At 43.3% G+C, this 71,514-nt stretch overlaps 5 protein-coding genes across 5 annotated transcripts in view; 2 read left to right on the top strand and 3 right to left on the bottom strand.

Annotated features, from left to right (window-relative positions):
- The first annotated feature begins 6,461 nt into the window (after nt 1-6,461).
- On the top strand, nt 6,462-9,113 carry LOC123093698 (uncharacterized). Its single transcript, XM_044515708.1, has 3 exons — nt 6,462-7,732; nt 8,319-8,384; nt 8,735-9,113. The coding sequence occupies exons 1-2, from the start codon at nt 6,544-6,546 to the stop codon at nt 8,366-8,368; spliced, it is 1,239 nt and encodes a 412-aa protein (XP_044371643.1). The 5' UTR covers nt 6,462-6,543; the 3' UTR covers nt 8,369-8,384; nt 8,735-9,113.
- A 22,455-nt stretch (nt 9,114-31,568) lies between these two features.
- LOC123089478 (protein REDUCED WALL ACETYLATION 4) lies at nt 31,569-36,445 on the bottom strand. The gene is made up of 14 exons (XM_044511150.1): nt 36,191-36,445; nt 35,482-35,609; nt 35,240-35,296; nt 35,058-35,130; nt 34,823-34,981; nt 33,572-33,721; nt 33,200-33,455; nt 32,984-33,105; nt 32,642-32,728; nt 32,445-32,533; nt 32,305-32,367; nt 32,150-32,207; nt 31,860-31,956; nt 31,569-31,782 (listed from the first exon to the last, which is right to left on the bottom strand). Exons 1-13 carry the CDS (start codon nt 36,230-36,232, stop codon nt 31,951-31,953), a joined length of 1,290 nt encoding a protein of 429 aa, XP_044367085.1. The 5' UTR covers nt 36,233-36,445; the 3' UTR covers nt 31,569-31,782; nt 31,860-31,950.
- A 22,073-nt stretch (nt 36,446-58,518) lies between these two features.
- On the top strand, nt 58,519-60,292 carry LOC123089475 (purple acid phosphatase 2-like). The gene is made up of 2 exons (XM_044511148.1): nt 58,519-59,072; nt 59,181-60,292. Exons 1-2 carry the CDS (start codon nt 58,793-58,795, stop codon nt 60,068-60,070), a joined length of 1,170 nt encoding a protein of 389 aa, XP_044367083.1. The 5' UTR covers nt 58,519-58,792; the 3' UTR covers nt 60,071-60,292.
- Nucleotides 60,293-67,344: 7,052 nt separating this feature from the next.
- On the bottom strand, nt 67,345-68,139 carry LOC123089477 (SKP1-like protein 1). Its single transcript, XM_044511149.1, has 2 exons — nt 67,745-68,139; nt 67,345-67,643 (listed from the first exon to the last, which is right to left on the bottom strand). Exons 1-2 carry the CDS (start codon nt 68,045-68,047, stop codon nt 67,470-67,472), a joined length of 477 nt encoding a protein of 158 aa, XP_044367084.1. The 5' UTR covers nt 68,048-68,139; the 3' UTR covers nt 67,345-67,469.
- Nucleotides 68,140-70,418: 2,279 nt separating this feature from the next.
- The window catches only part of LOC123093696 (protein NPGR2), a 4,621-nt gene continuing 3,525 nt past the window's right edge, over nt 70,419-71,514 (bottom strand). Inside the window, exons 5-6 of the mRNA XM_044515707.1 lie at nt 71,100-71,250; nt 70,419-70,939 (exon numbers count right to left, since the gene is read on the bottom strand). Coding sequence (XP_044371642.1) covers nt 70,617-70,939; nt 71,100-71,250 — 474 coding nt within the window. The 3' untranslated portion in view covers nt 70,419-70,616. The remainder of the gene's footprint in view (nt 70,940-71,099; nt 71,251-71,514) is intronic.

Here is a 71,514-nt window from a genome sequence, read left to right as displayed (position 1 = left end):
CATGGGTCCCGGTTCTTGAAGAACTGGGACTAATGGGCTGGCCAGGCCCGAACGTTAGCCCTATTTTCTACTAGTGTTAAGCGCGGGAACGTCGATGTGCACGTGACCTGTCGACTTCCGTTTGTTCTCCAGAAGGAGCTCCCGCGGGGATGCCGAGCGGATGGCATGGTCGAGGAAACAGCCGGTCGCCCTGAGCACGCGCAGGCGCGGGCAATGGAGGAGCAAGGCGGCGGCGGCGACGTGGCAGCCAGAGAAGGACAGCACCTCGAGCGCGGGGAACATGCAGAAGCTTGCCGGCGGGTCGGCGGCGGCGGGGAGGAAGAGGTCCATCCCGCATATGTCGATGGATGTGGCCCGATGGAAGCTGGGCAGGTTCATGGGAGGGGGGAGGAACCGCATGTCGCGTGTCCGGCGAGAAAGCGGGCTGCGAGAGACGTTGAAGCGGAGCTCCACCGGCGAGAGCCCCGTGACGGCGCGGAGCAGCGAGCCGACGTCGGCCACATACAACACATAGTAGTGAGGAGAAAGCGTGGGCGCCTCGGGGACGTGGATGTCGAGGAGGGACATGTCGGGGACGTGGGCAAGGGAGTCGAGCGCCGGTCGGAGCAAGCGGGGCGTGGCGTCGCGGAAGGTGAACTCGGCAAGGCGGCTCCAGAGGTGGCTCCACCGGCGGGAGAGGAGGCTTGTGCACGCGGCGGCGCGGGTGCAGCGGGTGCGGACGAGCACCTGGAGAAGCAGATCATCCGGGAGGGCGCTGATGAGATCGGGTCCTCCTCCGGTTGGCCCTAGCTCGGGAAGGCCGCCATGTTGTGCTACTTCCTCCATGGCCATGGCCATGGCGAACCCTAGCTAGCGCGTGTTGGAATTTGCCGAGGATCAATTACGTAGAAATCAGGAACTCGCACACAAAAAATCGCCAATAGCTATCTGACGTTCCCATGGGGTTAAACCGGGCGCTGCTTTTTTTTAGAAATACATGTAAGTTTATTCATACTTATAACAGATCTAAGAGCATCTACAACCGGACTTTGCAAATACAACCCTCAAACGCCCACGGCACGACCGGACGCATTTTTTTTTAGAAATTTTTCATTCAAATCACAAATCAGTACAAAGTAGTTGATCCTTACAAGCACACTGAAACGCAAACACAAAGGACCATGAACACCTAGAGTACCCTAAGACAACCATAACACAAGAAGATCACTGGAGCCCTGTGTCATCATCCCTAAATCTTGAGAGAAGACCCCTGCAGCAGAAGGATCTGCAACCAGTCGCAAACAGGTCATCATCTTCGACCATGGTATAATTGCCACCACGCTGCTTCCTCCTTTCTTGACACTAGCGCTGAGAGGGCATGGACATCAATCCAACACACCTGCAACAACCATCACCATCTTTGGCTTTGAGTACCGCGAAAAGTGTCCCTTCCGGAAGGAAGAGAACTCGAGTCATCCGACCGGTCCAGCACCGCGGTCAGGCCATCCGCCCGGACAAAGCAGGATCTCCTATCAGCATCAGCGCAGAGGAAGGAGAAGAACAACAGCAACAAATCATACCAACAAGGAAGAAGAAAAGTCTTCGTCTCCCTGCCTCCATCGCCCCTCTGAGGATCCAAACGGCTAGTGCCGATGGACCTCCAACCACCATAGCCCGCGACCTCGACGAGGTCCGGGGATCCCCAATACCGCTGGCTCCTAGACAAAGGCAAAAGCCTCGCCTGACCGCGAACGAAGCCCATAGAAACTTATTCCGACGCGACACCACTGCAACGGCCTCGGCAGCGTCTCCCTCAACCCTAACCCTACCACACACCCACCTAGCGAATAGACCCGAGGTTCCCCCTCCCTCCCGCCGCCGGAGCGGCCGACGGAGAGAGAGGGAACCGGCGGCGCACAAGGGATCCCTCGCCTCCTTGATCGCCTAGATCCTACTTTTCCGGGCGCGAGGCGTGTGTTACGACCGGACGCATTTGTGGACAGTGATCGGTCACGCTTCAAATTAGCCACTCTATATCGGCCTCTCTCATATTTCATCGCATAGATCCATACAAAGCATGCAAACAAATCCCACGTACTGCCCTAACTAGTCTTCATCGTCGGAGATGTCCACGACAACGGTGCCGGGCGCTGACTGGACGGGCCGAGAGGAGGGCTCCGGCTCATCCTCCTCCTGCTCGACCTCATCCATGTAGGTGAGCATCTCCACCTTCCCGCGGCCTGCTGCGCCTCCATCTCTGTCGGCGACGGGTCTTGCCTCTGCAACCGACTCCGACCGGAGGGAATCGAGGATGGCGTCATGCACCGCCTGTAGATCCACATCGCCAGCGTCCCCCACATCCTCCTCTTCCGGCTCACCGCCCTCCTCCTCAAACTCATCGTCGTCCTCCTCCAACTCCTCCGGATCCATTATATCTGAAGGTAGCCCCACAGCGACCCGGGCTTCGCGCCTAGCCCGAATCTGCTCAAGGAGCTCGAGCCGGCGCTCCGGCGTCAGAAATTTCTCACTTCTCACTCGACAGCGTAGAGGCATGGCTACTAGGCGGACGAGTGGAGTGGAAAGTGGCAGCGGTGACGGACAGGAGGAGGAAAATGTGGATGAATGGTAGGGACTAGGGTTTCGGTGCCGCCAGTCAACTTAAATAGGCGGGCAAGGCACTACGCGGCCCGCCGAAGCTGTGTCATGCGGTGCCACCGGTCCGACAGAGGAGACGAGCTTTGGACTGCCAGGTTTGAGGGCGTTTTCGGATGAGACCCCTTCGTCAGTCCGACATGGCAGGCGTGCCCGGGCACCCTCATATCCGCCCCATATTTGGGCTGGATATGAGGGGTGCCGGTCAGCCCGGGCGTTTGAGGCCCGTTTGTCTGTTTGGGTCGAAAAAACATGACCGGTTAGTGATCGGGCAGCCCGCCCGGGTGTATGAGGCAGATTTGAGGCGCCCGACTGTAGATGCTCTAAGATCCAAAAAAATACAAAGTAACCCATATGGCTAATAATTAAAATGAAATCTTTTGAAAACACCTTCTTCACGGTACCAATCTCTTCTTGAAGAAATGCTACAAAGACTTCGATAATGAGACTGCAATTGGACTGGACCAACGATATTGTCACTATTTCAGCCGCATAAACATTATCAATAATGGTTTTTGAAAGTGTCTTGAGTCGCCCATCGAAAAAGATGGAAAGTCTTGATCAGTGAACATACTTGGGCCGGGGATGATCGCCTAGAAAATAATGGTCACAATATCTTCACCATATAAGTCGATGAAACACTTCAACTTCATAAAAAATCAAACCAACAAAAAAGGTTTGACACACCAACATAAACTCTCCAGTTCCGAATAATTGGATCTGCGAGGACTGAAAACTCTCTAACCTCATAGCATTGCCAAAAGAGCGAGAGTAAATTTATTATCACAAAATATGATAATCAGTAGATGATGATGGAACATAGCACTCCTGAAGATGCGAGCGACGCCAAGATGGCAGCTGGAGACGAGGAGACCAAAAAATTCCTTGTGGCGCCGGCGGCTGCTGCAGCCTAAACGAAACCCTCGCTCGTAAAGCGAAACCCTCCACCGAGCGCTTCTAGGATGTAAGCAGGCGTCGCCCAGGTCTCCCGCGTAAGATGGGCCTAGCCTGACCAGATCGTGCACGTCAGTTGTTTTCTTTTTTTTGCCTAAAAAAGTTATTTTTCATTTTTCTCATTTAGTTTTTTCAGTCAATGTAATTCATAATTTGAAAAAAAATCGTGAATATGAAAAATTATTCACATGTATTGAATAAATGTTCGTGAAAGGTATATGAATTTAATAAAATGTAGGCGAATTCAAAGGACGTTCGCGAATCCAAAAATATATAACATAAAATACAAAAAAAAATCATGAATTCAGAAAAATGTTGGCAAATTCAATACAAATCACGTAAAATACCAAAAATTGTTTGCATAATCAATAAATGTTCTAGAATTCAAAAAATGTATGTGACCTAAAAGACATTCGCGGATTAAAAAATTTCATGAAATTCAAAACTTGTTTGCAAACAATTTCCGACATCCCAAATATTTTTTGCAAAGTAAACATTTCTTAAAATTGTGAACAATTTTTTAAATTCCGAACATTAAAAAAACATGAACAAATTTTAAAAATGTAAAAAAGTAAAATAAAGAAATATTTTGAAAAAATACGCATTTTTGGAAAATTCAAAAAAAATCTGAAGATTTTGAACATTTTCTATATTTGTGAAATTCTTAAAAAAAGAATAAAGAAGAGAGGAAACGGAAAAAAGAAACTAATAGAAAATGAAAAAGAAAACAAAAAGAACAGGAAATAAACAGCCCTGAAGCTTCCCAAAACCGGCATCGAAGCTTCCGGAACATTCCTATAACATGCTGCTTGTGAGCGCCCTGTAGCATGATTAAATGGACCGGTCGGCGAGCGCACGTAGGCGATCGGAGTCTTAACGCTCACAGCGGACGATACATATCAGTTGTGGTTATTTTTTAGGGAGCTTCAAAATAGCTAAACAAAACATCTAAAAAAAGGTTACCATTGAGAAAAGAATGAATGTTCCATGGTTGCATCACATAGTTATCAACTTACCATCCATGGCCTAATTTAGAAATTTTTGTGTCATAAAATCATGACAAAGTTATAAAGTCGCATGACTAGTTTAGAAATTCTTGTGTCCAAAAACATTGGCAAATTATTGGTCACATGGAAAATGTAGCGATTTGTCCTCTAAAAGCATGGCAAATTTTGGAAAATATTTATAGTGGTCACATTACAGATCGTAGATTGTTTTTACAGAAATCAACACAAGTGTAGGAAAAAATGTAAAAAATGAAAATTTTCACATGGAAATGTTGGAAAATTAAATTTCCTGACCCTGGAAAATTAAGAAAATTTGAAAATGGTGACAGGACAAATTTAGGATATTTGTTCTACAAAACCTGGCAAGTTTTTGGTAAAATATACAATGGTCACATGGGAAATTAGAAAATCATGGATGGCAACTGTTGAAAATTTAGTTCTGCACATCATGGCAACTTTATAAAAAAAATCTAGCACATGGCAATATTTTAGAAAATGTTTGCAATGGTCACACGACAAATTATGATTTTTAAAAGCATGGCAGTTTTATTACTAAGCGCAGGGCATCTGTATAAAAATGGCATTTTATTATTATTAAGAGGTTGCACTTTTATATCAATAGATGACATTTTTCATTATTAAGAGATGACATTTTTATTATTAAGTGATGGCATTTTGGTTTTTAGCTGCCTTTTTTGTTTATTAAGAGATGTCACTTTTTTTAGCATGGCTTTTCCCCCCTTTCTTTTTTTGTTCACATGGCACTTTTTTGTTCATGGCGTATTTACTGTGAGGATGGCAGTTTTAATGTTTTAGCGTGATATTTTTCATTTTTGTAGTTCATACAACTTTTTCTAATTAGACTCATTGTATATCTATAAATTAGAGAGATGTCATTTTTTATAAAGTAGTATAACATTTTTTTCAAAAGTTAGATCATGGCAACTTTTTTTGGTTGATGGCATTGTTTTTGAAAAAAAAAATGTTAACCTGGGGGTTCGCCCCAGGCCTACTTCCTAGCGATCAAATAGGGGTGGCTGAAATTGTTGAACGGAAACTTTCGATGGGAGCAGCTCACGACCCGTTGCCAGATATGGGAGCAACTTTCGATATCTTCACTTTGTCCAGTTCATTGACAAATAAGACCAACAATTTGATTTGAAAATAAGGCCAATTTATATTCTTAATAAATACTTTCTCCGTCCGAAATTAATTGTCACTCAAATGGATGTGTCTAACACTAAAATAGTGCTAGATACAACCATTTGGGTGGCAACTAATCCAAATGGAGAAAGTACTATAAAAGAGATATTTTAGACTTATGTCCCCTTTATTTTAGCGGGGTATTGTACTCAAAAGGCTCAGTTCAGGATACATTTCTATGTAACAATGCCTAACAAAAAGAAGTCAAACACACGAGTCAAAGCGGTTTTCTTCATCAAGCATGGCAAGGCTAAACTATTCTCAATGCATATGAATAGGTTGAGGCCATGCAACTTGCTATCAATAATCATCCATTTCATAAATTAGCCTCCTGAAATTATCCTAGTAAATAAATAATTTAATCTAATTGTTCATCATTAGTATCTAAATGAATTTTGTTTTGACAAATGAAATAAACTAAAAGAGGTTGAGCATGCTTAGCTGCGTCGTTGTTGTTATTTGGGTTAACACGCAAAAAAAATGGTATATGTTTATTTTTCTTATGATGCGGTGGTTTGATTGACACTATACTTTTGTGTTATCTGCTAGAAATTTTATACTATCTCTGTTTCGAACCGAGTTACCTGTCACAGAATTAGATGTATTTATGCATATTTTTAGTTCTAGACACATTCATTTTAGTTACCCACTCCCCCCACCCCACCCCTTCACTCCACACTCCAGGGTCCAGAGTCTCCACTTCACTCGGCAGACTGCGGCCAGACTCCCGAACCCTAGCCTCGCCGGAATGAGCAGCCCCTCCGCCGCCGCATCGTCGCCGGCGCCCGCGCTGGACGGCGGCGTCATCCTCGAAGAGATCCTCGAGGAGATCCTCCTCCGCCTCCCCCCGCAGCCGTCCTCCCTTCCGCGCGCATCCCTCGTGTGCACGCGCTGGCGCCGCATCCTCTCCAGCCCCGGCTTCCTCAGCCGCTTCCGCGAGCACCACGGCCGGAACAACCCACCGCCGCTGCTCGGCTTCTTCGACGAGGAATTCCGCAGAGACAAGCGGCCCATCTTCAAGCCCACGACGATGGGCCGGTGGGACCGCATCCCGCCCGCGCGCTTCTCGGCGCCATGGATTCGCGGCGAGGGCTGGGCGTTTCTCGGCTGCCGCCATGGCCTGGCCCTCCTCATCTGCCAGAAGCGCCGCGAGGCCGTTGTGTGGGACCCCCTCACCGGCCACCAGCGCCGCCTTGCGTTTCCACCAGGGTTCTGCAGGAAAAAGGGGAGGTTCGTCCAGAACGCGGCGGTGATGTGCGCCGCCGCCGTCGAAGACGGGCATGTGCAGGGTGACTGCCGCTTCACCCCATTTAGATTGGCCTTGGTAGGCAGCGATTCTGACGGCACACACAAGTTTGCTTGCCTCTATGAGTCGGAGTCCGGTGTGTGGGGGGATGTTGTCTCACTAGAGACCACACGTTCGACATGTGTATGTGTTGCAAAACCCAGCGTCCTGGTTAGAAATTCATTTTGCTGGCTGGTTTCTGGAGGTGGCATCCTCGAGTTTGATTTTGAAAGCCAGCGCCTTGTGATGATCCAGAAGCCGGCAGACGTTAATGTTGCAGACTACCACTGGTCCTTTCTCGTTGTACGGACACAGCACAGCGGTCTGGGCCTTGCTGTTTTTTCCGAGCCAGATTATCAGAGCGGTATCATCCAATTATGGGAGAGAAAATCTAACCGTGATGGTGTTGTTGGATGGGAACTGCAGAAAACCATTCAGCTAGATGGGCTCTTTTCATTTGGACTGACCGGGGGGCCAAATGCGTTTAAGATGCAGGGGTATGATGAGGACAGCAATGCGATTTTGCTATCAACGTTTTACGGTGAATACATGCTCCAGCTTGAGTCCATGCAGTTTATAAATCTTATCGAACACCAGAGCGGTTGCATTTTTACCAGGACCTATTATCCGTACAGAAATTTCTATGTTATAGGTAATCCCTTGTCCCTGTCTGCTCTTGGTGTATTTAGCATGTTCTTTCTAACTATTGGCAACTGGCGAGTGGCCGAGTGTGCAGGAACTATGCTAAAACTGTATTACCAAACCATTTTATATGTAATGTGTTATTTGATTTCACATGTGGAATGCTATGTTTCTTGATTGATCTTGATATTAATCATATATTCATAATAGTTATTGGCATCTTTACTATCATACATGGAGAAACATTGCTTGTTCATTGAACCTGAATAGTGGTGAGTATTGTCATCAGTCACTTAAGTTTCTCAAGTAAAAGTAATGAGCTTATGTTTTTTGACCCATTTGGCATTGCTGGAACGAATCCTCCTCAGAATAGTAATTCTATCTGAATACATTTCCTCTGAACAGCTAAACAGTCCTAACATGTATTTCATTACTAGGTAAACGATGATTGTCTCTCTAGCTACCTTGCACGCCTAGCAGTAGATATGGTTTCATTTCCCCATTCCTACCTTTGTGATAAAGGGTAGTTTTGCCTTCTCAATGATTTACCTCTTACATGAATTTTCTTCGGTTTATTGGGTTTCTTTTGCTTGTAGGCAGCGGAATTGGTGGTCGAGATGGTGGAGCTGAAATATCAATGCATTAGATGATTGTCCCATTAGGTATGCTAATTTGCTATGTTTCTTGAACAAGTGATCTGGATTTATTGTTTTTCTATGTCAACAACATTCATAAATATAGAAGATCCAAATGCTTTATATAGTATTAGAGCTGAACTGGTTGTAATCATTAGCAGAGATCAGTTGGTGATGCTGTCCTTGGACAAGTGAATGATGCTTCTGATTTTATTTTATTTTGGTTATCCGATGTGTACAGCATAGATGAATGTGTGTCTAGCTAGAATCCCAAATGGCTATGCAATATGATTCCAAACTCAATGATGTTAATGTGTTTCTTGAAGCGAAGCGTTTGTCATATTTTCCTTGCAACTAACATGACATCCTTATTCCAGGCTTGCGTTTTGGAGATTTCAGAAGCCATGCAAGCTGACTTATGGAGGCATCTTATTGTTTTTTTTTTTGACTTGGTGGTGTGCCACATGTTCGAATTAGTGACATCTCGGTGATGGTTACTACAAACCTGGCAATTTCATTGTATCTAAGCTGCATTAGTACTGTTCTGTTATTGTATGTTCCATTGTTTACTTCGTAGTGTTGAGAACGTAGACTGAAATATGCTTAGATGCCCACGGGTTAGTTATTTAACTAGTAGGAACTCGACGACTACCTGTCAGATGGCTTCAATTGTTATGTCATGTCCTAGCAAGTGTGTACTGTTTCAGTTGAGTAATGAGTGGAACTGCCTATCTCTTTCAGATTTGTACTAGTTTTGTTACTTGTTTGTTAATTTTGGCTTTGAAAATGATTAGAATTGATGTTGCTTTAACCGCAAGCGTGATGCAGCATGAATACTAGAGAATATATTATATACCCATAGTTATGCTATTAAGGAACTGATAAGGAGTTCTCTTAAGAATTTTTTTTTGAAGAAAAGTTTACTGTGTACATAGTACGTACTAAATTTCCTATCTGAAGAGTTTCTCCACGTACATACCAATCATCATACTAGTGAGTGCTTCTATTTTGTAGATGTCAGCTAATATTAGTGCTGACCAACATAGTTTCATTTTATTAAATTTCATACAACCTATGAACATTTTTTGGTTATAATTAGAGCCAGTTATTGTGATTTGTGGATGTAAAAATGTTTGTCCCCCCATTAACTTAGTTTCAATTCTTGGGCACGTGCTTGGAAGATGTGAAGGTCTCAAGTAATGATTTGGATGTAACACAACACCCATGTAATGTGAGCAATGGCTGAGAGATGTGAACCAACCGCCACACAGGTGGAGGGATGAATTGTGGGGCTGGCTTGGTTGTAAAAATATATCGATTCACCAGCAGAAAAGGGTATTGGCTCAGACGGCGTTGATTTATCAGCAGGTGTGTCCTACAGAAATAGTTACTTTAACTTGCAGGCAGCATCCATACATTTGCCTTGTTATACATGGTTTGTCCTACTGAAACACTAGTTACTTTCAGCCCCTTGCTTTTCGCTGAATCACTATTTTTTATGTGGATCAGAGAAATGTTTCTCTTCTTTGTCTTGAAAAGAACCAGCCATCATCCGTGCCTTGATGCGTATATCTTTTCCTTCCTTGCAGAACTGTGTGCATCGATTCCTCATTCCTGTGACTGATAAGCAGAGTAATGCACCTGTTCGACCTTCGCCATTCAGGAATGCATTTCAATCGGCGTTGGAATGTTGCCGTAGAGGTACAGTGCAGGGCTTGTGGTGAATAGCACCGGAAGTTTCTGAGTTCTCTCTTGCCTTTGCTTATGAAGTATGAACAATGCAACTACTTATATCTAGATACAGAGGTAGTATTATATTCCAAATCAATAATGTGCGCCAGGTGGCTTTAACTTAAAAGAAAAACTGACCCCTGAATGTTCTTAATAAGTTTTGATTTATTGTTTTGACCACATAAGACCAGTTTCCAAGTATGAAATACTAGAACTGTTACTGTTACACTTTTTTTTCCCGCGATGTGTCCTTTCTGTGATTGTCCGTGCAAAATGCAAAAAGAGAGATACATGTGGACCCACACAAACTGGCCTGCAGTTAGCTCTTCTGAGCTTGGCTCGACAATAAGTTAGCCCAATGCAGTATTCATACTCTCAGAAAACATCACTGAGATACTCATTTGCAATTCAAAATAGCATTCGGACTACAGTGAGGATTCCATTGACATGAGTTAGATAATCACAATTTGAAATATACGCCAATTTAAAATAACATTCGGACTATAGTGAGAAGTATTTGTTCCTGGATGAGATACAACTTAAGCAAACAGAATGATAAAGGCAGCTACAAACGGCACACCTCCCAACTTCCAAGAAAGAAGGGGCGACTTTCCTCCTAAGGGCTTTCGCCGCCACTAGTTCCCCTTGCCTCCGAGTGCCTTCCGGTGGGGGGCTCACCTTGGTCTGGGATGGTATGTAATCTCTAGTCGCCCTAGCAACAGTTAGGGTTAAGTCTAGGTGTGTGGCCTGCGGTGGTGAAGCAATGTCGTGATGGGCAATGAGGAATAAGACCTCCCTGTCATGTCCTTTCTTCGGTGATGTTGTCTTCAATTTGGGCCAGATCATGGGACTCATTGTTTTGGCGTGGGTTCTACCAACTAAACGAAGAAGTTTTTGATTGTCTAGGCGACTAGCGACATCCTACTAAGGGGTGGCGTAATGACGTGATTTTGCTGGTTCCTTTTGAAGGAAATATGCCCTAGAGGCAATAATAAAGTTATTATTTATTTCCTCATATCATGATAAATGTTTATTATTCATGCTAGAATTGTATTAACCGGAAACATGATACACGTGTGAATACATAGACAAACATAAAGTCACTAGTATGCCTCTACTTGACTAGCTCATTAATCAAAGATGGTTATGTTTCCTAACCATAGACATGTGTTGTCATTTGATTAATGGGATCACATCATTAGGAGAATGATGTGATTGACATGACCCATTCCGTTAGCCTAGCACTTGATCGTTTAGTATGTTGCTATTGCTTTCTTCATGACTTATACAAAGTTCCTGCAACTATGAGATTGTGCAACTCACCTTTACCGGAAGAACACTTTGTGTGCTACCAAACGTCACAACGTAACTGGGTGATTATAAAGGTGCTCTACAGGTGTTTTTGAAGGTACATGTTGGGTTGGCATAATTCGAGATTAGGTTTTGTCACTCCGATTGTCGGAGAGGTATCTCTGGGCCCTCTCGGTAATACTCATCACCTAAGCCTTGCAAGCATTGTAACTAATGAGTTAGTTATAAGATGATGTGTTACAGAACGAGTAAAGAGACTTGCCGGTAACGAGATTGAACTAGGTATTGGATACCGACGATCAAATCTCTGGCAAGTAACATACCGATGACGAAGGGAACAACGTATGTTGTTATGCGGTTTGACCGATAAAGATCTTCGTAGAATATGTAGGAACCAATATGGGCACCCAGGTTCCGCTATTGGTTATTGACGGAGAATAGTTCTAGGTCATGTCTACATAGTTCTCGAACCCGTAGGGTCCGCACGCTTAATGTTACGATGACAGTTTAATTATGAGTTTACAAGTTTTTGATGTACCGAAGTTTGTTCGGAGTCCCGGATGTGATCAGGGACATGACGAGGAGTCTCGAAATGGTCGAGACATAAAGATTAATATATTGGACGACTATATTCGGACACCGGAAGGGTTTCGGGTGGTTTCGGAGAAAACCGGAGTGCCGGAGGGTTACCGGAAACCCCCCCGGAGAGTTAATGGGCCACATGGGCCTTGGTGGGAAGAGAGAGGGGTGGCCAGGAAGGGCCGCGCGCCCCCTCTCCCTCTGGTCCGAATTGGACTAGGAGGGGGGGCGGCGCCCCCCTCTTTCCTTCCCCTCCTCTCCCCCTTCCTTCCCCTCCTAGTAGGAGTAGGAAAGGAGGAGTCCTACTCCTACTAGGAGGAGGACTCCTCCTCCTGGCGCGCCCAACAAGGGCCGGCCGGCCTCCCCCCTCCCTCCTTTATATACGGGGGCAGGGGGCACCCCATAGACACACAAGTTGATCTACGGATCGTTCATTAGCCGTGTGCGGTGCCCCCCTCCACCATATTCCACCTCGGTCATATCGTCGCGGAGTTTAGGCGAAGCCCTGCGCCGGTAGAACATCATCATCGTCACCACGCCGTCGTGCTGACGGAACTCATCCCCGAAGCTTTGCTGGATCGGAGCCCGGGGATCGTCATCGAGCTGAACGTGTGCTGAACTCGGAGGTGCCGTATGTTCGGTGCTTGGATCGGTCGGATCGTGAAGACGTACGACTACATCAACCGCGTTGTCATAACGCTTCCGCTTACGGTCTACGAGGGTACGTGGACGAACACACTCCCCTCTCGTTGCTATGCATCACCATGATCCTGCGTGTGCGTAGGAAATTTTTTGAAATTATTACGTTCCTCAACACCTTTTCCATCCAATGAAGCTCGCGGCGGGTATCGTTATTTTCTCACCTTCACAGATGATTTGAGCAGATATGGGTATATCTACTTGATGAAACACAAGTCTGAAACATTTGAAAAGTTCAAAGAATTTTAGAGTGAAGTGGAAAATCATCGTAACAAGAAAATAAAGTTTCTACGATCTGATCGTGGAGGAGAATATTTGAGTTATGAGTTTGGCCTACACTTGAAACAATGTGGAATAGTTTCGCAACTCACGCCACCTGGAACACCACAACGAAATGGTGTGTCCGAATGTCGTAATCGTACTTTACTTGATATGGTGCGATCTATGATGTCTCTTACTGATTTACCGCTATCATTTTGGGGTTATACTTTAGAGACGGCCGCATTCACGTTAAATAGGGCACCATCAAAATCCGTTGAAACGACGCCTTATGAACTGTGGTTTGGCAAGAAACCAAAGTTGTCGTTTCTTAAAGTTTGGGGCTGCGATGCTTATGTGAAGAAACTTCAACCAGATAAGCTCGAACCTAAATCGGAGAAATGTGTCTTCATAGGATACCCAAAAGAGACTGTTGGGTACACCTTCTATCACAGATCCGAAGGCAAGACATTCGTTGCTAAGAATGGATCCTTTCTAGAGAAGGAGTTTCTCTCGAAAGAAGTGAGTGGGAGGAAAGTAGAACTTGATGAGATAACTGTATCTACTCCCTTATTGAAAAGTAGTTCATCACGAGAACCAGTTCCTGTGACAACTACACCAATTAGTGAGGAAGCTAATGATAATGATCATGAAACTTCAGATCAAGTTTCTACTGAACCTCGTAGGTCTACCAGAGTAAGATCCGCACCAGAGTGGTACAGTAATCCTATTCTGGAAGTCATGTTACTTGACCATGATGAACCTACGAACTATGAGGAAGCGATGATGAGCCCGGATTCCGCAAAATGGCTAGAAGCCATGAAATCTGAGATGGGATCCATGTATGAAAACAAAGTATGGACTTTGGTTGACTTGCCCGATGATCGGCAAGCCATTGAGAATAAATGGATCTTTAAGAAGAAGACTGACGTTGATGGTAATATAACTGTCTATAAAGCTCGACTTGTTGCAAAAGGTTTTCGACAAGTTCAAGGGGTTGACTACGATGAGACTTTCTCACCCGTAGCGATGCTTAAGTCCGTCCGAATCATGTTAGCTATTGCTGCATTTCATGATTATGAAATTTGGCAAATGGATGTCAAGACTGCATTCTTGAATGGATTTCTAGAAGAAGAGTTGTATATGATGCAACCGGAAGGTTTTGTTGATCCAAAAGGTGCTGACAAAGTGTGCAAGCTCCAGCGTTCCATTTATGGACTGGTGCAAGCATCTCGGAGTTGGAATAAACGCTTTGATAGTGTGATCAAAGCATATGGTTTTATACAGACTTTTGGAGAAGCCTGTATTTACAAGAAAGTGAGTGGGAGCTCTGTAGCATTTCTAATTTTATATGTAGATGACATATTATTAATTGGAAATGATATAGAATTTCTGGATAGCATAAAAGGATACTTGAATAAAAGTTTTTCAATGAAAAACCTCGGTGAAGCTGCTTACATATTGAGCATCAAGATCTATAGAGATAGATCAAGACGCTTAATAGGACTTTCACAAAGCACATACCTTGACAAAATTTTGAAAAAGTTTAAAATGGATCAGGCAAAGAAAGGATTCTTGCCTGTGCTACAAGGTGTGAAGTTGAGTCAAACTCAATGCCCGACCACAGCAGAAGATAGAGAGAAAATGAAAAATGTTCCCTATGCTTCAGCCATAGGCTCTATCATGTATTCAATGCTGTGTACCAGACCTGACGTATGCTTAGCAATAAGCTTGGCAGGAAGGTACCAAAGTAATCTAGGAGTGGATCACTGGACAGCGGTCAAGAACATCCTGAAATACCTTAAAAGGACTAAGGATATGTTTCTCGTATATGGAGGTGACAAAGAGCTAGTCGTAAACGGTTACGTCGATGCAAGCTTTGACACTGATCCGGACGATTCTAAATCGCAAACCGGATACGTGTTTTTATTAAACGGTGGAGCTGTAAGTTGGTGCAGTTCTAAACAAAGCGTCGTAGCGGGATCTACATGTGAAGCGGAGTACATAGCTGCTTCGGAAGTAGCAAATGAAGGAGTCTGAATGAAGGAGTTCATTTTCGATCTAGGTGTCATACCTAGTGCATCAGGACCAATGAAGATCTTCTGTGACAATACTGGTGCAATTGCCTTGGCAAAGGAATCCAGATTTCACAAGAGGACCAAGCACATCAAGAGACGCTTCAATTCCATTCGGGACCAAGTCCAAGTGGGAGACATAGAGATTTGCAAGATACATACGGATCTGAATGTTGCAGACCCGTTGACTAAGCCTCTCTCACGAGCAAAACATGATCAGCACCAAGACTCCATGGGTGTTAGAATCATTACTATGTAATCTAGATTATTGACTCTAGTGCAAGTGCGAGACTGAAGGAAATATGCCCTAGAGGCAATAATAAAGTTATTATTTATTTCCTCATATCATGATAAATGTTTATTATTCATGCTAGAATTGTATTAACCGGAAACATGATACACGTGTGAATACATAGACAAACATAAAGTCACTAGTATGCCTCTACTTGACTAGCTCATTAATCAAAGATGGTTATGTTTCCTAACCATAGACATGTGTTGTCATTTGATTAATGGGATCACATCATTAAGAGAATGATGTGATTGACATGACCCATTCTGTTAGCCTAGCACTTGATCGTTTAGTATGTTGCTATTGCTTTCTTCATGACTTATACAAAGTTCCTGCAACTATGAGATTGTGCAACTCACCTTTACCGGAAGAACACTTTGTGTGCTACCAAACGTCACAACGTAACTGGGTGATTATAAAGGTGCTCTACAGGTGTTTCCGAAGGTACATGTTGGGTTGGCATAATTCGAGATTAGGTTTTGTCACTCCGATTGTCGGAGAGGTATCTCTGGGCCCTCTCGGTAATACTCATTACCTAAGCCTTGCAAGCATTGTAACTAATGAGTTAGTTATAAGATGATGTGTTACAGAACGAGTAAAGAGACTTGCCGGTAACGAGATTGAACTAGGTATTGGATACCGATGATCAAATCTCTGGCAAGTAACATACCGATGACAAAGGGAACAACGTATGTTGTTATGCGGTTTGACCGATAAAGATCTTCGTAGAATATGCAGGAACCAATATGGGCACCCAGGTTCCGCTATTGGTTATTGACTGAGAATAGTTCTAGGTCATGTCTACATAGTTCTCGAACCCGTAGGGTCCGCACGCTTAATGTTACGATGACAGTTTAATTATGAGTTTACAAGTTTTTGATGTACCGAAGTTTGTTCGGAGTCCCGGATGTGATCAGGGACATGACGAGGAGTCTCGAAATGGTCGAGACATAAAGATTAATATATTGGACGACTATATTCGGACACCGGAAGTGTTTCGGGTGGTTTCGGAGAAAACCGGAGTGCCGGAGGGTTACCGGAAACCCCCCCGGAGAGTTAATGGGCCACATGGGCCTTGGTGGGAAGAGAGAGGGGCGGCCAGGAAGGGCCGTGCGCCCCCTCTCCCTTTGGTCCGAATTGGACTAGGAGGGGGGGGGGGCGGCGCCCCCCTCTTTCCTTCCCCTCCTCTCCCCCTTCCTTCCCCTCCTAGTAGGAGTAGGAAAGGAGGAGTCCTACTCCTACTAGGAGGAGGACTCCTCCTCCTGGCGCGCCCAACAAGGGCCGGCCGGCCTCCCCCTCCCTCCTTTATATACGGGGGCAGGGGGCACCCCATAGACACACAAGTTGATCTACGAATCGTTCCTTAGCCGTGTGCGGTGTCCCCCTCCACCATATTCCACCTCGGTCATACCGTCGCGGAGTTTAGGCGAAGCCCTACGCCGATAGAACATCATCATCGTCACCACGCCGTCGTGCTGACGGAACTCATCCTCGAAGCTTTGCTGGATCGGAGCCCGGGGATCGTCATCGAGCTGAACGTGTGCTGAACTCGGAGGTGCCGTACGTTCGGTGCTTTCGGTCGGATCGTGAAGACGTACGACTACATCAACCGCGTTGTCATAACGCTTCCGCTTACGGTCTACGAGGGTACGTGGACGAACACACTCCCTCTCGTTGCTATGCATCACCATGATCTTGCGTGTGCGTAGGAATTTTTTTGAAATTACTACGTTCCCCAACACCTTTTCCATCCAATGAAGCTCAGCCAGATGCAACTTTGTTGGGGAGCCTGCAAGGTTTGTGCCACCCTCCTCTGTCTGGCTAGAGTTGGGATTATCTCCTGGGCCTCCTTTGTGCTAGTTTCTCCATGATGACAATCTGGTCACACTGTGGTCGTCGGCGTCTCATAGTCTACATCCGCAACTTATCTGCCGCTGCTTCTTCAAGTTCCTGGGTTTCAACAAGGTTGCTCTAGTAATACGAAGGCTTAGAGGAGGCAACAAGCTTTGCTAACAGCGTGCTGCCAGTGGATGCGAAAGGGAGACAATTATGATTTTATCTAGGACTTTCTTACGATTTCATATTCTTTTAAGGATGTTCTTCTAAGTGTTGGTTTTTATCTAATACATGGCCTTGAGCCTTTCCGCGAAAAAGATATGAGATACCGGAGCGAAAAAAAGCACAAAAAATATTGTACTTTCACGCCTCACATAAATAACATAAGGTGTGCATGATATAGAGGAGCATGAAAAGGTACTAATATTTGTTGGCCTTCATTACTTCATAGAATATTATCAAGTCCTAAAGCTCCTTGTCTAGATCGCCAAATTTAATGTTGCCCAAAAGGAGTTACACCAACTTAAACCTCAGCTTGCTGACCCTTCCAGGGTACACCTCCCCAGGCACCCTCTCAAGCCAGTCCCCATGTGGCGAATCTTCATCACATTCTGTCCATCAATGGCCGACAGACCTAGCTATTGACATGATGAATATTGCACAATCCCACCCATGCTTGAGTTGATGTATCCTATTCGATGTCACCTTCTTCCACAACCAGTAGCATCCAATTAATGAAGAGAGGTGCTCAGATGGCGGGTGGCTTGGGAGTTTGTGTGGCGAGAGATATTGTGGTGGACAAGTCATGGAGGATGGCGAGTGGCATCGAACACCAATAAGGACCGGTGTGTTCCTCTTTCCTGATCAACTTTCTCATTGCCATTCGAAAAAGTAACAGCCCACAGGATGTTTAGGTCAACTCCCATAGCAAATGTATCTTGAGCTCTGTGAGCAAAGAATCGAGCAATGTTGGGGTCAACATATCATATGTGATCATCTCAAATCATGTTTGCCATATGATTGAAGAACATATGTATGTTGCTTAATGTCCAACTGAACCTATAAGGGAACTTATGTTGTGGTGTGAGTTCTTGCCAACACATTGTCCATTCTCTTGTCCTTGTGCTTTGTCATTCTTCTTGAGAACAAGTTCATCATCGGCTATCTTGACCTCACTAGATCATTGATGACACGTGTTGCTGTGCCCATCGGTTTAACGTAGAGTGATAGGAATATTCAAAACATATAAGGGAGATTGAAAGTAAAAGGTTAAATATGCACGGACCTTCAAGTTTTTTATGTTTGTTAGTAGTGGAAGGGATTATTTTCAACTTAATGTTGAAGGACTATCAAAATTGATTTGCTACAAATAATTTGGAACGTGTCTTGCACAATCCTTTTTTTTGTTCTAATATCTACCTGAAAAATTATGTTGATAATGAGGGAAATTCCTTAGTTAATGCTATGCACTGAGTAGGTAACAAACATAGTCGAACAATGAGATAAATGTTATATTATTTTTAGAGCGAATAGTTACAGAGGCCGGGGGGTGATCCGTCATTTTCAGAGAAAAAATGCTATTAGGAATAGTTAGTATGAAGTGCACACCTATTTATCAGGTATATCTTTCTTTTACAGTTTTTGCACTTCTTGTCTTGTGTAATGTAAAGAGGAAGTATCATCTATAGTGGCAGTCTATAATACGTAGAATTTTAAAAATATAAGCTTATGCTTGATTTCCTGAATATGATCTTGATATCATGATGACTGCATCTCAGGTATTTCCTTGATGGTGTCTGAACCTCTGATCTTATATAGTTATATTGCTCCCTAACAAATGATAGCAGTAGATTAAAGATTTGTCGCTCTTGCCATTTGCTTATTCTGTACCATGGAAAGCTTATGCCCTGCTGGTTGTGTGCTTGAGCTTGTACGGTGTTAGAAGAGTAGAGGAATAGGTGACCTGATACCTGACTTGCTATTAGAGCTGTGCAGCGTACATTTTTTTTGAAAAACCCCACCCATATATTAATTAATTGACACAAATGTTCGTACAATCATTTGTTACAGCTCTTGCCACGCAGGGCGGAACACTATTAATAAGAATACCATCAGACCTATTTATAAAACTAAATTTTGTAATCTCATGCGCCACCATATTCGCCTTCCTGTTAATCTTGGTGATTTTTAAAGTACTCATCATCTTGGAGACACACAACGCTTCCTTCTTCAAATCAACAAGGTTTGACCTGTCCAGGTTATCATTTGCAAAAACCGAGGCCACAAAAGAACAGTCAGTTTCTAAAATAATGGGCTTGTGAAGAGTGATATCAATGTAAAGGCCTGAGATGGCTGCTCGAAGTTCCGCTTCCTCAGCACAAAGACATGAACCAATATAATCCCAAGAAGAAATAAGAACTTCTCCAAAATGATTTCTAACAACCACCCCAACGCTCGCTGCACTAACGGCCTCCACAAAACTTGCATCAACATTAATCTTAAGGAATTCCGGAGTGGGAGGCAGCCATGGAACACAAATCCTCTCCACATTACTAATGGGTTGTAAACCATCAATCACATCCTTACCTTTATTACTTACCTCTACCTTCATTTTTGCATGACAAGATGAGAATGAAGCCCAATAATTTTGAATAAAACTCACTGAGGCCGAGATAGATTCCTTACCTTGACCAAAAATCAAGTAATTTCTCAAATGCCAAGCTCTCTAGAACATGAAAATTGTTTGCTCACGCATAGGCGAACTTAACTGATCCAATAAAATAAGTAACCAGTCCGGCCCCGAACAGTTTAAAATGTCTTCATCCGGCAAATTCCACACCTCTCTCAAACCCATACGGAATGCACGTACCTTGGGACAGCATACCAAAGCATGAAAAACACATTCATCTTCAACACCACAGATTGAGCACGTACCTAGGATAGCTTGATGGTGTTACTACTTGTACGGCTAGGCTATTAGATGCAGCCCTCCAAGCAAAGATTCTAATCTTCTGAGGTACATTAGCCTTCCAAATAATATTCCAGAGCCTCCTTTCCCCATTAACATATACACTGGAGTTCCTCGGTGCCATGTCCGAGTCCTTAATATTCAGGGCCAACCTATATGCACTCTTCACTGAAAACAACCCATTTTTCTCATGGTGCCAGGCGATGAAGTCACCCTCGTTCAAATTTAGAATGCGTAACTTTAAAATTTCCTCTGCATCATGAGGGTAAAACAGATGCCTGATTAAATTCTCATCCCATCTCCTTGAGCCACTCATGAATAAATCAGCAACCCATTTGACCCTCGTTCTGGTCCTCTTAGCAGAAATTTTTAGGCCAGAATCCCTTGGAAGCCAATTATCCCTCCAAATATTTATACTAGCACCATCGACGACTCTCCAGATGATACCTTTTTCAACAACTCGAGTCCATGCACAATACCTTGCCATGTAAGCGAAGTCACTTGAGGGAAGACAGTATCAATAAGATGCCCATGAGGATAATATTTAGCTTACATCACATTTACACACAAAGAGTCTGAAAAAACCAATAAACGCCAAGCTTGTTTGGCCAAAAGTGCTTGATTGAAAAGCCTGAGGTCCCGAAATCCCATACCCCCTTCACCTTTTGACTTTGTTAATTTTTCCCAAGCCAACCAATGAGTTCTTCTTCTATTCTCCTCATCACCCACCAAAAATTCCGTATAATTTGAGATAGTTCATCACAAAGAGTCGTAGGGAATTTAAAAATACTCATGGCATAGACCATAATGGCCTGAATAACAGACTTAATCTGGATTTCCTTCGCCCCGCTAGAAGCATATTTTTCAATCCAGTCTGAACCCCTCTTAAGAGCTTTATCTTTTGTATATTGAAATTTGCCGGCCTTCATACGACCTTCTGGAACTGGGAGGCCAAGGTATTTATCCTCAAACCCATCGCGCGTGATTTTAAGGATAACCAGAAGAGACACCTGGATCTCAATAGGACACTTTTTGCCAAATAAAATGGAACACTTGTCTGGACTTAATAATTGGCCCGTACCTTCCTCATAAGCCGTCAAAATATCTTTAATAGCTAAAGCTTGATCAAGAGAACCCTTAAAAAATAGGAGACTATCATCGGCAAATAATAAATGAGATATACCTGGAGCATGTCTGTTCAGTCAGAAATCTTGGATAGTCCCTCTTGCTGACGCATCATTGAGTAATAGCGAGAGGGCCTCAGCAACAAAGAGGAATAAGTACGCCGATAATGGATCCCTTGCCTCAGCCCACGTGAAGGATGAAAAGACTCTAACAACTGGCCATTAAAGCGCACCGAGAATTTCACTGAGGTAACACAAGTCATAATCCAATTAATCCAGATTGGATCAAAACCATATGCACGAAGCATACATTCCAGGAACTTCCAGTCAACACGATCGTATGCTTTAGCTAGGTCCAGTTTATATGCACAGTATTCTCCACGAGAATCTTTCAAAGTATTCAACGAGTGCATACATTCAAAGGCGATAAGAGCATTATCTGAAATTAATCTTCGGGGGATAAAAGCACTTTGGGTAGGGGAGATCATACCATCCAGCAGCGGTCTTAGCCTATTGACAAGGCACTTTGAGATAATTTTGTATATAACGTTGCAAAGGCTAATAGGTCGAAAATCTTTCATCGACTGGGGATTCTTAATTTTAGGAATAAGAACAATAGTTGTATCATTTATCCCCTCTGGCATACATCCCAAAATAAAGAATTGTTGGACTTTTTGTTTTCTTTTGAGGGATGCACACATCTGTCCGTGAGAGACCGAAGATGAATGCATACATAGGTTCATTGTACATGTACAAGTTGGGTGCGAAGCATTATTGTATACAGTGGGTATATACGGAATCTGAGTATGATTAAAAAAATGTTGTATGAACTATAAAAATGAAAAATGTCATGCTAAAAATTTTAAAACTGCCATCCTCACGATAAGAATGCCATGAACAAAAAGTGCCATGTGAACACAAAAAGAAAGAAAGAAAAATCCATGTTAAAAAAGGGACATCTCTTAATAAACAAAAAATACCAGCTAAAAACCAAAATGCCATCACTTAATAATAAAAATGACATCTCTTAATAGTAAAAATGCCATCTCTTAATAATAAAAATGCCATCTGTTAATAACAAAAAATTCATCTATTAATATTAAAGTGCCATATTTTAATAATGATAATAATAATAATAAATTCATTTTTATAAAAATCGCATATGCTTAGTGATAAAACTGCCAAGCCATTAAAAATCATAATTTGCCATGTGACCATTGCAAACATATTCTAAAGCCATGTGTTAGATTTATTTTTTATAAAGTTACCATGATGTGCAGAACCAAATTATCAAAAGTTACCATCCATGATTTTTCTCGAATTTATATACAAATAATATAAATTGTCATGAATTTAAATTTCCATGTGACCATTCTATATTTTACCAAATACCTACCGAGTTTTGTAGAAAAAATAGCCTAAATTTCTCTTGTTGCTGTTTTCAAATTTTCTTAATTTTCCATGGTTTAAGAAATTTAACTTTCCAAATTTTCCATGTGAAAATTTTAATTTTTTTTACAATTTTTTTCTCAACTTGTGTTGATTTCTCAATATTTTTATCTACCATATGCCATGTGACCACTATAAATATTTTCCAAATTTTGCCATGCTTTTAGAGGACAAATCTCTACATTTTTCGTGTGACCAAGAAATTGCCATGATTTTAGGATACAAGAATTTCTAAACTAGTTATGCGACTTTATAACATTGCCATGATTTTATGACACAAAAATTTCTAAATTAGGCCATGGATTGTCATTATGTTACGCAACCATGGAACATTCATTGTTTTGTCAATAGTAACATTTTTTTATCTGTTTTGTGTAGCTATTTTGAAGTTCCCTAAAGAATAACCACAACTGATACGTATTGTCCGCTGTGAGCGGTAAGACTCTGATCGCCCATGCGGGCACGCCGGCTGGCCCATTTAATCGCGCTACGGGGCGCTCACAAGCAGCCTGTTATAGGAAGGTTCTGGAAGCTTTGATGCTGGTTTTGGGAAGCTTCTTGGCTGTTTATTTCCTGTTATTTTTTTATTTTTTTTTATTAATTTCGTTTTGTTCTGTTCTTTTCCTTTGTTTTCTTTTCTTCTCTTTTTTATTATTACTTCAGAACTTCATAAATATAAAAATGTTCAAAATCTTCAAAAACCATTGTTTGAATTTCAAACACGTGTGTATTTTTGAAATAATTTTAGAATATCAAAAATTGTTCACATTTTAAAACATATTCGTGTTTTTTTAAGTGTTCGGCATTTAAAAGGTTGTCCATAATTTTAAGAAATGTTTAATTTATTTTAAATCTGTTTGTGATGTCGAAAATTGTTCATGAAAATCCGTGAATGCCTTTGTATTTGCATGACTTTTTATGAATTGATGAATATATTTTTGTATTTTATGACTTGTTTTGATTTCACAAACGTCCTTTGAATTTGCCTACATTTTGTTTTCTGAATTCGCAAACCTTTTCATGTTGACGAACATTTTTTGAATACATTTGAATAGTTTTTAGAATTCACAACTTTTGTATTTTGTGTTTGCGATTTTTAAAAAAATATAGAATAAACTCAAAAGTAACTGACGTGCGCCATCTGGTTGGGCTAGGCCAATCTCGCGCGGGAGACGCGATCGCCCGCGTATATATCCGGTTTAACCCGGTGGGAACGTCAGATAGCTATTCGCGTTGCAATTTTTTGTGTGCTAGACGGGGACCTCCTATTCAGCGCGTTCAGCGCCGCTGAACCAAACTGGCGCTCGCTGCGCCACCTTAGTGGGCCGGCCCACGAACAAGCAACAACAGCGAAAAAATACCTAAAAACTTGTCGCGTCAAGGATTCGAACATGCATCGTTGCCTTGCAGTACGCAGTTGGCTTACCACTACACCCGCATCATAAGACTGGCTAATATTACCAAGAAGGGTTTAAGGACAATTGCAGCCGCGCTGTTCCAAAAGTTACATGTTCACAGATTTAAAAAAGGTTCACAAATTTGTTTCAAAAAGAAAAGGTTCACTTATTCAAGAAAGCTAACGAAAATTGAAAAAAGTTCACTATTTTGAGAAAAAAATTATTACATTTGAAAAAGTTCACTAATTCCAGAAAAGTTAGTGAAATTAAAAAAGTTCGTGAGTTTGAAAAAAGTTCATGAAAATTTTGGAAAAGTTCATCAAATACAAAATAGTTCAAGAAAATTGAAAAAGTTCATCGATTTTCACAAAGAGTTCATACATTTGAAAAAAGTTCATCGGTTTTGAAAAAAAGTTCACCCATTTTCATGAAAGTTCGCGAGTTTTGAAAAAAAGTTCACAACTTTTGAAAAAAAGTTCATTGATTTTGAAAAAAATAGTTCATCGATTTAAAAGAAGTTCATCGAATTCAAAAAAGGTTTACGAACTGAAAAATAGTTCATCGATTTTACCAAAACAAAATAGCGAGAATGACAAAAGTTCGCACATTTAATAATTATCAAGAAGTGTAAGAATAAAAAGAAAGTAAAAAGAAAAAATCAAACAAAATCGTTCAAAAAAACAGTAAGTAAATACTCTCAAAAGAAGGTAGTCAGTCAGATCTGAAGGGGGTGGGTTGGTGGTTATCGTGGCGTTCTCGAAACCAGGAGATCGCTGGTTCGAATCCTAGCTAGACCGCTCTTTTTCTCGATTTATCAAAATGAGAAAACAAGTAAATGGGCCGGCCCAGCTCGCGGTAGGTGGTGTGCGCTGCAGGCGCCCGTTAACGAAATGCTCGTTAACCGGCGCCTGTAGCGCCAAATAGGATTTCCACGAGTTGTTTTGTTCCTGATTTCGACGTAATCGTTCGATCCTCGGCAAATTCCAACACGCGCGCTAGCTACTAGCTAGGGTTCGCCATGGCCATGGAGGAAGGAGCACGCCATGGCGCCCTTCCCGAGCCTCCAGCCGGAGGAGGACCCGATCTCATCAGCCTCCTCCCGGACGACCTGCTTCTCCAGGTGCTCGCCCGCCTCCGCTGCGCCCGTGCCGCCGTGCGCACCAGCCTCCTCCCCCGCCGGTGGAGCCACCTCTGGAGCCGCCTCACCGAGTTCACCTTTCGCGACGTCGCGCCACGCTTGCTCCGACCGGCACTCGGCTCCCTCGTCCACGTCCTCGGCGTGTCCCTCCTCGACATCCACGTCCCTGAGCCGTCCCCGCGTCCTCCTAAGTACGATATGCTGCACGTGGCCGACGCCGCCTCCCTGATCCGCGCCGCCGCGGGGCTCTCACCGGTGGAGCTCCGCTTCAACGTCTCTCGCCGCCCGCTTGCCCGCCGGACACACGACCTGCGGTACCTTCCCCCTCCCGTGAACCTGCTCGGCTTCCACCGGTCCACATCCGTCGACCTATGCGGGTTGGACCTCTTCATCCCCGCCGTCGCCGACCCGCCGGCAAGCTGCTGCATGTTCCCCGCGCTCGAGGCGCTGTCCCTCTCTGGCTGCCACGTCGACGCCGCCGCCTTGCTCCTCCATTGCCCGTGCCTGCGCGTGCTCAGGGCGACCGGCTGCTCGCTCGGTCACGCCATCCGCTCGGCGTCCCTGCAGGAGCTCGTTCTGGAGAACAAGCGCAAGTCGACAGGTCGCGTGCACATCGACGTCCCCGCACTCAAGCAATTGACGCTGTCCATACACACTCGCGGCGAGCTCAAATTGTCCATCTCGGCACCCATGGTGGAGAAGGTTCTGTGGCGGTGCTTAGATATGAAGTTGAAGTTAATATTTCAAGCAAATACCCGAGTTGAGAGATATGAAGTCTCCAACAAGTTCTATAGCTAAAAGATGGAGGAGAATTGCTCAACGAGTGAGCAAGTGCTTAGATTATCTAAGTATTACAATCGCTTGAATCAAGTGGGAGTTAATCTTCCATATAAGATAGTGATTGGCAGAGTTCTCTAGTCACCATCACCAAGTTACTGGAACTTCATGATGAACTATAATGCAAGGGATGACGAAAATGATTCCCGAGCTCTTCGTGATGCTGAAATCGACGAAGGTAGAAATCAAGAAAAGAGCATCAAGTGTTGATGATTGATAAGACCACTAGTTTCAAGAAAAGGGCAAAGGAAAAAAAGGGAACTTCAAGTAGAATGGCAAGCAAGTTGTCACTCCCGTGAAGAAGCCCAAAGCTGGACCAAAGCCTGAAACTAAGTGCTTCTACTGCAAAGAAAATGGTCTCTGGAAGCAGAAATGACCTGAATATTTGGTGGATAAGAAGGATGGCAAAGTGAACAAGGGTATATTTGATATACAAGTTATTGATGTGTACCTTACTAGTGTTTATAGTAGCCCCTGAGTATTTGATACTTGTTCGGTTGCTAAGATTAGTAACTCGAAACAGGAGTTACAGAATAAACAAAGACTAGTTGAGGGTGAAGTAACGATGTGTGTTGGAAGTGGTTCCAAGATTGATATGATCATCATCGTACACTTCCTATATTTTCGAGATTAGTGTTGAACCTAAATAAATGTTATTTGGTGTTCGCGTTGAGCATAAATATGACTAGATCATGTTTATTGCGATACGATTATTCATCTAAGACAGAGAATAAATTGGTATTCTGTTTACATGAATAAAACCTTCTATGGTCATACACCCAATGTTGATGGTTTATTGAATCTTGATCATGGTGATACACATATTCATAATATTGATGCCAAAAGATGCAAAGTTGATAATGATAGTGCAACTTATTTGTGGCACTGCCGTTTGGGTCATATCGGTGTAAAGCGCATGAAGAAACTCCATAAAGATAGACTTTTGGAATCACTTGATTATGAACCGTGCCTTATGGGCAAGATGACTAAATTCCGTTCTCCGGAATAATGGAACGAGCTACTAACTTGTTGTAAATAATACATACCGATGTATGCGGTCCAATGAGTGTTGATGCTTGTGGTAGATATCGTTATTTTCTGACCTTCACCAGATGATTTGAGCAGATATGAGTATATCTACTTAATGAAACACAAGTCTGAAACATTTGAAAAGTTCAAAGAATTTTAGAGTGAAGTGGAGAATCATCATAACAAGAAAATAAAGTTTCTACGATCTGATCGTGGAGGAGAATATTTGAGTTACGAATTTGGCCTTCATATAAAACAATGTGGAATAGTTTCACAGTTCACACCACCTGGAACACTACAATGTTATGGTGTGTCCGAACGTCGTAACCGCACTTTATTGGATGTTGTGCGATCTATGATGTCTCTTATCGGTTTATCACTATCATTTTAGGGTTTTGCATTAGAGATAGTTACATTTACTTTAAATAGGGCACCATCGAAATCCGTTGAGACGATGCCTTATGAACTGTGGTTTGGCAAGAAACCAAAGTTGTTGTTTCTTAAAGTTTGGGGCTGCGATGCTTATGTGAAAAAATTTCAACTTGATAAGCTCGAACCCAAATCGGAGAAGTGCGTCTTCATAGAATACCCAAATGAAACTGTTGGGTACACCTTCTATCACAGATCCGAAGGCAAGATATTCGTTGCTAAGATGGATCCTTTCTAGAGAAAGAGTTTCTCTTGAAAGAAGTGAGCGGGAGGAAAGTAGAGCTTGATAAGGTAATTGTACCTTCTCCCGAATTGGAAAGTAGTTCATCACAGAAATCAGTTCCAGTGATTCCTACAACAATTAGTGAGGAAGCTAATGATGATGATCATGAAACTTTAGATTAAGTTACTACAGAACCTCATAGGCCTTCCAAAGTACAGTACGCACCAGAGTGGTACGGCAATCCTATTCTGGAAGTCATGTTACTAGACCATGATGAACCTACGAACTATGAGGAAGCGATGATGAGCCCAGATTCTGCAAAATGGCTTGAGGCCATGAAATCTGAGATGGGATCTATGTATGAGAACAAAGTGTGAACTTTGATTGTCTTGCCCGATGATCGGCAAGCCATAAAAAATAAATGGATCTTCAAGAGGAAGACGGACGCTGATAGTAGTGTTACTACCTACAAAGCTCGACTTGTCGCAAAAAGTTTTTCGACAAGCTCAAGGTATTGAATAGATGAGATTTTCTCACTCATATCGATGCTTAAGTCTGTCCGAATCATGTTAGCAATTGCCACATTTTATAAAATCTGGCAAATGGATTCCTTAATGGATTTATTAAAGAAGAGTTGTATATGATGCAACCAGAAGGTTTTTTCAATCCTAAAGGTGCTAACAAAGTGTGCAAGCTCCGGCAATCCATCAATGAACTGGTGCAAGCATCTCGGAGTTGGAATATACGCTTTGATGAGTTGATCCAAGCATATGGTTTTATGCAGACTTTTGGAAAGGCATGTATTTACAAGAATGTGAGTGGGAGCACTACAACCTTTCTGATAAGTATATGTGAATGACATATTGTTGATCAGAAATGATGTAGAATTTTTCTGGAAAGCATAAAGGAGTGTTTGAAAGGAGTTTTCCAAAGAAAGACCTCAGTAAAGCTACTTACATATTGAGCATCAAGATCTATTGAGATAGATCAAGACGCTTGATAAGATTTTTAATTAGTACATACCTTGACAAGATTTTGAAGTAGTTCAAAATGGAATAGTCAAAGAAAGAGTTCTTGCCTGTGATGCAAATGTGTGAAGTTGAGTAAGACTCAAAACCCGACCATGGCAGAAAATAGAAAGAGAATGAAAAGTCATTCCCTATGCCTCAGTCATAGGTTCTATAAAGTATGCTATGCTATGTACCAGACCTATTGTATACCTTGCTCTGAGTTTGGCAAAGGAATACAATTTTGATCTAAGAGTAGATCACTGGACAACGGTCAAGAATATCCTTAGTGAGGACTAAGGAGATGTTTCTCGATTATGGAGGTGATAAAAGAGTTCGTCGTAAAGAGTTACATCGATGCAAGCTTTTACACTGATCCAGATGACTCTAAGTCCCAATCTGGATACATATTAAAAGTGGGAGCAATTAGCTAGAGTAGCTCCGTGCAGAGCATTGTAGACATAGAATATTTGTAAAATACATACGGCTCTGAATGTGACAGGCCCGTTGACTAAACTTCTCTCATGAGTAAAACATGATCATACCTTAGTACTCTTTGGGTGTTAATCACATAGCGATGTGAACTAGATTATTGACTCTAGTAAACCCTTCGGGTGTTGGTCACATGACGATGTGAACTATGGGTGTTAATCACATACAGATGTGAATATTGGTGTTGAATCACATGATGATGTGAACTAGAATATTGACTCTAGTGCAAGTGGGAGACTGAAGGAAATATGCCCTAGAGGCAATAATAAAGTTATTATTTATTTCCTTATTTTATGATAAATGTTTATTATTCATGCTAGAATTGTATTAACCGGAAACATGATACATGTGTGAATACATAGACAAACTGAGTGTCACTAGTATACCTCTACTTGACTAGCTCATTAATCAAAGATGTTTATGTTTCCTAGCCATGGACAAAGAGTTTTCATTTGATTAACGGGATCACGTCATTAGGAGAATGATGTGATTGACTTGACCCATTCCGTTAGCTTAGCACTTGATCGTTTAGTATGTTGCTATTGCTTTCTTCATGACTTATACATGTTCCTATGACTGAGATTATGCAACTCCCATTTATCGGAGGAACTTTGTGTGCTACCATACGTCACAACGTAACTGGGTGATTATAAAGGTGATCTACAGGTGTCTCCAAAGGTACTTGTTGGGTTGGCGTATTTCGAGATTAGGATTTGTCACTCCGATTGTCGGAGAGGTATCTCTGGGCCCTCTTGGTAATGTACATCACTATAAGCCTTGCAAGCAATGTGACTAATGAGTTAGTTGCGGGATGATGCATTACATAACGAGTAAAGAGATTTGCCGGTAACGAGATTGAACTAGGTATTGAGATACCGACGATCGAATCTCGGGAAAGTAACATACCGATGACAAAGGGAACAACATATGTTGTTATGTGGTTTTGACCGATAAAGATCTTTGTAGAATATGTGGGAGCCAATATGAGCATCCATGTTCCGCTATTGGTTATTGACCGAAGACGTGTCTCGGTCGTGTCTACATAGTTCTCGAACCCGTAGGGTCCGCACACTTAAAGTTCGATGACGGTTATATTATGAGTTTATGTGTTTTAATGTACCGAAGGCAGTTCGGAGTCCCGGATGAGATCGGGGACATGACGAGGAGTCTCGAAATGGTCGAGACGTAAAGATCGATCTATTGGACGACTATATTCGGACATCGGAAAGATTCTGAGTGATTCGGGTATTTATCGGAGTACCGGAGAGTTACAGGAATTCGCTGGGGAGAAGTATTGGGCCTTATTGGGCCATACGGGAAAGAGAGAGGGGCTGCCTAGGGCAGGCCACGCCCCCCCCCCCCCCCCCCGCCAAGGCCTAGTCCGAATTGGACTAGGGGGAGGGGCTGCGCCCCCTCCTTCCTTTCCTTCTTTCTTCCCTTTCCTTGACTCCTACTCCTACTACATGGAAGGGGGGAATCCTACTCCCGGTGGGAGTAGGACTCCCTAGGGCGCGCCATAGAGAGGGCCGGCCCCTCCCCTCCTCTCCTCCTTTATATACTGAGGCAAAGGGCACCCCATAGACACGACAATTGATCCCTTGGATCTCTTAGCCGTATGCGGTGCCCCCCTCCACCATAGTCCACCTCGATAATATCATAGCGGTGCTTAGGCGAAGCCCTGCGTCGGTAGAACATCATCATCGTCACCACGCTGTCGTGCTGACGGAACTCTCCCTCAAAGCTTGGTGGATCGGAGTTCGAGGGACGTCATCGAGTTGAACGTGTGCTGAACTCGGAGGTGCCGTGCGTTCGGTACTTGACCGATCGGATCGAGAAGACGTACGACTACAGCAACCATGTTGTGCTAACGCTTCCGCTTTCGGTCTACGAGGGTACGTGGACAACACTCTCCCCTCTCGTTGCTATGCATCACCATGATCTTGCGTGTGCGTAGGAATTTTTTTGAAATTACTACATTACCCAACATATATAGCATACTTGTTAGAAATTTAATTCTCCTTTTGACATGACGGATTAAGTTTTAAGATAAACAATTGGTTGAAATCTTATCAGCAATATTATTGAACAGAAATGAGGACATAGTGATATTGTAATGTGGAAAGTGAGACTAGCACCCTCTAGTGGAGGATTGGATGTTTGCCCAGTCCACTTGCCACATGCATCAAATGTAGCTAAAATAGTTAGGAGCACACGACACTGTATGTTTCAGAAACCACTGGTGCATTTACCTCCAATTCCTATGTAAACGGAACTTAGAGAAGTGGAAGTATTCATCTAAAATCACATGGACAAATAGGTTAAAAAAATGCTTAGATGTGGAGGCATGGAGCTCATATATGAAGACTATTGTACAACAAATTTGTAACTTTACCAATACAACTGGAATTTTCAGAAGAATAAGTGAGCAACAATACAAACATAAAGAAATGACAATCCCAAAAATAAAATTTTGATACATGCGATTGTTGTCTCTACTGGGAATAAAGGCTCCCTTTAGTACTTTTGTCAGCTCAAATACTCGGTATGATAGCTGCAATTTTAAACATGCGAAATTAGTGCATTTTATGATTCTATTTTATGAAGTGCACATGAGATTGGCAAACTTACAAAAATATAGATTGTTGTAGTAAGCATGAAGTTAAGCATTGGGTAATCCGGTATGAAAGATAGAAGCCATTTGGGCTGCCCATTTGGTACGCTAGACCTGTTAAAGTGAAACCGACCACATATAACTAAAGGAGAGAGCACAATAAACATGAAGAGGGAGAATAACATATCCTGGAGATCAACTTAATCTTTCAACATCTTAGAGGATACTCGTCAGTGAACTAAATGTGCATTGATTCAGTACTTAAAAAATGATTAACATATGCTGAAATCAACAAATCAGTTCCAACCTGAGCCAGATGTGGAACTGAGAAAAATGTAAGTCTCAAGCGTGACCTTGCAAGCCAACTGTCAAAATAAAATCTCTGTCTTAGTAATGCAGAAAGCAAAGGAATAGGGGAGGGCGGCAAATGCCTGATGCAAGGCTACAGACTTAGATGCTCACGTGAAAAGAGCTAGAGAGGCACCCCTCAACTGTTGGGTGCAATTGCGCATACAAATATACACGCTGCAAGAAATATAAGGTACTGTGTCAACTGCATGTCATATATATTGGTTATGCTACCATCTTGTTTTTATACTTACGTGATAGGAATCCATGACGTGTAGGGATGGTACTTGTTGTACGTAATTTTGTCCAGCTTATAGATATATTCATACCATAGATAGCCCGCCTAAAAGAACACAGGTCCTAGTTAGTATAGAATTACTAAATTAATAGTCAAGCTAGCTAACACAAATAACAAGTAGGTGCATTTCTATGTGATGGTCAGGTGACTTACCATGATAGAAATAGTCACAATGGTGCCCTTGATCGACATCCTAACCTTAGTCTTAGATTCTTCCAGCTTCTCCATCCATCTTTCCACCTAAGGTTCTATGCTAGATTAATTTGAGGTAGACAAAAGAGACCGGCCGTATAGAAGATAATAACACAACTAAATCCATGTGCTATTAATTTTACTGTTTATGTATACAAGGAGAGACTCCAAAACAAACATTTGCAGACCATGGAAGAGTTTATAACCCCCGGCCTCTGCATAATAGATGCATATGGCCTAACTTAAAAAAGATCGACTACTCATGCATGCGTAATGAAACATGTACATGTTTGAAAATCTTACATTAGGGTGGAAATAAGCATAAATCATTCCAATAATCCATATGTATCGATCAAGCCCAGATCGAAAATGCCACTCGTGCAACAATGGTAAGTGTGACTTGGAAGGATTTGGGTCTTTATAGCCTAATTGGACAGAAAACAAAACAGAGATATACGATTAATCTTGATCCATGAGTTGGAATGATAATTCACAGAAAAATATATGAATATAACTCACCAAGCAAAAACGTAAAGGGGCTCCACAAAACATTGAATACCCCAGGAACTTCCCATATCAAAATGACACTCAAGAAGGAGCAAGCAATTTTGATAGCCATAACTGATGGTATCTCATTATACTTGTTAAACAGACCAAGTGTCCCATACACCATGAGTGTAAATAGGGTGTGCATTGGGCAGATATAATACAACATAAAATCATTGTCAAGGACAATGCAACAGAAGGCAACAAAGAAATTTAGCCTCCACATCATCTGCATTAAAAGTGTATTCATTGGTCATTATTAGTGTCTAAAATATGGTCCGGAAAATCAAAGTGAGTTAAATTTATCATAGGCGAAAGAGTTAAAGGTTGAGGTAGACTCGGCACCTGAGCAAATCTTGCAATGCTAAAATCTTTCTTGGTATAGTAGTATGAGAAATTCCCAAACCCAGTCAACCAAACATAGCAAGCAATGAAAACACGAATTGCATTGTATATTTCCGATGCACCAAAATAGTGGTACATCAGAAATAAGACCTGAAAAGAAACGCAGATTGAATAATTAGAAGTTCAATAAAACATACGTACATGCAGAATACAACTACACAAAACTTGAGAGAAAAAAACTAGCTTTGAATTTAACGTATAGCCAATTAGTTTGGTATTTCTCTTCATATAGTAAACTGAAAGGATGAATGGCCAAAACGTGCATATTAAAAATGCCATCACACTCATGCAAAATATCCAGCCATAGATATGACTAAGAACGAAAATGCTAAATGCATGGATTCATTACGGGCGTTTTGCGGGCCCTTTCCATAATGGTGCTCCCCCACAACCTGCCAAGTGTAAATCACCATGTAAAACCCCGTAACTATCCGTGAATGTAGCATTACTCGACTAAGAACTCTGACTAAGAGTAACTCTAGGAGGTTCCCTAAAACCACCACATTCGTTAAAAATTTCATTATATAGAAAATACCAAACAAATTCCTTGTATCATTTCTTATCCTTCACATTTTCGCAGACCTTACTTAAGACTACCGCCATACTCCTTATATATGTAAAGAACAAGACGGAAAGTCAATTTGGCTCCCGGGGCCAAAAAAAAATCTTGAAATGAAAAAAAAATGAAGAAAAAATTTGTTTGTGTACTTAGTCACATCCAAATGCTACCTGCAAATTTTGAGGCAAAAAGATCAAACATTTCGGCTTGTACAAAAAAAAACAAATCAAACACCAAAAGTTACCCCAACATGTCATCCCAAATTTATTTTTTTCCGACGAAACACTGCAGCTCTGTTTCGCATGAAAATTGTCATGCATGTTTGCGACACTAATACAATCATCTACAAAAAAAATTCAGAATTTTTCGAAAACATTTAATATTTTTTTTGCGTTATTGTTCACCCGGGAGCCAAAACGCCAGCCCCACAAGAACAAGAGGCCTTCTCTGTATCTCATTCTTCCTTAAAAATCAAAGGATACTGCAGGTGGCCCCCGTTTGTCTTAGTCTATTCTAGTCTAGCACTATCTGTTATATAGCCCAACCTTTTTTACAGACTGTTCTTCCAGTAAATGCAATTTTAGAGAAACTCCGCAAAACAAAAAGTACTAAGGTGAAGTATCACTACTAACCTGCATCCAGCCTCTCCATTCCTCAGTTTGGTGGCGATTAAGATAGAGTATGGACTTTCCAGAAAATACAGATACATCCTGGTGCTTCTTAAGTGAAGTAAGTGTCGATGCTATGATGAGAAGAATGTACAGAAACATAAACAGGTCGCGGCTGTAGTTCTGTCAAAACAAAAAGGACAAATGAAAAAACAATGTTACAAATGCATAGCGTCAGAAACGAGAGCAGCAGAGTTACCTTGTTGCTCTGTGGAAATATGTCTGTCCGGTCACAAATGTAAAAATAAACCAGCATAATGCCACATTCGGCCCTGCATGCAGGATGATTTTTGGGAACGTAAGTTTCAACAGATAACAATCTCTTGATTAGCTGGAAAATCTAGACTGGAGGCAGTTAGTTGTGCAGAGTACTCTTCTTACATGGCTCTCAACACATCACGGTTCTCAAGCAGAAACGACTCGTCCATTGTTATAAACCTGCAAATCACAACCTCATCATGACATAAGCAACCGCCATTTGCATGTCTTATGAGAACCTATATATAATTAAAAAAAATAAGAAAGGGGTTTCCTGCCCCATTCTTATTAATTAGAACCTATATATAATCGTTGTAAAATATGTATCACAGTAAGTATTGTTTATTCAGAGAGATGGATGATACCGTATTAAATTGGCTTTGGTAGATCTGTTCCGTGGCCCGTGCGTCGACGAAGGTTTCTTCTTGTAGTGCAGGAGCTCGGAGTAGATCCATGCGACGAGGACCGGGAAAAGACCAAGCAGAAAGGACACCTTCAGAGAAAGAGAAAGGGAAACATGCGCCATGCTCATTAGCAAATAAGTCGATGCCACTGCCAGGTGCCAGCAGCGGAAAAATGAGAGTGCAGGCTACCAATTAGCCAATACGAAGCAGAGCATAAAACCAGCAGAAAGAAAAAATAATAATTCGGCTCAATTTTTGATTCGAGGATACAAGTTGCACTTACAGCTAACTCACCCTAAACCTTGTTCTACCCTCTCTCTCCCTCTTCAAGGAAAGCAATGATGCTCTGTTTGCTCTCATGGTTTTGACTTTTTGACCAGCTAAGAACGTCCGGAAAGCTGCTTCGTTTACTCTTTTCCCGTTTTTAATACCATCACAGATCAAGTGCTGAAACTATTTCTTGTCGTGTGTGCGTATGTTTAAACTTTAGTGCAATTTCTTGGATCACACACAACACAATCAAGCTGAAGCAGCAGCAATCATAGCAGTGAACAGAGACGATGGATGAATCCCGGCGAGCAGCAACAGAACTAGCACGGCGGCGCAGACTGCAGAGAAGGCAGCTATTGAGCTTGCGGGGAGGGGAGGGGAGGGGGAACCACGTACGTACCTGACCGGGGGTGAGCGCGACGACGGGGCCGGGGACCTCCATGGCGATCCCAGCACGCACGCACGCACGCACGCACGGACGGAAGAGCAGAGCAGCAGGCAGGCCACCAAGTTGGACGGATGGGATAGAGACGAGAGGAAGACGACGAGGTCGCGGGCGGGGTGGGTGAGAGAGAGCTAAGCTAGCTAGCTAGCTAGCCTAGGCTAGCTCCCTGTTGCCGACGAGTCAGTCCAATCCATAATTGGTCGTCGTTTAGTCTGGACGTGTGCTGTGCTTGATGGTCATCTTTTGAGTTTTGACGTGGTCCATGTCCATGTTGGTTCTCACTGAAAAGACTGGTTCCCGTTGAATGGCGCCGCCGGACGTCATCCTGCTTTGAATGGCAGCGAGCCGCCGAGAAGTAAAGCTTCGACCCGCGGTAGGTCTGTCTATATATCTCGCCTGGAGTAAAGCCGGCCCACGAAGCACGCTGCTGCCTCCTAGTCTGCCGCGGCATTTTTCTTGTTTCTCCGTTTTCGCTAAATCTTAAGTTTTACATACGTTCTAACATTTTCGTACATCAGTCTAAAACAAGGTAAGACAAAGTTACCGGTTGTGCATTTGAAATAGATTACCATATCTTTCCGCAAAAAAATAAAATAAAAAAAAATAGATTACCATATCTTAAAGTGCTCAGGATATATAAAAGTGTTCGTGCATTCCAGAAGAATATCTATGTTATATTACGATTTTCTAAAATGTTCCTGTATTTTTTTTTGTAAAAACAGTGTTCATGATTTTTTTTTGTAATTAAAGAATGTGTTCGTGTAACTTAAAAAAAATCATGTCATTTTTAAAATTTTCTAGGCTTTAAAAAAATATTTGTGTTGTTTCAAGTATTTATAAAAGAAAAATGTTCATGAAATTGTAAAAATATAAAACAAATTTGGAAAACATTGTGAACGTTTTTTGAACACATGATAGTTTTTTTTTCAATACATGATAAAACATGTTTTGGAAAGTGTTCACACCTTTGCGAAATTGGTCATTTAATTTCAAGAGTATTTACACATAAAAATGTCTATGAAATTAGTAAAGATGAACATTTAAGAAAAGCTTGATGTACCTTTTTAGAAACACTATTGATGTTTCTGATATACACGATGGAGTTTTAGAACACGATGAATATATTTTTTTAATACACGGTGAACATTTTTTGAAATGCATGCTGATTTTTTTTAAATATGGGCCGAAATGTAAAAATACAATGTAGAGTTCAGAAAAGTACTATTCATGTTTTGGAAATGCACAATGAACCAAAAAAAGAACCGGGATAAAAGAAACAAGTGAACATGAATAATAAGTAAATAATCAAAATAAGAAACAAAAAGGAAAATAGTAGAAAATCTAAAAAGGGAAACAAAGGAAATGCGAAATAGAAACGTAAAAAGGAAAAAAAATAAGCATATTGGGCCTGTCTAGTAGGGTGCAAGTGTCGCACCGAAGAAGGGGCGAAACCCGACGTACTCCATGCAAGGCGAGCACGCAGAAGAAAAAGAAACGCTTGTTTAGAGCATCTGCGGCCAAACTCCTAAAAGAGCATCATCTCTCAAAACCAAGTTGTTTGAGATGTTCATGATGGAAGAGTTGAAGCTCTTACTTGGTTTTGAAGTCAAGCAACTCAAGAAAGGAACCTTCATCTCTCGAACCAAGTACACCATCGACATTCTCAAAAAAATACAAGATGGATACCACTAAGGGGCCAGGAAGCCTAAAAAATGGACACCTCAATTAGGATGTAGGAGGTAAAGATGTGGATCAAGAGATATATCATTCTATGATTGGATCCTCGCTTTACCTTTGTGCATCTAGATGGATATCATGTTAAGTGTGTTCATGTGTACAAGATTCCAATCCGCTCTTGAGGACAACCGTGAAGTAGTTGTTAAGAGAATCCTTGGATATCTTTTGCATACCCCAAATTATAGTCATCGTATCCTAATGATGCTACATTTGATCTTGTTGCACATTTGGATTTGGATTATGTGTGCAACAAGGTCGATAGTAACTCCACATCCAGAACCTGCCAATTCCTAGGGAGATCTTTATTTAGTTGGGATTCCAAGAAACAAAACTCTATTTCCACCTTCACTGCCGAGGTCCAGTATATATATCATCGCCGGTAGATGTTGCACTCAGTTGTTGTGGGTAAGGCAGACTTTGAGAGATTTCCATACTTGTGTTGATCATGTGCCTCTTTTGTGCGATAACAAAAGTGCAATAGCTATTTCCCACAATCCCGTCCAACACTCCTGAACCAAACATATATAGATGTCCATCACCACTTCCTTAGGGATCATATGCTTAAAGGATATATTGTTATAAGTCACATAGGCACAGATAGGTAGTTAGCAGACATGCTTACCAAACCTCTAGATGAAGCTAGGTTTTACGATTTAAGGCATGAGCTCAATATAGAAACTTGAAATGAAACCTTGCTCACAAACATGTACTTACATTAATTTGTTGTCTTGTTTAGATGTATGCATGGAAATAGGGGGAGTATCACTCAATTAAAGAGCTCACATACCCCTAGATGATGAACTATTAAGATAAATCTTGTATGTAGTCATATTACGATGATCTATGTGATTCAAGAGCTTAAGATCTTGGGCCCAAGTTTATCTTCATGGTGCGAAGCCTTAGATGCTCTTCTGAGGGGTGGTTTCTCTAGTGGATTTTCACTGCCATATTCAAGATCTTTTGATCTCCAAGTATTAATGCCCATCACTCATTTATTTGGTTTAGTTCTTGGACGCTAGCATCGCCTTCTTTTCTCCCTTTTTTGACTATTTGTTGTTTAGAGGAGCTACAACCCTACAATCATTTATCCCAGGAATTTTTGCCTAGATCTATTTACACTAGTAGAAAAAGGGCCATTCGAACCGGTTCGTGCGGGCCATTTGTCCCGGTTCAGGAACCGGGGCTAAAGGGTCGTAACTAAAGCCCTCGACCATTAGTCCCGGTTCGATCGGGAACCGGTACAGATAGGGCTACACGTGGCTGTAGCGGCTTGCCCAGGCAGGGGGACCTTTTGTCCCGGTTGGTGCCACCAAACGGGACCAAAAGGCCACCACGCGTCAGCAGTTCAGGGGCTGGGTTTGTTTTTTTCTGAAAGGGGGGGGGGGGGGGGGTTGTAGGGTTAATTTAGGGGTTTCATATATTGTGTTAGCTAGCTAATAGAGTGGAGTGTCCTCTCTTACCTCCGTGCTTGGTTGACGCTACGTATAGAGAGGACTCGACACGCTAGCTAGCTAGTAAGCAAATGAAGGAAACCATTAAGTACAGAAGATCATCATTAACACAAAGAAGTGATTGACCTCTCCTTATCCGATAGATTGGTCGAACAACAAGTTTTCGTATATCTATCTGACGCTACTGGCTATATATATATATATATATATATATATATATATATATATACACACACACACACACACACAATATAAGATCTCTTACGTCCCCTAACATCTGAACTCAACTTCCACATGGTATTCTCCGTGTTTGTCGATGACGTGGTCAAGAAAGAATCCCGCCAATTCCTCTTGAATTGCTCGTATGCGATCTTGTGGTAGTAGTTCATCCCGCGTCTACCACATCTAATTTCAAGAAGGGGGTCAATACATATATATGAATAAAACTGAACACAAGTGATGGTAATAAAAAATTGTGAATATTATTGCTTACGCACTTCATATTGTTGTTTAGAGTAGCCCCGCTCACAGGTGGTGTGGTGGATGAACTCGCAAATCTAGTATCCACACAAATCATTCCCGGGTTCCTGCCACAACCACTTTACAAGAAATAGAGGTCAATCAAACTGATAATCAAGCATGCTAAATGGTATTGATGAAACTAGCTAGAATCAATGGGAGATGCGCGGAACTAGCTAGTAGCTAGCTAGTACTTACTTTCGGGTGGTTAAATCGCAGTTGCGCCGGCAGTCCCGGAGCTTGTGCGGTGAACCTTTTCCAAGCCCTGCCAGACAAAGAAAACAAGTACTTGATATCAGGAAATGAACAAAGTTGCTGATATGGTGCGATAATGATCGATTGAACTTACTTCTCGAGCATTTTAGTCATGGTCGCATACTCCTATGGATTTTTTTCGTCTGGAGTTTAGATGATTACTAGTCCCTGCTCAAGCTTAATCTCTAGCAGAATAAAGTGGTACCTGCGCATGCATCCATAACTCATCAATTACATTACTATAACCTCGAGTAATAAGGGAAACCAAATATGCATAAGAGAGTAACACTCACCTGTATTCATAAGGAAAGAGTATTGTAGCTTTGTTTTGATTTCGAAGTAACGATGCAAGCAACTTGGCCTCAGTTTGTCTGGCATCATGTTTAACACTCCATTCATTCATGAGATTTGTGTTAATGAACCCAATATCACCTACTTGTATTTTCTTCAATTCGGCGATCTTCAATCTGCATAATATAGTGAGGATAACTATATATACATGCAATGAAAGAGCTGAGATATATATAGAGACTTAACTAATTACAGAGAAGTAGTACTTACAGGCAGTAGCAAGTGATGATTGTTTTATCGAGGGCCATTTGACTGTAGAACTGGAAGAGCTCCTCAAATGGAACTGACAACAGATCAATTCCAACGAGGTCGTGCTCCTCTTTAACCCATAGCAACAAAGTATTTTTCCCAGACCTTCGTGCAGATGTCCATGTACCAATCATGGAATCTTTCCATCATCGTTGTTAGGAAAGTACCAGGTCTCACGAGAGGCTTCCCGTGCTCGAATCTGAATATGTCCACCTCCATTGTTCCAAAAAATATTGCATTGTTGTCGGCCATGTAATCTCCAGGGATTGTCCGACCGCCTCTCTCTCATGATTATCCGACGTTTGTGTAGTGTCAAAGTATTCAAACAAAATCATGTCTTCATCATTAGGCGAAAGTAACAGGCATGTGATGGTGTGAAGCTCTCCAAAGTTATTTTGGAACGGAATCCCAAATAGGATAATTCGCTTTTTGGTACAAAGTACAACAAGAGCCTTCCGAATACCGCTATTTGGAAGGCCTGTGCTAAAATTTGTACCAAATGGCAGATTATCCTATCTGGAACTCCATTCCATAATAACTTTGGATAACTTCGTACCATCATGCCCCGGTTACTTCCGGCTAATGATGAAGCCATGGATTTCTTCAATACTTTGACACTAGGAAACCTCTCGGCCCCTCGGTGATCCTCGACCGTAGAACCCTAGAACCCTCGAACCATAGAACCCTCGAACCCTCGACCCTCAAACCCTTGACCCTCGACCTACCTCGACGACCCTCGACCCCTCTGTGACCCTCGCGACCCTCTAGCCTAGTTTTCGATCGTTGACCCCTCAGCGATCCTCGACACCCTCGTTCCCGATAATAATAATAATAATAATAATAATAATAATAATAATAATAATAATAATAATAATAATAATAATAATAATAATAATAATAATAATAATAATAATAATAATAATAATAATAATAATAATAATAATAATAATAATAATAATAATAAGAAGAAGAAGAAGAAGAAGAAGAAGAAGAAGAAGAAGAAGAAGAAGAAGAAATAGAGGAGAAGAAGAAGAAGAAATAGAAGAAAAAGAAGAAGAAGAAGAAAAAAGAGGAGAAGAAGAAGGAATAGAGGAGAAGAAGAAAAATAGAATTCTATTTTTCTTCTTCTCCTCTATTCCTTCTTCTTCTCCTCTTTTTTTCCTTATTCTTCCTCTTCTTATTTGTTCTCTCATCTTCTTCCTCTCTTCTTCTTCTTCTCTTCTTCTTCTCCTTCTTCCTCTTCTTATTTTCCTTTTTCCTCTCCTTCTTTTTCTTCCTTCTTCCTCTTTTCCATATATATAAAAAGTACATACATGCATACAAAAAATACATCTAAAAACTACATATATCTAAAAAATACATACATACATACATACATATATGAACATCTAAAAACATCTAAAAATACATACATACATATGAAAATACATACATATATGAAAATCATATATAAAAAACCACAACGAGGCGGCGGCGGGGCGGGGCCAGGGGCAGAGCTGTGCTCACAGAGGGAGGCATCGGGGCAGGGGCGCACGGCGGGGCCGAGGGCGTTGGCGGCGGGCAGGGGTGCTTTGGGGCGGGCAGGGTCGCGTTGGGGCAGAGGTCGGCGACGAGGACGACGCGCGGCGCGGGAGAGGGCATCGGCGGCGGCGAGGGCACGACCGAGGGTGCGTCGGCGACGAGGACGACAGGCTCGAGGTCGGCGACGAGGATGGCATCGAGGCGGCCAGGTCGAGCGGTGGCGACGGCGGGCGACGGCGACAGCGACGGGGCAGAGGGCGGCGCCGGGAGAATGAGGAACTGGAATGAAAATTTCACAAGTCCTGCTTATGTACACAGAGGATTCGTCCCGGTTCGTGGCAAAAACCGGTACCAAAACCCACCTTTAGTCCCGGTTGGTGCCATCAACCGGGACCAAAGGTCTCTTTTTAGCAGTCCAAAAGGGCGGGAAGCAGAGGCCTTTGGTACCGGTTGGTGGCACCACCCGGTACCAAAGGTGTGCATTGGTACCGGTTGGTGCCATGAACCGGTGCCAATGCCCCTCTTTGGTACCGGTTGGTAGCACCAACCGGGACCAAAGGCCTCGTACTGCCCATGGCCAAAACTTTAGTCCCACCTTGCTAGTTGAGAGGGGAGGGCAGTGGTTTATAAGCCCCACTGCCGCACCCCTCTCAAGATCCTCTCTATTGCAGGCTTATGGGACTAATTGACTTGGCCTTCTGCGGGTCTAAATCCTGGCCCATGGTAGGGTTTCTAGTCGTATTCAGGCCGTGGTGGCCGAGTAGGTGGCTTTTTTTTCACAGTTTTTTTGTCTTTTGCATTATTTATTTTCTTTTGTTTTTTGCTTTATTTTTTAGTTCCTTTTGCTTTTAGGTAATAAAAAATATAAACTTTCTGTTAGTGCCATTTCTTTTCCAATTTGAATAGTTTAAATTTGAATTTTTTGAAATTTGTGTGAATCACTAGTTTTTGAATAACTTTACTATAAACATAGATTTTTGAGTGATTCTTTTTCCCGCTATTTAATATTAATGTGTTTTATCATTATATTCAAAAATGGATTTTGTTATTTTAGTTTCTAACACAAAAATTCTTTAGGATAATTCTTTTTGCTATTAAAGTTTTGAAAAAAAATTCTTTATGAAAATTATTTTTGCTTTTAATGTTTTGAACAGAAAATACTTTGATAATTTTGGTTGCATAAATTTTATATAATTTTAGTTTCAATAATACTAGAGGTTTATAAAAGTTTTTGAGTCGATTCCTTTTGCTATTGGAGTTTTATAAAAGCTTTTTAGTTGATTCTTTTTGCTATTGAAGGATATTATAGTTTTGTTTTAGTTGATCATAACAGAATATTTTAATTGATTATTTTTAGTTCATTGTTTTTGCTATTAGTTCATTCTTTTTGCTTTAACTTCATTCTTTTTGCTATTAGTTCATTATTCTTGGCATTAGTTCATTATTTGAGCTAAATGACACTTAAATTGAAAAGCGCTACAAATGAACTCTGAAAAGGTTGAAAGTTGGCATGGTACCATCATTTCACCCATATAGCATGTGCTAAAAAGTTGAGAGGGTTACGAGAAAAACTGGATACAAAACAGATAATCTCTTTGGAAGTATCAGGGTTTCGGACGAAAACGCATGTGTTACAAAGGGATTTCATTTGTTCAAATGTAACTGCACTGATATTCTACATTAAAGGCATCATCATAATAGTTGTTGATAGAAAGTCTTCACATTTTCTTCGCTTGTGTTCTTTGCTTATTGCGCCGTAACCATGGCTAATCTTCATCGTTTAACAGGATGCTTGGGTCAGCCTTGACTTTGGAGGGAGGAATTTCATGAAACTTTTCATAATCTTCAGACACATCTGTCTTGCCCTCCAATCCCAAGATGTCTCTTTTTCTTGAAAGAACTATGTGGCGCTTTGACCCATCGTATGATGTATCTGCTTCCTTATATTTTCTTTTTCTCGGTTTGGTAGACATGTCCTTCACATAGAAAACCTGCGCCACATCATTGGCTAGGACGAATGGCTCTTCTGTGTACCCCAGATTGTTTAGATCCACTGATGTCATTCCATAATGTGGGTCTACCTATACCCCGCCTCCTGACAGATTGACCCATTTGCACTTAAACAAAGGGACCTTAATATCATTTCCATAGTCAAGTTCCCATATGTCCACTATGTAACCATAATATGTGTCATTTCCTCTATTGGTTGATGCATCAAAGTGGACACCACTGTTTTGGTTGGTGCTCTTTTGCTCTGGGGTGATTGTGTAAAATGTATTCCCATTTATCTCGTATCCTTTGTAGGTTATTACAGTCGAAGATGGTTCCCTCGCCAATGAGTACAAGTCATCGGAAACAGTGTTGTCACACCTGAGATGTGTTTGGAACCAACTGCCGAAACTCCTGATGTGTTCACATGTAATCCAGTCCTCACACTGGTCTGGGTGTTTGGAGCGCAGAATGTTCTTGTGTTCATCGACATACGGGGTCACCAAGGTAAAATTCTGTTGAACTGTGTAGTGTGCTTGAGACCAAGAATGCCCGTCCCTACATACTATTGAGTCCCCTCCTAGTGTGCCTTTTCCACCCAGTCTCCCCTCATACTGCGATTGAGGGAGACCTATCTTCTTAAGGTCAGGAATGAAGTCAACACAAAACCCAATGACATCCTCTGTTTGATGGCTCATGGAGATACTTCCTTCTGGCCTAGCGCGGTTACAGACATATTTCTTTAGGACTCCCATGAACCTCTCAAAGGGGAACATATTGTGTAGAAATACAGGGCCCAGAATGACAATCTTGTCGACTAGATAAACTAGGATGTGCGTCATGATATTGAAGAAAGATGGTGGGAACACCAACTCGAAACTGACAAGACATTGCGCCACATCACTCCTTAACCTTGGTAGGATTTCTGGATCGATCACCTTCTGAGAGATTGCATTGAGGAATGAACATAGCTTCACAATGGCTAATCGAACGTTTTCCGGTAGAAGCCCCTTCAATGCAACTGGAAGCAGTTGCGTCATAATCGTGTGGCAGTCATGAGACTTTAGGTTTTGGAACTTTTTCTCTGGCATATTTATTACTCCCTTTATATTCGACGAGAAGCCAGATGGAACCTTCATACTGAGCATGCATTCAAAGAAGATTTCCTTCTCTTCTTTGGTAAGAGCATAGCTGGCAGGACCTTCATACTGCTTTGGAGGCAAGCCGTCTTTTTCGTGCAAACGTTGCAGGTCCTCCCATGCCTCCGTTGTATCTTTTGTCTTCCCGTACACGCCCAAGAAGCCTAGCAGGTTCACGCAAAGGTTCTTCGTCATGTGCATCACGTCGATCGAAGAGCGGACCTCTAGGTCTTTCCAGTAGGGTAGGTCCCAAAATATAGATTTCTTCTTCCACATGGGTGCGTGTCCCGTAGCATCACTCGGAACAGATAGTCCGCTGGGACCCTTTCCGAAGATTACTTTTAAATCATTGACCATACCAAGTACGTGATCACCGGTATGCATGGCGGGCTTCTTCCGGTGATCTGCCTCGCCTTTGAAGTGCTTGCCTTTCTTTCGACATTGATGGTTAGTCAGAAGGAATCGACGATGCCCCAGGTAAACATTCTTCCTGCATTTGTCCAGGTATATACTTTGGGTGTCATCTAAACAATGCATGCATGCGTGGTATCCCTTGTTTGTCTATCCTGAAAGGTTATTGAGAGCATGCCAATCATTGATGGTGACAAACAGCAACACATGCAGGTCAAATTCCTCCTGTTTGTGCTCATCCCACACACGTACACCTTTTCCAGTCCACAGCTGTAAAAGTTCTTCAACTAATCACTACTAGGGAATAACCTAGCAGTAGCACTAGTTTTTGGCCTATCAGTAGCGCGGGCAAGCGCCCTACTGATAAGGCGCTACAGCTAAAGCTTAGCAGTAGTGCCTGCTGGCACGCGCTACTGCTATGCTATATCTACTTAGTAGTAGCGCTTACCCAAACAATAGCTACTACTAATTACTAGTAGCGCTTTCGTGAACAATCGCTACTACTATTATTCCTAGTTCCATTTTTTAGGTCGTATTCATACACCTGTATACAATTTTTTCATATAGTAGCAATTTAGAGATTGTTTTAACATCATAATGAGTTATTAAATCACTAGGTGAAAGAACTTTGGATTAGTTTCAAGTGCATGGATCCAAGGTAACTAATGGTCACTTTGGATCCATCCATTTGAAACTAATCCACGGTTCTTTCACCCAATGACATAATAACTTATCATCATCATCATAATATCATTAACAACTTATCATCATAATATATCATTGTCATATAACTCCTCATAATCATCATTTTCGTCCATGATGAGACATCATATAACAACTTCGTCACTAGTTATAATAACAACTCCTCATCATCATCATCATAGTACTCATAATCACTACTCGTACTCAGCATCACCATCAAGTCTAAGACATTGTAGTCACATATAATAAACACTAACTAATTGTTCTTAATACTTAGGACCTACTCCTCTCTCCTAGCTAAAATACCATAAAACAGATAAACCGGTCCTTCACCATAATGGAGAATGGACATAAACCTATCTCCAACTTGTGGCTTGCGCACATTCATTTTGTCTCCAATTATTTGTGTGCGCGCATTCATCAATTTGCTCCATTCTTTGATTTTGGGCCTTCCATCATTTGAAGAAATCGAGTATGCAGTATGGTAAGCCTCCGAAGGAGTTGGTCGTAAGCTAACCATATGCATATCACCTTCGGTACATAGCATGTCAGGCACAACCTGCTTCGGGAGCGTCTGTTCAAAAACGAAATAGTAACATATATAGTTAGCAATGTAGTTTACTTAAGAATAATGTATGCAATGAAGTTACCATCATTAACAAAATCTTACCAAGTTTTTGGCAATGAAGTTATCATCAAGCAATTTATGGACTACTGGCACGTATCTAGTATAATTTGGGCTAATAGAGTGACTGGTTTTGAAGGCCTCAACATCTTCTATGAATGAGACAAGTTAACCTTTCTCCTCACAATTAAGCTTGGAGTTGGAGTCATAGCTATAGTATGTGTTGTCTACTACCTTCTGAGTATTTCTTGAAGATAAGAAATAAGCTCACAATTATAAATAAATAAGTTTAGTACATACGAACACCAAATATTTTTAAATTAACAACATAAATTACTAAACTTAACAAATTAGTTTGACAAACTCACTTCTAGGTAAAACTGGAGGCATATCCACATCCACCCAGATGTCGATATTACCATCATCATCATAATCTTCGGGACGAATATCAAATCTTATTCACATTCCCTCCTCAAATCCATATGCCTTACAGAGAGCTTCCCAATTAGAGCAACCGAAATGGGAGAGATCGACCGCATTGTAGAACTTAACCAGAAACTCATAACCATGTTTAGTTCTTAAGTGAGACCTCCTCGTCTCCACATTCTCAAAGTCATCTAAACCAAAAGCAAGCTTCTCCAATACATATGGTCTAGCATGGCACGGGATGTACTAGTCGAATTGAAAAAAAAAATCCATAAATTACACGTTGAACAAAAGAAGCACAAGTAATGATATTTATTACGATGAAATGCTTGTCGTTGCGTACCGTACAAACATCGTAGGTCTCTTCCAGCTTCACGGTGAAAAACCTATCATTTTGCAGGTGAGGAAACCTATCGCACACACCACGGTCATCGTAGCAGTACCCGCACTCCGGGATCCCATCATCATTAGACATCTCCTGTGTTCAAAATTCAAAGATTATAACTCGACGGCAAAACCCAAAAAATCCGGCATGACCTTTGCTAAAAAAGGACATATCGAGCGCCTAAAATTTCCCGGGACGGAAATTAATCAATACTCCGGCAAAACATAGGCCACTTAACGATGGTCATTGCCTTTCAATGGTTCAAAATATGAAAAAAAATGTTGGAAATATGCCCTAGAGGCAATAATAAAATGATTATTATTATATTTCCTTGTTCATGATAATTGTCTGTTGTTCATGCTATAATTGTATTAACCGGAAATAGTGATACATGTGTGAATACATAGACCACAACATGTCCCTAGTGAGCCTCTAGTTGACTAGCTCGTTGATCAACAGATGGCCATGGTTTCCTGACTATGGACATTGGATGTCATTGATAACGAGATCACATCATTAGGAGAATGATGTGATGGACAAGACCCAATCCTAAGCATAGCACAAGATCGTGTAGTTCGTTTGCTAAAGCTTTTCTAATGTCAGGTATCATTTCCTTAGAACATGAGATATCTCTGGGCCCACTCGGTATTGCATCATCATAATGAGCTCAATGTGACTAAGTGGTTAGTCATGGGATCATGCATTATGTAACGAGTAAAGTGACTTACCGGTAACAAGATTGAACGAGGTATTGGGATACCGACGATCGAATCTCGGGCAAGTAACGTACCGTTTGACAAAGGGAATTGCATACGGGATTACTTGAATCCTCAACATCGTGGTTCATCTGATGAGATCATCGTGGAACATGTGGGAGCCAACATGGGTATCCAGATCCCGCTGTTGGTTATTGGCCGGAGAGCTGTCTCGGTCATGTCTATGTGATTTCCAAACACGTAGGGTCTACACACTTAAGGTTCGATGACGCTAGGGTTATTAGGAAGACTTGTATGTGATTACCGAATGTTGTTCGGAGTCTCGGATGAGATCCCGAACGTCACGAGGAGTTCCGGAATGGTCCGGAGGTGAAGATTTATATATGGGAAGTTGTCATACGGTCACCGGAAAAGTTCGGGGGCATGCCGGGAGGGGCCACCTCTCCCGGAGGTCCATCGGGAGGGGCCACCTCTCCCGGAGGGCCTCGTGGGCTGTAGAGGGAAGGGAACCAGCCCTTAGAGGGCTGGGCGCCACCCCCCCTTGGTCCCATGCGCCTAGGGTTGGGGGGGGGGACCCTAAAGGGGGCGCCCCCCTTGCTTGGGGGGCAAGTCCCCCCCCCTTGGCCGTCGCCCCCCCTCTAGATCTCATCTAGAGGGGGCCGGCCCCCTTCCCCCTCCTCCTATAAATAGAGGGGCGAGGGGAGGGCTGCAACACCACATCCAAGGCGCAGCCCCTCCCTTCCCCAACATCTCTCCTCCTCCGTAAGAGCTTGGCGAAGCCCTGCCGGAGTACTGCCGCTCCATCACCACCACGCCGTCGTGCTGCTGTTGGAGTCCCTCTTCCTCAACCTCTCCCTCCTCCTTGCTGGATCAAGGCGCGGGAGACGTCACAGGGCTGCACGTGTGTTGAACGCGGAGGTGCCGTTGTTCGGCGCTAAGATCGGAATCCACCGCGATGTGAATCGCTTTGAGTACGACTCCCTCATCCGCGTTCTTGTAACGCTTCCTTCTCGCGGTCTTCAAGGGTATGAAGATGCACTCCCCTCTCTCTCGTTGCTAGTTACTCCATAGATTCATCTTGGTGATGCGTAGAATTTTTTTATTTTCTGCAACGATCTCCAACAAAAAAACATTTGGAAATATCTTATATATAATCCTAACACTAAATAAACTAGTTTTATTAACTACTTACTAAATAAACTAGTTTTATTAACTACTTACTAAATAAACTAGTTCTATTAAGCACTTACTATAAATAAACTAGTTCTATTAAGCACTTACCAAATAAACTAGTTCTATTCAGTACATAATATAAATAAACTAGTTATATTAATCACTTACTAAATAAACTATTTTCTATTAAACACTTGCTCAATTTTCTTACTTCTATTTTATTCAAAACACCTACACTTGCTAAAAAGTACGATTTGCAAGAACAGAGACAAGGGAGGGAGGGAGGAGAGAGGAGGGGCAGGGGCGTCCAGAGGAGGACGGGGAGGGGCCGGTCAGAGGAGAAGGAGGGAGGGGCGATGGGAGGAGGAGGAGGAGGAAGGGGCGGTGGAAGGAGGGCTGCCGGTGGAGGAGGAAGGAGGGGGTAGCCGTAGGCAGAGGGAGGAGGGGGCGGCCGCAGGCGGAGGGAGGAGGGCACAGTGGGAGCAGGAGGGAGAAGGGTGCTACGTCTTGAGCTTGCGTTGGTTTTCCTCGAAGAGGAGAGGGTGATGCAGTAATAGTAGCGTAAGTATTTCCTTTAGTTTTTGAGAACCAAGGTATCAATCCAGTAGGAGGCTTCTCAACAAGTCCCACGAACCTACACAAACAAACAAAGAACTCGCAACCAATGCGTCAAAGGGGTTGTCAATCCCTTCACGACCACTTGCGAAAGTGAGATCTGATAGAGATAGTATGATAAGATAAATATATTTTCGGTATTTTATAATATAGATGCAGAAAATAAAGATGCAACTAAAAGTAGATTGTAAGCAAATATGATAATAGATAGACCCGGGGGCCATAGGTTTCACTAGAGGCTTCTCTCGAGAGCATAAGTATTACGGTGGGTGAACAAATTACTATCGAGCAATTGATAGAAAAGTGAATAATTATGACGTTATCTAGGCATAATCATGTATATAGGCATCACGTCCATAACAGGTAGACCGACTCCTGCCTGCATCTACTACTATTAGTCCACACATCGACCTCTATCCAGCATGCATCTAGAGTATTAAGTTCATAAGAACAGAGTAACTCATTAAGCAAGATGACATGATGTAGAGGGATAAACTCAAGCAATATGATATAAACCCCATCTTTTTATCCTCGATGGCAACAATACAATATGTGTCTTGCAACCCTTTCTGTCACTGGGTAAGAACACCACAAGATTGAACCCAAAGCTAAGCACTTCTCCCATGGCAAGAAAGATCAATCTAGTAGGCCAAACCAAACCGATAATTCGAAGAGACTTGCAAAGATAACTCAATCATATAAAAGAATTCAGAGAAGATTCAATTATTATCCATAGATAAATCTGATCATAAACCCACAATTCATCGGATCTCGAAAACACACCGCAAAAAGAGATTACATCGAATAGATCTCCACAAGAGAGGGGGAGAACATAGTATTGAGATCCAAAAAGAGAGAAGAAGCCATCTAGATAATAACTATGGACCCGTAGGTCTGTGGTAAACTACTCACAACTCATCGGAGGGGCAAGGGTGTTGATATAGAATCCCTCCATGGTCGATTCCCCCTCCGGCAGAGTGTCGGCCAAGGCTCCAAGATGGGATCTCGCGGATACAGAAGGTTACGGTGGTGGAAATTGTGTTTCGTCCTACCCCTAGATGTTTTCGGGGTACGTAGGCTTATATAGGAGGAAGAGGTACGTTGGTGGCTGCACGAGGGGCCCACGAGACAGGGGGCGCGCCCTACAGGGGGGGACGCCCTCCTATCTCGTGGGAGCCTCGGCTGCTTCTTGACTTGCACTCCAAGTCCTCTGGACCACGTTCGTTCCAAAAATCACGCTCCCGAAGGTTTCATTCCGTTTGGACTCTGTTTGATATTCCTTTTCTTCGAAATATTGAAATAGGCAAAAACAACAATACGGGTTGGGCCTCCAGTTAGTAGGTTAGTCCCAAAAATGATATAAATGTGTAAAATAAAGCCCATAAACATCCAAAAAGGGTAATATAATAGCATGGAACAATCAAAAATTATAGATACGCTGGATACGTATCACATGCTACTGCTAAGTTGGACTAGCAGTAGCGCTTTGCTAATAAAAGCGCTACTGCTAAGTTGTCTGTCAAATGCAAAAATACATTGGCCATCAATGATCTTTTTGTGTACAATTTGAATTGTCAATATGAGTCCTCTCCGGTAGGAACCATAGAAGACTCATATTGCGGCCACAAATTCTACACATAGAGTTCAGTGAAGACCAACTGGTTGTGATAGTTTGAGGAGTAACATATTTAAGGTGGTAAACACCCTGTTCACGGAGCGAGGTGGGACTAAACTATTGGACTGAACTTAGCAGTAGCGAGTTTTAAACAAGTGCGTTGCTGCTAACATCTGTTGCAGTAGTGCGGTTCGTTATAAGGCGCTACTTCTATAACTAGCTGGACAGCGAGGTCATGGCAATTAGAGCAGTTGCGCGGTTTTGTTGGAACACGCTACTGCTACTTTTCTTTCAGCAGCGCATTTTCCTCGAACACGCTACTGCTAATTAGCAGTAGCGTTTGTTTTTAAACCACGCTGCTGGTAAGATTCTGTGTATAAGGTTTTCCCTAGTAGTGAATGGCCTTAGGTACACATCAATGTCGTTGTTGGGTTGCTTAGGGCCTTAGATGAGAACTGGCATCATAATGAACTTCCGCTTCATGCACAACCAAGGAGGAAGGTTATAGATACATAGAGTCACGGGCCAGGTGTTGTGATTGCTGCTCTGCTCCCCGAAAGGATTAATGCCATCCGTGCTTAAACCAAACCATACGTTCCTTGCGTCACCTGGAAACTCCTCCCAGTACTTTCTCTCGATTTTTCTCCACTGCAACCCATCAGCGGGTGCTCTCAACTTCCCGTCTTTCTTACGGTCATCTCTGTGCCATCGCATCGACTTGGCATGCTCTTTGTTTCTAAACAGACGTTTCAATCATGGTATTATAGGAGCATACCATGTCACCTTGGCAGGAACCCTCTTCCGAGGGGCGCTCGCCGTCAACATCACCAGGATCATCTCGTATGATCTTATACCACAATGCACCGCATATCGGGCATGCGTTCAAATCCTCGTACGCACCACGGTACAGGATGCAGTCATTAGGCATGCATGTATCTTCTGCACCTCCATTCCTAGAGGGCAAACTACCTTCTTTGCTGCATACGTACTGTCGGGCAATTCTTTATCCTTTGGAAGCTTCTTCTTTAATATTTTCAGTAACTTCTCAAATCCTTTGTCAGGCACAGCATTCTCTGCCTTCTACTGCAGCAATTCCAGTACAGTACCGAGCTTTGTGTTGCCATCTTCGCAATTGGGGTACAAACCTTTTTTGTGATCCTCTAGCATGCGATCGAACTTCACCTTCTCCTTTTGACTTTCACACTGACTCCTTGCATCAACAATGACCTGGCAGAGGTCATCATCGGGCACATCTCTGGTTCCTCTTGATCTTCAACAGCTTCCCTCGTAGTAGCATCACTGTATTCGGGGGGCACATAGTTCTCATCGTCATCTTCTTCTTCGATGTCTTCCATCATAACCCCTATTTTTCCGTGCTTGGTCCAAACATTATAGTGTGGCATGAAACCCTTATAAAGCAGGTGGGTGTGAATGATTTTTGAGTCAGAGTAAGACTTCGTATTCCCACATACAGGGCATGGACAACACATAAAACCATTCTGCTTGTTTGCCTCAGCCACTTCGAGAAAATCATGCACGCCCTTAATGTACTCGGAGGTGTGTTTGTCACCATACATCCATTGTCGGTTCATCTGCGTGCATTATATATAATTAAGTGTGTCAAAAACCATTATAGAACATCATGAATAGATAATTAAGTGACCAAATTAATAGAAGTTCATCATCTCACATTAAAACCAAAGTACATACATAGTTCTCATCTAACAACATATAGCTCTCCAGAGCATCTAATTAATTAAACGATACATTGAAACTATGTAAAACATTTCAATGCGAAAACAAATGCGATCATAATCGCAACCAAGGTAACAATTGATCCAACAACATAATGATACCAAGCCTCGGTATGAATGGTATATTTTATAATCTTTCTAATCTTCAAGCGCATTGCATCCATCTTGTTCTTGTGATCATCGATGACGTCCGCAACATGCAACTCCAATATCATCTTATCCTCCTCAATTTTTTTAGTTTTTCCTTCAAGAAATTGTTTTCTTCTTCAACTAAATTTAAGCTCTTGACAATAGGGTCGGCTGGAATTTCCGGTTCACATACCTCCTAGATAAATAAAATCTATGTCACGTTGGTCGACATAATTGTCATAAAGAATAAATGAACCAAATAGTTATAAAAATAATATATACCACATCCGAATCATAGACAGGACGAGGGCCGACGGGGGCGGATACCAAAACCATCACACAAAATAATAAGAAGCAATAATAGAAGTAAGAAAATTATACAACTATCTATAACAACATACAAGTAAGAATTTTTTTTCCTTTCAGAAAGAAGATAAGAACAAGAGGCTCACCACGGTGGTGCCGGCGACGAGATCGGCGCGGGCGATCAACGGCGGTGAAGACGGGGACGGGACGTGATGGACCGCTAAACCTAGACAAATATTGAGGAAAATGAAGTTTCGAGGTCGAGCTTGGAGAGGAGAAAGCTTAAGTAGTGTGGCTCGGGCATTCCATCGAACACCTGGTGTGCATAGGAGGTAGCTAGAGCACCACAAAGCTCCCCCCTCGCCGGCCAGGAAAAATAGAGCACTGGGAGTGCTCTTCTCACGGGCGACGGATATATATAGGCAACTCAATTGTCCCGGGCATGAACCGGGACTAAAGGTCACCCTTTCGTACCGGTTCGTGCCACGAACTGGGTCCACTGGAGGTGGGCCAGGAGCGAGGACCATTAGTCCCGGTTCGTGCCACCAACCGGGACCAAAGGTCCCAGATGAACCGGGACCAATGCCCCCACGAGGCCCAGCAGGCCCCTGGCCTCACGAACCGGGACCAATGGGCCCATGGGTACCGGTTCGTGACCGAACCGGGACTAATGGGCTAACCAGGCCCAAACGTATACCCTATTTTCTACTAGTGTTAAATGCGCTCCCACTGAGAGTCGAACCCAGGACCTAGGGTGCTACTAACGTCACTGCAGCTACTAGGCTACAGTCCCGTTCGTGTCTTCTCCTTTTTGGTGTCTTTGATGAGAAAAGGGGAGAATATTGCTCTATTAGGTTGTACAACGGGTTATATATGGGTTATTCAACAAATTCCCATTCTTCGTTTGATCTTTTCGAGCTTGGTGATACTTAAAACTTCTTAAGAATATATAGTATTTAAATTGTTTGTCTTGGCTACCTTATATTTATGTATGATACTATGTTATATGCTTGTGATATTACGGTTTTGCTTATTGGTTGTCTGTATGTTACCATGATTTTCTATTTGTATCATATCATGTTATTGATGTTATTACAGTCACACACACACACACACACACACACATGTCTTATTTTTGAGCCATCTTATGTCCCAAGTTTGTTGCAAAAGTGGAACTCACTTTGTGCATCCATGTTCACTTTTGCACCCCCTCGGTTTCTAGAGTTTTTAGCGGGGAGGGGGAGCATTGGTCCTATACCATGTGCAATTTGTGTTCAAATGCAAAGGAAAATTATTTTGTGTGCACATATGTAGGGGGAGCCCAACCTAAACTTATAAAATCAATGTTTCAGATTATCCTGATATCTTTTATTATACATGTCTACTCATATTTTCATTAACCACCAAAATTGGGGAGATTTAGGACATCCGCCCCAAATGAGGGTTTTGGTGTTAATGTCAATAGTGATTAGATCACTAACTATGTTTTGAGTGTGCTTTCAGTATATACATCACTGGAAGTGGGACATAAAGTTGGTCGGCCACTCCCTAAGCTCAAATGTTAAAAGAAGACGACACGTCAATTTTTTACCAACGATTTCTCATTTTCTGGTCATAGGTATGTCGTACTATTGAGAGGGGATACACCATGGATCGTCTGTGGAATTAATGAAAATGATAAGCCAAAAATACCATCCACATCCCATGAGAGAAGAGCTACTATTTCATTTGTTAATTGCCTCTGGAGCAAGTAAGATTATCAATCTGATTAGTTGGACTATCTGACTAATATATGGTCATTATCTGACTTGATGATAGAAACCTCCGTAAAGTCAGATAATCATTGGGTATTGCCCATATAATATGACAAGTTGGACTATCCAACTATTATATGGCCATTATGTGACTTGATAACATGAGCCCATGTAAAGTTAGATAATCGATTTGCCCAGATAGTCTGACTTTGCTAGAACACACAATAACGGGCATAAAACTGGGAGACCTATTTAAGGCTTTTTCTTCCCCACGAAGAAGAAGACGACACCATTCGTCTTTCCTCCATTGATTCAAAGCTTCAACCTTCAATTCCTCCCTCTCAAGCAAATTAATCCACACCATACTTTAGATAGACAAGGAGGACACATGGGTATACCAATCCATCCAAGAAAAGCTCGAGATCATTGATTCCTCGTGAGCTCCTGGCAAATCTTGTTACTCTTGGTTTTGTGGGGAACCCTAGACGGTTGGTGTTACCCAGAAGCGTCCAAGTTGTGGTTGTGCCCCGGGCTCGTTTGTGAGGGTTTGGAGCTTGCCCCAAGAGATACCTGGAAGAGAGCCAAAGCATTCATTGCTTGTTGTTCTCGGAGAAGAAGGTGAAACATTCATCGTACTGGGAGGACTTATTGCCCCTCCCCTTCTACAATGAAGATTAGCGCACCCCCAAGTGTGTGAACTCCATATTACATCATCATCTCCATTGCTTTCAGTTATCTCTTTACTTGTGGTTTCTACTTCCTTGTGTCTTGCCTTGTGTAGCTTGCTAGCATGTTGATACACATCATATAGGGTTGTATCACTTAGTTGCATCTTTATAGAACTTATAATTCCACACTTATCCCCCCCCCCCCTTCTAGGAGACATTATCAGCATCTTTGATCCTTCAGAAATAAAGTTTGTAAAACAAAGGTTAGAAGAACTGACAAATAAATATATTTTAGGGAGTTAAGTTTTACGAGTTTGAATAGGGCTTTTTTAACTCAAATTTGGTGGTGCATTTTGTTTTTGCGGGACTAAAATTTAGAGTTTAGCTAGAGATGCTCTTACTCATGACCTATCAACGACCCCCTAGCGCTAATTTCAACCCGCAAAGGCACTGATTAGTTAAGCTAAGTAGCATTAGGCGTTGTGCATAATGGTGTGGTTTGTAATCGGCACCTCGGAAATTCCGTTAAAGATTGGTGGATCAATTTTTCAGACGTGAACCCTCATCTAAAAGCCATAGCTTCTTTCACCATGCTTGTGAGATGGATGATTTGGAACGAGAAATGTCCACGTCTTCCGCCACAAGAGTGCTTCATCTCCAATCCTTCTTCACTTGATTAAAGAGGAGGCCATGCTTTGGGCCAAAGCGGGTGCTACTAAGCTAGGGAATATAATTCTAGGAGAGTAATTATTCATGGTTGTAAGAGCATCTCCAGCCGTTCAGCCCCCCAGGGCGTCGAAAAAGAGCAGAGTGGGGGTGAGCCGGCGATAAACTCAGCGCTGGGGGCGGTTCGGCATCCAGCCGTCGTCCCCCAAGTCGCCCCCGAGCGCCGATTTCGGTCCAGTGTTCGGCCCAATTATATCTAAAAACGGCCTGATATCTGCGTGAATCGGCTCATATTCGGCGTGGTTCGGCGTGTTTCGGCTTGAATTTTCGCATACAAATAAAAATCAATTAGTTTGTCACATAGTTCGGCATGGTTCGGCGTGTTTCGGCGTGTTTCATCACATAAATCAAATAGTTCAACAAATAGTTCAATATAAATTATATAGTTTAACAAATAAAAACTCAAGTTTCATCACACGTCATTTCCGCCCTCGCCCTTGAGCCTTCATAGGTGCTCCACCAGATGGCCTACTAGCTGCGGTGGGCGGTGGACGGCACCGGGATCGGTAGGGTGGCGCAGGGTGACGGCCGAGCACGAGGGATAGGAGGCGAATTTGGACGGGTGGCTTGACTTTTCGCGTGCCAATGTGGTCCCAGGAACGCTTTTTTCTTGCGCCGGAGCCCCCGAGCGCCCCTCAGTGCGCCGGGTTCGGCCTGCGATCGCCGGGCGTAAAAAGGGGTCGAGCCGGCGGAATTCAGCATCCTTGGAGCGCGACTGGGCCGTTTTCTGGCGTCAGCGCCAAAAAAAATCGCCTGGGGAGGCCATTCTGGGGCGCGGCTGAAGATGCTCTAAGGTGTCGTTGTAACAAAACTCCTTTCCCTCCTTATAATTAATCAATAGATGAGGCATCTCCGTTTCAAAAAAGAAAAAGATGTTTATTAAAACGTAACAATTTTTCTTACAAACACAGCAGTATTTGTAACGTGGCGAGCAGATAAGATTTTTATATGCAGTTTTTAAGCTATTTTTTATATGCGGTTGACAAACAAACAAACTGGATTCCACAATAAATCTCAACTAACAACACATATTTGCCGCTCGGGGGAGATCAGGAGAGCATATTCTACAGGTGCGAATGAGCACGCCTATATACATTTGGCGTTCGATCGATCTCAGCGGCCGATTAGTAAAACGAACCCAACATGGAGCGTGTGCTCGCGGTGCTCTTCCTCCTGGCGGCGCACGCCGCCTCCGCGGCCGCCGGCGTTACCAGCCCGTACCGGCGGAGCCTGCAGATGCTCCCCGACATGGCGCTCGACGCCGACGTGTTCCGGCCGCCGCCTGGCGACAATGCGCCGGAGCAGGTGCACATCACGTAGGGCGACCTGACCGGCCGCGCCATGACGATATCCTGGGTCACCCCGGAGCACCCAGGCAGCAACGTCGTCCGCTACGGCCTCGCCGCCGATAACCTCAACCTCACCGCCGAGGGCACCGTCCAGCGCTACACCTGGGGCGGGACCTACCAGTCCCCCTACATCCACCACGCCACCATCACCGGCCTCGAACACGCCACCGTCTACCACTACGCCGTCGGCCACGGCTACACCGTGCGGTCTTTCTCCTTCAAAACCCCGCCCAAGCCCGGCCCTGACGCGCCCATCAAGTTCGGCCTCATCGGTACGGATCATCATCCTAGTTAGGGTTCGTTCTTTCTTAGTGCAACTAGTAGTATATAGATTGATTAGTGTTCATGAGTCGTACGTCCGTGCCATGCAATGCATGCAGGTGACCTCGGCCAGACGTTCCACTCCAACGACACGGTGGCCCACTACGAGGCCAACGGCGGCGACGCCGTGCTCTTCATCGGCGACCTGTGCTACGCCGACAACCACCCGGGCCACGACAACCGCCGCTGGGACACGTGGGCGCGCTTCGTGGAGCGCAGCGTCGCGTACCAGCCCTGGATCTGGACCGCCGGCAACCACGAGATCGACTACGCGCCGGAGATCGGCGAGACGGCGCCGTTCAAGCCCTTCACGCACCGGTATCCCACCCCTTTCCGCGCGTCCAACAGCACCGGGCACCTCTGGTACTCGGTGAAGATGGCGTCCGCGCACGTGATCATGCTCTCCTCCTACTCCGCCTACGGCAAGTACACGCCGCAGTGGACGTGGCTGCAGGACGAGCTCCGCCGCGTCGACCGCAAGACCACCCCCTGGCTCATCGTCTGCGTGCACTCACCCTGGTACAACACCAATGCATACCACTACATGGAGGGCGAGACGATGCGCGTCCAGTTCGAGCGCTGGCTCGTCGACGCCAAGGCCGACCTCGTCCTCGCCGGCCACGTCCACTCGTACGAGCGCACCCACCGCGTCTCCAACGTCGCCTACGACATCGCCAACGGCAAGGCCACGCCGCAGTTCAACGCATCCGCGCCCGTCTACGTCAACATCGGCGACGGCGGGAACACCGAGGGGCTCGCCAGCAGCTTCCGCTCGCCGCAGCCGGACTACTCCGCCTTCAGGGAGGCCAGCTACGGGCACGCCACGCTGGACATCAAGAACAGGACCCACGCCTACTACGAGTGGCACCGCAACCAGGATGGCGTCAAGGTCGTCGCCGACAAGGCCTGGTTCACAAACAGATACTACATGCCAACCCACACCAACTAGATTTAGGTCTTCTTTGGTTCATAGGATAGGAATATTATAGAAATAGGAACTTCATAGAAAGTGAGATGACATCTCAATTCTTATAAAAAGAGATGCTATTTGAGAGTCTAGGCTAATGCTTTGTTTTCTTTGAAATGGAAAGGATTGAACCCTATCCTACATAGGAATTGGAATTCATTCCTACAACCCAAAGGGCTCCATAGGAATTTTTTCCCTTGAAAATCCCATCTTGTGAAATTCCTACAAGATTCCTAAAAACCAAAGGAGGCCTTACATACCTACCTCTTAAGAAGATGGGGTATACGTGGAGGGATGATCAATTTTGCATCCTTGTTTTGGTTTAAAATAATCTACAAAATAGTTTGATGAACAATTAATTATCTCTTTTTTAGGTAATAAATATTGTTAGTTTTTGTGAGAGAAGGTTTAGAGTTGAACCCATGCATGCATCAAAATATCCATGTAAAACCCATTGGTGATCGAAATTCCAACTTGAGCCACCGTATGTTGTGATAGCCTCTTCGAGTACCGGGGAAACCCTAGATCCGGTCCTCCGGATCGGATGGCAGTGGCGTAAGGATGTCGTTCCCCTTTTTGAAGGCGCTATCTTGCTAACTCGCGACGTCCCCGGTGTTAGATTTGAAGATGTTTGACATCTTGCTAGTTTGGCTTGCCTTCCTAGTTTTAGGCTTGGTGGGTTTAGTTGTGTCCTTTTTCTGTTCGGATTGAGCATCCCTTTGTCTCTCTGCTTTGGGTTTCATGCTCATGCCTTCTTGTGTCTCATGTTTTGGAGTAAATAGCATAAAACTACTACTTTACGGGTTAGGGTTCCAAAAAACTACCGGATTTATTTTTTCGCTAATAACTACCAAGTCAGGGGTTGGCTGTTTCAAAAAACCCCAAATCCTCTTTGTTAAAAAATTAAACATGTTTATGACAGGTTGGGCCCGCCACTAAATGCACCGTTTGGTTGACTGTTTGTTTGACTGTTAACTGACTTGTGGGGGCCACATGTCAGCACCTCATCCACAGTTTTTTACGGATTAGCCCCTACAAATATTTTAAAAAAGCAATCAGGTCCCTGGAATCATTTAAAAAGCAATCGGGTCTTTAGACCATCGCCGCCGTGCCTACAAAGGGCTCTGCCCGTGGTCGCTGTTGCGCCTCCATGGGGCTCCGCCCGTGGTCGCCGCTGCACGCCACCATGGGTGGTCGCCACCGCGCGCCGCCGCCATGGGGTTCCGCTCGCGGTCAACGCGCGCCATGGGGCTTCGCCCGTGGTCGTCGCCGCGCGCCATGGGGCTCTGCCCGCGGTCGCCGCGCGCGGTCAACGCGCGCCATGGGGCTTCGCCCGTGGTCGTCGCCGCGCGCCATGGTGGGGTGCTTGTGTGCAGGCCGCCGCCTCCCCTCCCAAGCCGGCGACGACCACGTCGAGCTTGAGGAGCTCGCGGCAGGGGATAGCGGAGGCCACAGGCGAGGCACGACGCGGCCGCAGGCGAGGCACGGCGCGGCAGCAGTCGAGTCACGACACGGCATGGCGGCAGGCGAGGCACGACATGGCGGCACGGTGGCAGGAGAGGCACTGTGCGTGCGGCTCGCCGGCCGGTGCAGGCGGCTCGGGATCGAGCAGGCTGCAGCGGGCGCGTCTCCTTTGGAGACCCGATTGCTTTTTGCAGAAACATTTAGGGACCTGATTGAAAACTCACAGGTGAGCCCCCTTGTAAGCTAACGGTCAAAGTAAACGGTCAAACAAAAGTGTGGAGCCCAACTGTCATAATCGTGATCAACTACTAAAGACCCGGTGATTGGGGTTTTTTGAAACAGCGGACCGCGCGTTTGGTAACTTTTTGAGAAAAATTAAAAAGTGGTAGTTTTTTGGAACCATAGCCTGTAAACTAGTAGTTTTATGCTATTTACTCCATGTTTTGTAATTCTTCTTTGTACTAAATTCTCTTTCTTCTATCAATGAAATGATACGAAAGCTTTGCATATTCGCGAAAAAATATATTGTGACTAGATCTTTTGCGCGCGTGTGTGGGCGTGGCCAATAGCACAGCACCGGCCTGGAAAGTGGAAACTGATCGAGCGAGTCAGTAGTCCCACACGTTGCACCGACGCTAGCTATCCAAGGGCAAACGGTGTTTTGGCTGTCAAACTCAACAGAACCCACAACAGTCGTGGCTATCGGCGAAAAAGAAAAGGAGTCGCGGCTGCCGGAGCCCATGATCCGGGCGGCCTGCAGTCAAGAAGAGGGTCAGCAGCGACAGGACGATCATGACGGTAGTACTCGTCCACGATAGATGGATTTCCTGCAATTACACCGTGTATGTGAAGGCGCATATAAGCTCGACGATGGCGAAACCCACCGAACACATAGGGCAGATATGGCCTTGCTCGCCAACGGGTGTCCCGTGGACGGCGTACGTCATGGAGTACTACACGCACCGCGATGGATCCATCTACAGATGCACTGATTACTTGTCCAAACTTTACCGTGTCCACGATACCAAGAGTACGCACATATCAGCCATTCCATCGTATTTGTTTAATGTGGACATATCAATCTTACCTTGTCGAGGCAAAATTCATATCATAGTATGCAAGAACTCTTTCTCAATTTCCCATCCATGAATCTATTGTAGACATCTCTTTATTGTCTGACAGAGGAACCACATGAGTTAGTCCAAATTAACCGTGCTTAAGCTTTATGATGATCTTTATTAGTCGTCATCTAAAAATTCAGTATGATCATATTTAAGTTATGATTCCATGTTGCAGTTTTTTACATCTTACTTTTTTTTCTTCCTTTCGATTAATTAGAGTTGGGGTTTATAAGAAGTTTAATCATGGATCTAATGAGTGTAAAATGTTTCTATTGCTGCTCGATCATCAGCTGGGTTGGGGCCAATGATGAGGTCCGAGCCATCGGACTCTTGCTCGCCGAACTGGAGGGCCTGTGAAAGACACACCCATTGCACCATGATGCAAATATTTTCGCTGAAGCTGGCGTATCCTCGCTGTGATGGTGACCCAGTTCAGGTCTACGGATTCATGGCTGTCCGTGACACTCCGGACCATCTTCGTAACTACATCTTCAACCGCAGCAGAGACGACCCTTTCACCGTCGAACACGAGGACGGGTTTATACAGTTGACCGGACCCAAGAGAGGCATCTGGTGGTATGTCAAGCAGCTGGTTGAGTAAGACATGAGGATCAAGAGAGGGGAGAACGAAGCAAACAATCTGCAGTTCAGCGACGGCTGCTCGCCACACGCTAGGGTGCTCACGCAACGCATTGACGGTAACTATGGCTCGGTGGACATAAGCTACGCGCTCCTGCAGCTGGCGACGGAGGCCACGGTGCGGATTGCTGTGTTGGAGCTGGAAAGAGACATAAGCCTGCTTGTGAGGGCGTTTTACGCCAGCGATCTCTTGCACCAGGGCATGCAGCTGTTCGATGGTGTTATCACTGCTGATGCTGCTGGTGGTAGGTTTGAGCTAGATAAGTATGTGGCTCGACGCACCAAGTTGGCTCTGCAACTGAGGATCCGCTCTTTGGATGATGATGTTGATGATGCTTGGAGATACTGCCTCAGCCCAACCAGTACGCATGGAACCGTCGACTTCAGTTTCACGCTCGGTTTCGCGACCATTGATGTGAAGATCTCTTGGTCGACATTGGACTAAACACATCCCCTGTCTCCGGTAGACCACTGTCGTATATGAGATACTCCAAACAAATAGCTGTCAGATTATTATCCGCCCTGTGCTTAATTATGGGAATGTTGCTGAATTAATTTTTTTTTGCGGGAAAACTTCCAATCTATTCATCTTCAATCATGGCAGTACAACGAATACCAGAAATAAAAATTACATCCAGATTCGTAGACCACCTAGCGACGACTACAAGCACCGAAGCGAGCCGAAGGCGCGCCGCCGTCATCGCCCCTCCATCGCCGGAGCCGGGCACAACTTGTTGTAGTAGACAGTCGGGAAGTCGTCGTGCTAAGGCCCCATAGGACCAGCACCCCAGAACAGCAACCGTCGCCGAAGAAAAATAACGTAGATCGGAAGGATCCAAACCGAAGACACACGAACGTAGACGAACAACGACGAGATCCGAGCAAATCCACCAAAGATAGATCTGCCGGAGACACACCTCCACACGCCCACCAACGATGCTAGACGCACCGCCGAAACGGGGGCTAGGCGGGGAGACCTTTATTCCATCTTCAGGGAGCCGCCGCCGTCTCGCCTTCCTGAATAGGACACAAACCCTAACAAGATTGAAAAAAACGACTAAAAACGGAGCCCTCCCGCCGGCCCTTGCCAGGATCCACCATGCCTCCATGGCCCTAGGGCCACCGGAGACGAGGCGGACCTGCGCCGGCGCCGGCGAGAGGCACGGACTCTAAGTTTCTTTCTTGGAGAAGGAGGAGGAGGAGGAGGAGGAGGAGGAGGAGCCCTATGATGGCTTGTCTTAAGACTCTCTCGTTGCGGTATTGCCTGCGTTGAGGTCATGTTGCTGAATTAATTAATGCTTGTGTATGTGGAATAACACTTTCTGTGTCAATACTCAATACTTTACACTGGTTTTGCTTCTCTACATGTGTTGTAAGTTGTGTGTGGTCGCTTTGGTGATGTCAAGACGGATTCTTGTTTGAAGGTCATATTTGCCATTCGTTTGCACAACACATTGGGTGCACCGCTGAACATAGGGCACGTTTGGTTCACGACCTGCCTTCCATGCCTGAGAAAAAATGATGCCTGGACACAGCCTGGAAACTAGCAATTTTGTGCCTGCCCAAGCATGAAGGGGCTGTTTGGTTTCTAGCCACATCTTGCCACACTTTGCCACACCTCACCTTAGGCAAATTTGATCAAGTTAGGTGGGTGTTTGGTTCTAGCCACACCTAATGCAAGATTTTTTTATGAGAAGTGAACTCCACATGTCATAGACACAAAAAGTGTGGCAAGATTTCCTTAGGCAAGCCAAAGTGTGGCTAACAATTTGAGCAACTCAAGTTAGGCGAGTGTGACAAAAATAATGTGGCAATATATGGCAAGCATAGTTACAATCCAAACAGCCCCGGAGTGTTTGCTTGCATACCTGGCCTGAAGGTTACTGTAAAAAAAGAGTTCATTCTTGACCTAGCCAACAAGAGAATCCAGCTAATTAAAGTAACATTCATTGTCAGGCAGCTCGCAAGCGACCTTTTCCTAGCGCCTGGCAGGCTAATCAAGGCGCGTGGGTCACCGGCCAGGCTAAGCAAAGTTTTGAGGTAGCTAGCCAGGCCAGGTGAGCTTCTTCTCCTGTAGACTTGAATCAAACACTCTCCAATCACTTTTTAGGCAGGCTCCAGGCCAGGAACGAAGCGATGAGGATGTAAACCAAACACGCTCATAATCATGCTTACAATAGTTAACCTGTGAAAATCCAAAGATGGTGCATGTTTAATAAGAGAACTCATTTATTTCTATTTTCTGAAATGGGCAAACATTGGTGTAATCATCTTGTTTACACAGCAAGGTAGCTTCCTCTATCTTGTAACCATCATCGAGTGTGAGTATCATTGTAGCGCTAACACTACTTGGAACTCAGCGCATCAATGCTGAGGGACGAGGGCCTCACATGCTTTGTCAAGCCAAATAGCTAGAGAATTAGAGGATGCTATGAGAAGCGAAACTGTCCTACCTCGAGCTCAAATGACGAACTTGAACAATAAAGTCTGAAGAAATTCAAAAATGATTTTTTTGAAAACATTGACAAATGTTTTGAATGCTTGCATAGTTTCAGTATGAAACGACATTTCTGGAAATCTTTGCAAAAAAATCAGCACTCCAAAGTGCTCTTGAAAATAACTTTTTTGAGCATTGATTTTTTTTCTTTTTGCCACGTCTTCCACGATGATACTTTGCAAGCAATCAGAACATTTGTCAATGTGTGTTAAAAAAATTACCAATGTTTGCTGTAGCATGGGTGGTCGATTGGGAGAAGCATGTGGTGTTGCAAGATCGCCGGCCAGTTTGGAACATAAGGGGTTACTGATCCCTTGATCATGGAGGCATTATCACTGTGAGAAGGTGTTGTTTGTGCAAAGCCTTCGAGGTTTCATCTTTGTGCTAAGCGTGCTTGTAAGCTGATGGTCACTCACATCTAGATAGAATGTGTACCTTCGTTTCTCAGCAGCAGTCTTCTGGCTGACTGCTCGAGTGCCGCTTTTGTTGAATAAAGCTTCCAAAGTTTCCCACAAAAAAAGATTAGTAACTAATGATTAATTACCAATGGAACCCGGTAACCCTCGAATTAGTGCTTCAACAAGGCACATAGTACAACTCTTAGAAAAAAATTGGGCCCTCACATTTTGCCCCATAGCCCTCAATTCCAATGGCCTCTGCTCCAATGAAATCTCACCTACCGCCATATCCCTCTTCTCTCTCGCCCACATCGTCGGTAGCTGCCCACCTTCTTCCATGCCTTCACCTAGACTAAACCATATCCTACCGTGTCCACCAAGAGAGGGCCTAGAAAGCTAGATAAAGAACACAAGTGATGCTACAGTGGCTGGCGTGGACAAAGAGGAGGGGAGGTGAATAGTAGTGGGTGACAAAGGGGCGTGTACTTCCTTAAAGGGAAGCAACTGCAAAAGCGGGGCGTCGTCGAAGCGGAAGCGAGAATGTCGGTGTCCCACATGATAAGAAAATCCTATTTGTGAGATGATGGAAAATACAGCCGCTAATTGCCTCCTCTCATTAATGGTGTCGCCGCATTGAGGCGGACCGGAGCCAAGGAGGAGGAGGAGGCATAGGACGAGGACTACACCCAAAATCATGTCAAGTCAGTAAGAATCAAGACAAACCGTAATAAATAGAGATTGGCCAACATCAAAGAAACATAGATTGGCCAAATAGGTTATCTTGTTTTCCCACAAGGATTGGGGGTTGGGCATTCCAGATTTAGATTCTTAAGAGTCAAAAAGAATCAACACAAACTAGTACTCCTTTTGTAAACAAATATAAGACGTTTGGGAGTATTAGATAAGATGCATGGCCTCCAGTGAAACTCACCAATTAGTATAAAAATTTATTCACCACTTGCCTAAATTAAATGTAGAGGGAGCTAAAATTGAGTTGAACTGGTGAGAATCTCTGAGTGTGTCTGATGCGCCGTGTGCTTCCCTATATATAGTTTGTTCCAATTATGAATGCACATTCACTTAGGCATGTGTCACCCCGTTGATTTGCTTTGAAGAGTGAGAAAGCGCATATGATAGAGAGCCAAAACATATATAGTATACTGCTCTAGATCAAGTAACCACGCCCATCAAAACCATGGATCGATCGATAGATAGCCTACGCGCTGATGATCTAATGGACAGGCGGCTAAGCTAGACGACGATTAGTCGAATGCCCACGAGTTCTCCCTGCGGACCTCCTGCTCCTCGTCCTTGGTGTAGTCGTTGACGATGTTGAACTTCTTGCGGATCTCCTCGAGGGTCCTGCCCCTGATCTGGTCCGCCACCGTCTTGCACGTCAGGTCGAGCAGGCTCTTCATGTCGAGGTAATTGGCAGCCTGCATGCATGAACGTAAGTCGGGGGTTCCAGGTCAATCGATCTAGCAATTAGTTAACTAGATCGAATCGAAGCTAGGGAGAGATCGCGAGGGCTGCTTACGAGCATGAGGTCGAAGAGGGTGTCCTGGTCGACCTGGACGAAGGAGTCGTCGAACCGCCTGAGGGGGTCGTCGGCGGCGGGGCAGGACGAGGTTTTGTGGTCGTGGGGGTCGGAGAAGTGCCTGTTGACGTAGTCGAGGACTCGGGAGAGGATGGGACCGGTCACGTTGGGGAGCGGGATCACGCCGACGGCGACTTCGCCGTCCTCTAGCATGTCCTTGATCATCACCGACGCCGCGACGATGGTCTCCTCCGCCACCTCGAACTCCTCGCCGTCGGAGCTGCAGAGACGAACCATCTTCATATCGATCGATCGATCTTGGGGGGTTGGGGTGGGTTTTGCGTGGCGATATGATCGAGCCGATCTGGTGGCCTGGATGCGGCGGATGCCGCCACGGGGGGTATTTATAGGCTAGCGGGGCGACGATGTCGGCGCCGCCGACTCCAGAAGTCCAGATGGGAATGGTTGTCAATCAACTTCCGTGAAAATCTGGAGGCGGTGCATGCATGCATACCTAGTCAAAGAGGTCTTTTTTTTCTAAATAAATGGCAAACTTTGCAGATCGTGATCATCGATCTCCATGCCGACCCTCCAAACAAACACACTATTTGTCTGTGGACTCATACGGACCCGTCCACGAACAGCACTACGAGAGCCGGCCATACAACTTGCCCAAAACGGTGTATGCATGCATAACTGATTAAAAATAAATGGTAAACTATGTTGATCGTATTCGTATGTAGCTGATCATCATGTTTGCACAGTTATTAAATGAGAGTTTTATTTTTTTGGACCATAATATCGGGTGAACGCGTTGCCTGAGCAGGTTCTTGTGCGAACAAATTGTTCCATGGGAATGTTCAAGCGAACGAAAATGGTTCGCTAGGGGAGTCCCTTCGGAGACCTCCGGGAGCTCCTATACGACGCTTCAGGCGCCCGTTCACGGAAGGGGCGCTCACGTAGCCGTGACTTGCGCCGGCCCAACACGCGCTCACTCGCTCGGCACTCGTTCGATGTTGGTCGCTGCTTCGATGGGTTTGCTACTAATATTTTAGGCAGGTTCGCTGCTGACTGGTCGGGTTGACCGGTCAGCCGCTGAATTGTCAACCATTGACTTTACTAAAAAATGAAAAAATGTGAAAACCTAAAAAATCATAAATTTCAATATGTTCATTGATTTTGAAAAAAGTTTATGAATTTGAAAATTTTCATCGATTTTAAAAAAAGTTCATAAAAATGAAAAAGTTCATCAAATTTCAAAAAAGTTCATCAAAAATAAAATAGCATCAAATTTTAAAAAAATTCATCAATTTTCAAAAAGTTTCTTAAAATTTGAAAAATAAGTTCAGTAATTTTGAAAAAAGTTCCTCCAACTTGGGAAAAACTTCACCAAATTTTAAAATGTTCATGAGCTTTGACAAAAAATATCAGTTTTGGTAAAAAGTTCACCCATTTCCGAAGAAAAACTTCATGAGTTTCAAAAAACATCAAGAATTTAAAATAGTTCGTGCATTCACGAAAAGTAAAATAAAGCAAAGAATAGAAAGGGACAAAAAAAGAAAGAGAAAAGGAGGACCAAACACAAAACAGTGCATTCTCCAGTGTTGTATTTTAAGAAATACTCCCTACATCCCAAAATAAGTGATTCAACTTTGTACTAAGTTTGACTCAACTTTGTAATAAGTTTTTACTAAACTTAATACAAAGTTGAGTCACTTATTTTGAGACGGAGGGAGTAGAACGAATCTATCACATGAGGTCGGGTTGCCTAGTTGGTTAGTCGATCCATACTATATCGGAACGAGCGCGGTTCGAGTCTCGTGGGGCACCACAACATTTTCGTTGTCTTAAAACGAGAAAAATGAGTTAATGGGCCAGCCGCACGAGGGTAGTGTGCATGTGAAGGCGCCGGTTTGCAAAAACACTATAAACCGGCTCTTCAGGCGCCAAATAAGCAGCCCAAAAGTGCCACCTATCCCTCTCGTACCTCCTCGCTCTTTCACGAGGCACGTTCGCTAAGTATCATGGCCACCAGCTTAATATAGTTTAATTGGAAAAAGTGTGCACTGAAAAAACTATGATTTCAAAAAAACCGTGTAATTTTGAAGAAAAAATATGAATTTGAAACGAAGTTTGTGAAATTGAAAAAAAATTCACGGATTTAAAAGAAACTTGAGATTTAAGAAGTCCATTAATTTGAGAAACATTGATGAGTTTCAAAAACATTTTGTGGATTTTGTAAAAATGGTCACTCATTTAATGAATATTTATGGATTTGAAAAAAGTTCCTCAATTTGAAAAAGTTCTTTGATACGAAAAGGTTCACAAATTTGAAAAAAAAAACTGGATTTAATGAAATTCACGGATTCAGAAAATCACAAGTTTGAAAAAAATAACGAATTTCTAAAAAGTTTGCCAATTTTAAAAACCAATAATATGAAGAAAAAAATGAAATTGAAATTTTTCATGAATATGAAAGAAACATGAATTTAAATAGAGGTTCGGAAAAAAGAGAAGAGAAAAAGGAAAAAAAATAAAAAAAGTAAAGAAAAACAGCGAAAGAAATAGCGAAGGGAAAACAAAAAGAAAATAGGAATGAGAAGCTACTTAAAGCACAGACTGCAAACCAGATGTTGTAAATCACATGGAAAAAAGTTGCCTGTTAAACAAGAGCTGCCAGGGAAGTGTGTCATGCTATATATAATTTCAACATGTTGGTAAAATCAACGCAATTATGATGATACATGTGTTTGTACTTTCACTATTTTCTGTACCGTGTATACTTCTTTTCTTCAAACCCACTATTCATCCTATATATGAGACCTACAACTGCTCACAGTTTGATTATTCCCTATAAAAGTTGGATGCGATGTTATCTGAAAGGTTCAGCCGGGGCGGTTTCTTCGAGAAGGGCAGCCGCCTGAAAACATTCGGCAGCTTCAAGTGCCGCTGATGAACTGCCCCCTTCATCTTCATAGGTTAGACCGAGGTTAAACCATGCAACATGGTTCGTTCTGTCCAGTCTCAGCGCATCAGTTAGGAGGCACCTTGCGGCAGGCAAGGGCCTCCCTCCAAGCTGTCGAAGAGCAATGGCGGCAGATATCAAACTCGGTACGTGCTTAGGGTCGAGATCTAATGCTTTGGAGTATGCTCCAAAAGCCTCCTTTAGAAACCCTCTTGCTTCAAGTAGCTTTCCTGCATGGATAAACATCTTCGGTAAATATTAAGAATGATTTTTTTGTTTTCCGGTGAAGAATTGTTGTCTCCTTGTGAGCTACTGAAAATGTTTTTGCGTCAACACGGTTCTAGGATTCTTGAGAATGGGGAAGTTAGTATTAAAGAGAATATGAAGCACCTGTAGCATGATAAGCCAAGGGAGAATATGCACTGGTGGCTTTTATTTTCGATATGCAAAGCTCTGTATCCCTCCATTGTGACAGGCTTAGGTACAAAAGGGCCAGATTATACCATGCCTCTGTTTCCATGCTTCCATCATCCTTCGTGCCCTGCGAAAAGTTGAACAACGACATCAGAGAAGTCTTCTCACTTCTTTTTCTAATGGAATCCCATAACTGTATGTGGCAAACAGAATAATGCTCTACCCTTTTATTCAAAAGCAATATTCCCAACATGGGTATATGCTTAAAAATCATGTAAGATGCTTGTCATTCTAGCTGTCATCAATCAAAGATATGATAAAAACTGTTCGGGCTGGCTTTTTCTTATTATAGTAAAAGGTTATTTATTTTACAGATATAGATTTTTGTTTT

The sequence above is a fragment of the Triticum aestivum genome, chromosome 4B (genome assembly GCF_018294505.1).
Source record: "Triticum aestivum cultivar Chinese Spring chromosome 4B, IWGSC CS RefSeq v2.1, whole genome shotgun sequence".
Classification (NCBI taxonomy): Eukaryota; Viridiplantae; Streptophyta; class Magnoliopsida; order Poales; family Poaceae; genus Triticum; species Triticum aestivum.
This window is presented reverse-complemented; position numbering and strand designations above follow the sequence as displayed.

What these genes read in the sequence shown, in the direction of transcription:
- LOC123089477 (XM_044511149.1), bottom strand. Translation starts at nt 68,047, where the DNA reads ATGAAGATGGTTCGTCTCTGCAGCTCCGACGGCGAGGAGTTCGAGGTG. An exon ending in CCCTCTTCGACCTCATGCTC is followed by an intron (nt 67,644 to 67,744) that starts GTAAGCAGCCCT and finishes TCATGCATGCAG; the next exon opens with GCTGCCAATTACCTCGACAT.
- LOC123089478 (XM_044511150.1), bottom strand. Translation starts at nt 36,232, where the DNA reads ATGGAGGTCCCCGGCCCCGTCGTCGCGCTCACCCCCGGTCAG. An exon ending in AATGGAGAGGCTGGATGCAG is followed by an intron (nt 33,722 to 34,822) that starts GTTAGTAGTGAT and finishes GTTTCTTTTCAG; the next exon opens with GTCTTATTTCTGATGTACCA. An exon ending in ACGTCATGGATTCCTATCAC is followed by an intron (nt 32,368 to 32,444) that starts GTAAGTATAAAA and finishes TATTTCTTGCAG; the next exon opens with CGTGTATATTTGTATGCGCA.
- LOC123089475 (XM_044511148.1), top strand. Translation starts at nt 58,793, where the DNA reads ATGACGATATCCTGGGTCACCCCGGAGCACCCAGGCAGCAACGTCGTC. An exon ending in CATCAAGTTCGGCCTCATCG is followed by an intron (nt 59,073 to 59,180) that starts GTACGGATCATC and finishes CAATGCATGCAG; the next exon opens with GTGACCTCGGCCAGACGTTC.
- LOC123093698 (XM_044515708.1), top strand. Translation starts at nt 6,544, where the DNA reads ATGAGCAGCCCCTCCGCCGCCGCATCGTCGCCGGCGCCCGCGCTGGAC. An exon ending in CAGAAATTTCTATGTTATAG is followed by an intron (nt 7,733 to 8,318) that starts GTAATCCCTTGT and finishes TTTTGCTTGTAG; the next exon opens with GCAGCGGAATTGGTGGTCGA.